The sequence below is a fragment of the Mustelus asterias genome, chromosome 18 (assembly GCF_964213995.1).
Source record: "Mustelus asterias chromosome 18, sMusAst1.hap1.1, whole genome shotgun sequence".
Taxonomy (NCBI): domain Eukaryota; kingdom Metazoa; phylum Chordata; class Chondrichthyes; order Carcharhiniformes; family Triakidae; genus Mustelus; species Mustelus asterias.
Window position 1 is genome coordinate 74305170 of NC_135818.1, and position 72089 is coordinate 74377258.

The following is a 72089-nucleotide window of genomic DNA, read 5'->3' on the forward strand; positions in this document are numbered from 1 at the left end:
ACAAACAATGGGAGCATCCACAGGGCAGCACTCTGTCACCATTAGTGCTGTTACAAATAGTAATTTACTCAAGTTGACTATCTGACCCATCGCCTCATTGAATAAATTAAAAGGATTCAGATAAATTGAAATGATTCTTGTCTGCTTTGTTATCACTGATAAAATTTAATGATGTATAGCAGGAGGAAATGTCTTTCCACATTAACATGCTACAAGATCTTTCTTTCTTCCACAGTCTTTTGTAGAAACGTGGCTACTCCAGATTGTCTGGTCACTAGGGCATAACCTTTATCAATATGTTACTACAGAAGTAGAGCAAGAAAGTATTTGAAATTGTGAGCTTACTATTAGAAGGTTTTGAATTCTTTTTTTCACTGTATGTGGCAAAAGTATTCAAATAGAACACCAAACTTTGCAAACTGTATTTATCTGGAATACATTAAATTTGCTATGCATGCCACGCACCCCTTATTTGGGCATTAATGCTCTGTAACACAAAATCATCCCCGCAGCTGCACGCTGCTATTCCTGAGTAGAGTTTCACATCTCCAGAAGCTACAGATCCATATCTATAACTAAATACCATTACTTCAGCTTTAGGAAGTTTGCTCTCTCCTGATTTTTCAAGGGCAAAAAAAAAGCACAGGAGATCCATTTAACTTACAAGGGGCAAGTCGGGTAAAACCTGAAAAAGGGTGCAGGGATCGATTGCACAACCGACCCATGTTTCTTTGTTGTAATGCAAGATAGTGCACACTACTCCATTACAATGATAATGAAAAGCAACCCAGTGCTAAATGTGCTGCTGAATGGCTGCATGCCTCTGCAGGGGGCTCAGGTTTTTGCAAGGGGAGCATCATTTAAAGCCAGGCTGCTCCTCTTAACGGGGAATACAAGACATAAAATGCTGGGAAAACGCAGCGGATCAAGCAGCATCTGTGGAGACAGATAAGAGTTAATGTGTGGGATTTTCCAGTCCCGCCCACCATAGGAATCATTTTTTTTTTTTAAGTAGGCTTACATTAACACTGCAATGAAGTTACAGTGAAAAATCCCCGAGATGCCACACTCTGGCGCCTGTTCGGATACACTGAGGGAAAATTTTAGTATGGCCAATGCATCTACCCAGCAAGTCTTTTGGACTGTGGGAGGAAACCAGAGCAGCCAGAGGAAACCCACGCAGACACGGGGAGAACGTGCAAATTCCACACAAATGGTGACCCAATCTGGGAATCGAACCTGGGGTCCCTGGTGCCATGAGGCAGCAGTGCTAACCACTGTGCCACCGTGCCGCCCTGAATTAATTCTGCTTGGTGCTCAAATTGGAAAGTTCAAATTCATGGAGAGTGAAGGCTGGAAGGTTTGCCAAGCGTTAGCTACAGAGAGAAGTGTTTAAAGCTTGTCTACTGTGTTATTTTTAAATTGAACCATTCATAAATTAAAGGGGGGCTATATACACGTACACACAAATTCTTAGCTCACGGATCACTTTAAGAAAACTCCTTTTATGTGATCATGACAAAAGCATAATCATAAAATTTGCTGATGATACAAAGTACTGCGACTTGGAAAACAGCAAGGAGAACCTTAAAAGGACTTAAGTTAGAGGAAGGGGAGCCACTGATAGATTCTATTTCTTGTGGAGAAATATTTGATTTGATTTGATTTGATTTATTATTGTCACATGCATTAGTATACAATGAAAAGTATTGTTTCTTGTGTGCTATATAGACAAAGCATACGGTTCATAGAAACATAGAACATAGAAAAACTACAGCACAAACAGGCCCTTCAGCCCACAAGTTGTGCCGAACACATCCCTACCTTCTAGACCTACCTATGACCCTCCATCCTATTAAGCTCCATGTACTCATCCAGGAGTCTCTTAAAAGACCCTATTGAGTTCGCCTCCACCACCCCTGACGGCAGCCGATTCCATTCAGAATCATAAAGATTCTCATAGAGATCAAGGAGATAGTGCAGAATGTAGTGTTACAGTCATAGCTAGGGTACACCTTTCTCTAGGGTGTAGAGAAAGGTCAACTTACTGCAAGGTAAGTCCATTCAAAAGTCTGACAGTAGCAGGGAAGTTGTTCTTGAGTTGTTTGGTATGTGACCTCTGACTTTTGTATCTTTTTCCCGACGGAAGAAGGTGGAAGGGAGAATGTCCGGGAAGCATGGGGTCCTTAATTATGCTGGCTGCTTTGCCGAGGCAGCGGGAAATGTATCATTTCAGTCATTCCGGTAGGAAAAAGCTACGCAGAAATCAGCAGAATATGTCAACTCTACACATGGACAATGGTCAACAAAATGTCTTGTGGGCCACACTCAGAACCCAGATGGGTCGCAAGTTGCCCACCGTTGGCCTAATGCTTGTTTTGGACATCCATGAGGGACATCAGAAGAAAGACTTGACTCAAAGATGGGCCAATGGTTTCTCAGGAATTCTTGGGGAATTCTTGGGGCAAACATTGTGGGGGGGGCGGGGTGAATTTTTCCATTCCACCCACCATGGGAATTGTAGCGGGTAAGGGGCGAACCATGGAAAAGTCCATTGACCTTGGGCAGGAATTTCCGTATTCGGGGTGAGCATGGCCGGAAAATCCTGCCCTGGGATCCAAATTTTGTGGAGATGCCGGCGTTGGACTGGGGTAAACACAGTAAGAAGTTTAACAACACCAGGTTAAAGTCCAACAGGTTTATTTGGTAGCAAAAGCCACACAAGCTTTCGAGGCTCTGAGCCCCTTCTTCAGGTGAGTGGGAATTCTGTTCACAAACAGAACTTATAAGACACAGACTCAATTTACATGAATAATGGTTGGAATGCGAATACTTACAACTAATCCAGTCTTTAAGAAACAAAACAATGGGAGTGGAGAGAGCATCAAGACAGGCTAAAAAGATGTGTATTGTCTCCAGACAAGACAGCCAGTGAAACTCTGCAGGTCCACGCAACTGTGGGAGTTACAAATAGTGTGACATAATTTCTGATTCTAGGATCGCATGATAAAGACTCAGGAGGAAAAAAGCAGAAATATTTATGTGAAATAGTGTGACATAAACCCAATATCCCGGTTGAGGCTGTCCTTGTGTGTGCGGAACCTGGCTATCAGTTTCTGCTCCGCGACTCTGCGCTGTCGTGTGTCGCGAAGGCCGCCTTGGAGAACGCTTACCCGAATATCAGAGGCCGAATGCCCGTGACTGCTGAAGTGCTCCCCAACAGGAAGAGAACAGTCTTGCCTGGTGATTGTCGAGCGGTGTTCATTCATCCGTTGTCGCAGCGTCTGCATAGTTTCCCCAATGTACCATGCCTCGGGACATCCTTTCTTGCAGCGTATCAGGTAGACAACGTTGGCCGAGTTGCAAGAGTATGTACCGTGTACCTGGTGGATGGTGTTCTCACGTGAGATGATGGCATCTGTGTCGATGATCCGGCACGTCTTGCAGAGGTTGCTGTGGCAGGGTTGTGTGGTGTCTTGGTCACTGTTCTCCTGAAGGCTGGGTAGTTTGCTGCGGACAATGGTCTGTTTGAGGTTGTGCGGTTGTTTGAAGGCAAGAAGTGGGGGTGTGGGGATGGCCTTGGCGAGATGTTCGTCTTCATCAATGACATGTTGAAGGCTCCGGAGGAGATGCCGTAGCTTCTCCGCTCCGGGGAAGTACTGGACAACGAAGGGTACTCTGTCCACTGTGTCCCGTGTTTGTCTTCTGAGGAGGTCGGTGCGGTTTTACGCTGAAAGATGCCCTCATAAGAACAGGATATGGCGCTAGACTCATTGATCAACAGTTCCAACGCGCCACAGCGAAAAACCGCACCGACCTCCTCAGAAGACAAACACGGGACACAGTGGACAGAGTACCCTTCGTTGTCCAGTACTTCCCCGGAGCGGAGAAGCTACGGCATCTCCTCCGGAGCCTTCAACATGTCATTGACGAAGACGAACATCTCGCCAAGGCCATCCCCACACCCCCACTTCTTGCCTTCAAACAACCGCACAACCTCAAACAGACCATTGTCCGCAGCAAACTACCCAGCCTTCAGGAGAACAGTGACCAAGACACCACACAACCCTGCCACAGCAACCTCTGCAAGACGTGCCGGATCATCGACACAGATGCCATCATCTCACGTGAGAACACCATCCACCAGGTACACGGTACATACTCTTGCAACTCGGCCAACGTTGTCTACCTGATACGCTGCAAGAAAGGATGTCCCGAGGCATGGTACATTGGGGAAACTATGCAGACACTGCGACAACGGATGAATGAACACCGCTCGACAATCACCAGGCAAGACTGTTCTCTTCCTGTTGGGGAGCACTTCAGCGGTCACGGGCATTCGGCCTCTGATATTCGGGTAAGCGTTCTCCAAGGCGGCCTTCGCGACACACGACAGCGCAGAGTCGCGGAGCAGAAACTGATAGCCAGGTTCCGCACACACAAGGACGGCCTCAACCGGGATATTGGGTTTATGTCACACTATTTCACATAAATATTTCTGCTTTTTTCCTCCTGAGTCTTTATCATGCGATCCTAGAATCAGAATTTATGTCACACTATTTGTAACTCCCACAGTTGCGTGGACCTGCAGAGTTTCACTGGCTGTCTTGTCTGGAGACAATACACATCTTTTTAGCCTGTCTTGATGCTCTCTCCACTCCCATTGTTTTGTTTCTTAAAGACTGGATTAGTTGTAAGTATTCGCATTCCAACCATTATTCATGTAAATTGAGTCTGTGTCTTATAAGTTCTGTTTGTGAACAGAATTCCCACTCACCTGAAGAAGGGGCTCAGAGCCTCGAAAGCTTGTGTGGCTTTTGCTACCAAATAAACCTGTTGGACTTTAACCTGGTGTTGTTAAACTTCTTACTATCCAAATTTTGGCCCTTGTTCCATCAATAAAATCAGCCTCCAAGTTCACACATATAAAGTTTTAAAGTTTTTTTATTATTGTCACAAGTAGGCTTACATTACAAATGTAAATGTTACATTACACTGCAAATGAAGTTACTGTGAAAATTCCCTAGTTGTCACACTGCAATGCCTGTTCGGGTACACTGAGGGAGGATTTAGCATGGCCAATGCGCCTAACCAGCAGGTCTTTCAGACTGTGGGAGGAAACCAGAGCACCCAGTGGAAACCCATGCAGACACAGGGGGAACGTGCAGTCTGCACACGGAGAGTGGCCCATGCTGGGAATTGAAACCGTGTCCCTGGCACTGTGAGGCATCAGTGCTAACCACTGTGCCACCGTGCCGCTCCCATGTCATTGTGCTTTACTAATTCTTGTCCAAAGGTCTGAGCAAAATTTAACCCTAAATAGATTATTCAACGTTCACAGCGTAACCAGGCCACATCCTCACGGGGGATTCACCTTCCTTGCCATTTAGGCATTCAAAAAATGTGCTGAATGATACTCTTTGCTGCTCTGCATTAGCATAGTTTGATAAAGGAAGGAGCAATCTAAAATGCAGTGTTTGAAGCAGCCCAAATTCAGGCATCTATTGAATCAGCCTAAATTAGTCTGATCAAGAGTGCTTTGATTTGGAATTTGGTTCAGCCTTCATTCCAATCAAATACATGTGCCTGACTTTAGAAAAGCAGACACCTTAATTATTCTGTATCCTCAGGTGCCACCTCCGTTCTGAAGGTTGGTAGCCTTAATGGTGAATCTCCCTCGATCCCAAGCCAGTTGTACAATCTGGATGACCTTTTTGACTTCAATTATTAAAGCTGTGTAATCGTCTACTGGGAAAGTCAGTGATCGGGCTTATCTGGTGTGAGACTGAACTAATTCATTTTTTAATAAAATTTCAGGGAGAAGGAATTAAAGGCATTTTTAGTAAATTCTCAGTGTCATAATAACCAGGCACAGCCCTGTACAATTAAAGTCTCAATGCCCACACCATGCCCACTTGCCCTCCTCACTACCCAGCAGAATCACCATCCCCCCCTCCCACCTCCACAATCCCTCCTCAATGTGTGGGCAACATTTAGAATGGGCCTCATCATAGAAATCATAGAAACCCTACAGTACAGAAAGAGGCCATTCGGCCCATCGAGTCTGCACCGACCACAATCCCACCCAGGCCCTACCCCCATATCCCTACATATTTTACTCGCTAATCCCTCTAATCTACGCACCCCAGGACACTAAGGGGCAATTTTAGCATAGCTAATCAACCTAACCCGCACATCTTTGGACTGTGGGAGGAAACCGGAGCACCCGGAGGAAACCCACGCAGACACGAGGAGAATGTGCAAACTCCACACAGACAGTGACCCAAGTCGGGAATTGAACCCAGGTCCCTGGAGCTGTGAAGCAGCAGTGCTAACCACTGTGCTACCGTGCTGCCCCTATTGGCCTATTGAAACTGATTTTGCTCCTTGTGATCTATCCCTTAACTATTCGTATGCGCATACTTACTGTTAGCATTCTTATCTTTAAATCTGAAGATTATACGTTCAAACCTCATTCTTTTTTTATTCATTGGTGTCGCTGGCTGGCCAGCATTTATTGCCCATCCCTAGTTCCCCTTACAGAGTGGCTTGCCAAGCCATTTCAGAGGGCGGTTGAGAGTCAACCACATTGCTGTGGCTCTGGAGTCACATGTAAATTTTTAATGTTTATTTTATTAGTGTTGCAAGTAGGCTTACACTGCAATGAAGTTAATGTGAAAAGCCCCTAGTCGCCAAACTCTGGTGCCTGTTCGGGTTCATGGCCAATGCACCTAACCAGCACATCTTTCGTACTATGTGAGGAAACTGGAGCACCCGGAGGAAACCCACGCAGACACTGGGAGAACGTGCAAACTCCATACAGACAGTGACCCAAGCTGGGAATCGAACCTGGATCCCTGGTGCTGTGAGGCAGCAGTGCTAGGCACCGTGCTGCCCAGACTAGGAAAGGACAGCAGATTTCCTTCCCTAAAGGATATTAGTGAACCAGATGGGTTTTTCTAACAATCGACAAAGTTTCATGGTCATCAATAGATTCTTAATTCCAGATATTTTTTATTGAATTCAAATTCCATCATCTGCTGTGGTGGGATTCAAACCCAGGTCCCCAGAACAATAGCTAAGTTTCTGGATTAATAGTCTGGTCATAATACCACTAGGCCATTACCTCCCGTTCAATATGTGAACTAGGCCAGCGCTTTAATCCGGTGGCGAAGGAGAAGTCAGAGATGCTGCCTTTGAATGAGACGTTAAAGAGAAGTTCTGTCTTCCTGGTCAAGTAGACACTGAAGACTCCACTGCAACATTGAAAGAAGAGCAAGGGACTTCTCCCCAGTAGCCTGGCCGATATCTTTCCCTCAATCGACATGACCAAACTGGGTTATTTTGTCATTATATTACTAGCTTGTGGGATCTTGCTGTGTGCAGGTAGACATGATGTGGAGATGCCGGCGTTGGACTGGGGTAAACACAGTAAGAGGTTTAACAACACCAGGTTAAAGTCCAACAGGTTTATTTGGTAGCAAAAGCCACAAGCTTTCGGAGTCTTAAGCTCCTTCTTCAGGTGAGTGGGAATTCTGTTCACAAACAGGGCATATAAAGACACAAACTCAATTTACAGAATAATGGTTGGAATGCGAATACTTACAGCTAATCAAGTCTTAAAGATACAAACAATGTGTGTGGAGAGAGCATTAAGACAGGTTAAAGAGATGTGTATTGTCTCCAGGCAGGACAGCCAGTGAGACTCTGCAGGTCTGAAAGCTTTTGGCTCCGAAAGCTTAAGGCTCCGAAAGCTTGTGGCTTTTGCTACCAAATAAACCTGTTGGACTTTAACCTGGTGTTGTTAAACTTCTTACTGCAGGTAGACAGCCAGATTTCCTCCATTACAAGGGTGACCACATTGAAAAATAATTAGGTTCATAAAATCCCTCCAGTGCAGAAGGAGGCCATTCAGCCCACTGAGCCTGCACCAAAAACAACTCCACCCAGGCCCTATCCCATAAGCCCATTTATTTACCCTGTTAATCCCCCGACACTAAGGGGCAATCTTAGCACGTTCAATCCACCTAACCCGCACATCTTTGGACTGTGGGAGGAAACCCGGAGCACCCAGAGGAAACCCACGCAGACACAGGGAGAACGTGCAAACTCCACACAGACAGTGACCCAAGACTGCAAGTGAACTTGGGTCCCTGGCACTGTGAGACAACAATGTTAACTACTGTGCCACTGCACCGCCCAATTAATTGGTTGCAAATTGCCTTGCAAACTGCTAAGGCTGTGAAAGATGTTATGTAGACGGAAGTCTTCCTTTCTTTACAGAGAGCTAAAATGTGCTTGCTAAGCAGGCTTCAGTGTCAACCTACACAACTGAAGTTAAATATACAGCATACCGCATCTCCACCCAGCCAAACACCTAACAATATTACGTTAGTTACTACAAATGCTCCAGATTGCTTTTTGCTTGCCTGGTTTTCTTAGCCGCACTTCAGCATAGTGCCTGAAGAAACATAAAGCAGAAGAAAAATCAATTTGTGTTTTAAAAAAGCTCCAGAAATGTCTAATTAAGCCCACTGACTGAAGAAAATCACATTCTGTCATTTTTGTTAATTTGCCAGCTGGGGGCAGAATTACATTTTAAGTCATACAAAGTGGCGCTTCAGTCATACAGCACAGAATCAGGCCCTTCGGCCCACCATGTCTATGCTGACCATCAAATACCAATCTGTACTAATCCCATTTAACAACACTTGGTCTGTAGCCTACTATGCCTTGGCAATTTAAGTGTTCCTCCAGATGTTGCGAGAGTACCTGTCTCCACCACCCTCTCAGACAGCATGTTCCATATTTCCTCCACTCCCTGGGTGAAAAAACGTTTTCTTAGACCCCCTCTAAACTACTTACTCCTCACCTTAAACCTATGCCTCTGTATTCTGCATCTGAATTTTTGGGCCACCATATTGGATTTTCGCTGAGGATAATTCTCCACTAAATGAGAAAGTGTTGGGGCTGGAGAATACATTGACCACCTTCATGACAGTCCAACAGACACCTCTGCCATGGGGAAAAGATTCTTACAATCTACCTTACTATGCCTCTCATAATTTTGTATACCTCTATCAGATTCCCCTCAGCCTCCTCTGCTCCAGGGAAAACAAACCCAGCCTATTCAATCTCTCCTCTCCTCATAGCTGAAACTTTCCAACCCAGGCAATATCCTGATGAGTCTCCTTTGCACCCTCTCTTGGGCAATTACATCCCTCTGATAGAGTGGTGACCAGAACTGCACACAATGCTCCATCTATGGCCTATCCAATTTTTTCTAAAGTTTTAACACAACCTCCCTGCTCCTATATTCTATGCCCCAGCTAATGAAGGCAAGCATTCCATATTCCTTCTTCGCCGCACTATTTTCCTGTGCTGTCATCTTCAGGGATCTATGGACTTGTACACCAAGGTCCCTTTCTTCCACAATACTACCGTTCATTGTGTATACACTACCCTTAATAGACCTCCCAAAATGCATCACCTCACACTTATCAGGATTAAATTCTATCTGCCGTTGCTGTGCCCAAATTACTAACTGATCAATGTCAGTCTGTAGCTGAAGACTGTCCTCCTCACTATCAACAACACCACCAATTTTCATGTCATCTGCAAACGTATTAATTATATCTTTATATTCACATCCAAGTCGTGAATGTATGTAACAAACAGTAAGGGTCCCAGAACTGATCCCTGTGGTATACCACTGGTCACACACAGGCTTCCAACCACAAAAGCAAACCTCCACCATAACTCTTTGCCTCCTATTAACAAGCCAATTCTGGACCCACATTGCCAACTTGCCTTGGATCCCAATGCGCTCCAAACTTTGGACCAGCCTTCCACGTGGTACCTTGTCAATTGCTTTACTGAAGTCTACGTAAACCACATCAACTGCACTACCTGCCTCAATATATTAAGTTACCTTTTCAAAAAACTCAATTAGATTAGTTAGGCAGGATCTCCCAGGATCAATGCTGACTATCCCAGATCAATCCCTCCCTTTCCAAGTGTTGATTAATCCTGTCCCTCAGAAATTTTTCCAATAATTTCCCTTCCAATTCCTTTAGAGTAATTGGCCTGTAATTATTTGGCTTATCCCTACTGTCCTTGTTGAATAAGGCTACCTAAGGCTGCACTAGCTATCCTCCAGTCACCTGGCACTTCACCTGTGGCCAACTGGACTGACCTAGTTTTCCTTCTATATCTGACTGGACCTCACTCCCAACTGTGCATCTACTCTGTCTCCCAACCCCCTGCCAAATTAGTTTGAAACCTCTCCAACAGCACGTGGAATCCTCCCAGCAAGGATGTTGGATACATTCTGGTTCAGGTGCAACTCGTCCAGCTTGTACAGGTCCCACCTACCCCGAAACTGTCCTAATAAAAATAGAAACATAGAAACTAGAAGCAGGAGTAGGCCATTCGGCCCTTTGAGTCTGCTCTGCTGTTCATTTTGATCATGGCTGATCATCGACTTCAATATCCTGATCCTCCCTTCCCCCGCCAATCCCTTGATCCATTTAGCCCCAAGAGCTATATCTAATTTCTTCTTGAAATCAGACAACATTTTGGTCTCAACTACTTTCTGTGGTAGTGAATTTCATATATTCACCACTCACTGGGTGAAGAAATTTCTCCTCACCTCAGTTCTAAAAGGTTTACCCCTTATCCTCAAACTTTGACCCCTAGTTTTGGACTCCCCCACCATCGGGAACATTCTTTCTGAATTTATCCTGTCTAACCCTGTTAGAATTTTATAAGTTTCTGTGAGATCCTCTCTCACTCATCTAAACTCCAGTGAATATAATCCTAACCGCTTTAGTCTCTCCTCATATGACAGACCTGCCATCCCAGGAATCAGCTTGGTAAACTTTTGGGGCATTCCCTCTATAGCAAGGACATCCTTCCTCAGACAAGTGCACCCAAACTACACACAATACTCCAGGTGTGGCCTCAACTCAAAAATCAAAAGCCCTCCCTCCTAAACCATCCCTTCTACCAGATTGATTTTGTCATATGTATATTCTTTTGCCTGAATAATATTGGGTTCAGAATTTGAAAAGAAACACTCGCTTGGAGATAGTTCTTTCCCTTTACCTTCAGAAGTGCCACATTGGGAATCCTGAGGTTTTTATACTTGAATCACCATTGTATTCTGCATCTGAATTTTTGGGCCGCCATATTGGTTTCCGCTGAGGATAATTCTCCGCTCAATGAGCAGAGAAAGTGTTGGGGCTGGAGAATACATTGACCATCATCATGACAGTCCAACACAAGCTCCATTATTGCATGAATCCCTTTTACCTGCTTGTCCCAAATACTCTGAATTGTTGTGGTGGTGTTTTCTTTTTTTAAAAATAATAATCTTGAGTTTTGGTTAGGACTAGAGGACTCTAATAAACTTGTCATGCTCAAAGTGATTTGTGAGGCACAAATGTCATTAGTATAACTGCCTGCTATCCTATTCGGAAATATTATAATATGTTTCACCATGGCAACGGCACCTTCTATTTTGCCAAAAGCAATCTTACTTCTATCCAAAATTGTTCTTATTTGGTATTCTCTTTTCACTAATTGAAAGCAGAGCTGATATTTTATGTATATATATATATATATATATATACATGATAAAACTGTTTTTTTTATTTTGTGAATAAAAGTCTACAGAAAACATTGAAGGAACTTTCAAAAAATTGGCAGTGAAATGCATCAGACACTTTACTGGCTAGACATTGCAATCAAATAACCTGATCCCCCTAACGTCACATTCCATACGTTAGAATTAAAGAATTTTTTTAAATAGAGAAATTAAAATGTAGGGTGATAGCTTAGCAAAAAATGGCAGAGTGTTGGATCCAGCACGGAAAAACAGAGTGATACCCGCTGGTGGAGCCAGCGTGTTTTCCGGCAAGATCTCAGGCCTAATTAGTAATCATTTTTATGCCCAGGAGTATCACGCTGCTCCTGTGGCGTGTTCCCTCTGATTCAATGTAAGCGCACTCCAGAAGAGGACGGGGCAGCAATGCCGGAAGAGGATGAATGATCTTCTTCGCTCAGTTTGCGCCGACGAGTGGCCGGGAAGATCGGAACTCGGAAACTCGCCGGCGCAAATCGCCGTTTCTGGCGCACGTTGCTGTGGGCAGCACGGCGGCACAGTGGTTAGCACTGCTGCCTCACTGCGCCAGGGACCCAGATTCGATTCCCTGTCTGTGTGGAGTTTGCACGTTCTCTCCATGTCTGCGCGGGTTTCCTCCGGGTGCTCCGGTTTCCTCCCACAATCTGAAAGGTGTGCTGGTTAGGTGCATTGACCCGAACAGGGGCCGAGTATGGCGACTGGGGATTGCAGTGTTAATGTAAGCCTTACTTGTGACTAATAACTAATAAATAAATAAATTTCCGCAGAGGGAGAGAGTGGGCTGAAAATTGCCCACCTCTTACATACATTTTCTCTATGCAAACATAAAAGACTTAACTTCCATTTACTCTGTCATACCAGGCACCCCTTTCCCCACCCCCCCCCCCACTGGTTGCTTTGGTCAGTCCGATAAAGGGACTTCTACCTGACTAAGCCAGCTTTGATGAAGCCTTCTGTCTAACAGACACATCTTTCCCTTCCAGATGCTGACTGCAGCTTCAGCAGAACTCATTTTACCATCACAAAAGAGTCCTCACTTCTGAGAAGAATTGCTTGTTCTCAGGAATTTAAGTGCATCGGTGTGAATTGCATAGACATACATAATGGGCTAATCCTGCAGTTAAAGTGAACCCATTCATATCAAACCTGCTTCTGACTATGGCTATCTATATTTGTACGGTTCCCAGGTCATTTCTCATGTAGTGCCCAGTAAAGGCATGTCATATTCATAACTTTACGCTTGGACTGAGTTTGTGTGGAAGCTTCTGAAACTATCTTTTATTTGTTTAAAATGGAAACTGGTCAACTGTTAAAATGGCTGCCAATGGTGTCTGGCGCTCTTTGCTTATTCAACACAGATTTATCAAGCTTCCAGAAAGTTCCATATGTATTAACTCTGGGGTTGGGCAAATGCAGTAAGAAGTTTAACAACACCAGGTTAAAGTCCAACAGGTTTATTTGGTAGCAAAAGCCACACAAGCTTTCGGAGCTCTAAGCCCCTTCTTCAGGTGAGTGGGAATTCTGTTCACAAACAGAGCTTATAAAGACACAAACTCAATTTACATGGTTGGAATGCGAATACTTACAACTAATCAAGTCTTTAAGAAACAAAACAATGTGAGTGGAGAGAGCATCAAGACAGGCTAAAAAGATGTGTATTGTCTCCAGACAAGACAGCCAGTGAAACTCTGCAGGTCCACGCAACTGTTGGGCAAATGGACATATCCAGACAGCACCCCTCTGTGGAATTCACATCAGCCATTGTTCGAAGCTCACCCAAAACACAGAGGGGGTGATTCTTCAACCGCGTTAGCCCCAGGCGCAAATCCCGCTAGGCCAGTGAACTTGGTGAGAGGCCTGAAACAGGATTGGCGGAGGGCTTTAAACAGTATCGATGCTCCCGGCCCATTCCAGAGAGGCAAAAATAAAAGCAAATTACTGCGGATGCTGGAATCTGAAACCAAAAGAGAAAATGCTGGAAAATCTCAGCAGGTCTGGCAGCATCTGTAAGGAGAGAAAAAAGCTGACGTTTCGAGTCCAGATGAGCCTTCGTCAAAGCTAAAAGGAAGTGGGAAGCATTTATACTGCAGGGTGAAGGAATAAACAATGAGTCATAGGCACAAAAACAAAAGGAAAGGCTGCTAATGACAGTCCATGGAGAAAATAAAAGGTGTGAATGGCCAAACGGCAGAGAAGCTGAAATCAGAGGGTGAGCTGTGACAGATGAAGATGTGAGGGGAGGGGAGCGATGAGTAGGAGATAGATAAAATTGAGAAAAAGGGGGAAAAGGGAAGCAAAGGGGGCGAAAAGGTAAGAAAGGGGGATAAAATAGGGGGAAAGAGTGGTGGGGAAGAAAAATAAAGAAAGATAATAGAGAAATAAAAGGGAAAGAACAGTTAAAAATTAAATAAAATGAAATCAAAGGGGTCGAGGTGGGGTAGAGCTAATCATCTGAAGTTGTTGAATTCGATGTTGAGACCGGAAGGTTGTAAAGTGCCTAGTCGGAAGATGAGATGCTGTTCCTTCAGTTTGCATTGAGCTTCACTGGAACATTGCAGCAGGCCAAGGACAGACATGTGGGCATGGGAGCAGGATCGTGTGTTAAAATGGCAGCAACCGGAAGGTCAGGGTCCTGATTGCGCACAAGATCCTGATCCAAACTTATTTGCATTTGGGGGCAGGGGATTTTCACAGTAACTTCATTGCATTGTTAATCTAAACCTACTTATGACTAATAAATAAACTTTAACTTTTAATCTTATTTTAAGATTGAAGTTGAATGCAGCAGCCTCCCGGTTATGGTCCCCTCAGCACTTGCCTCCAGGCTGTACATGGGCTAAGCAGCTAATATCAGGGTACAGATGGGAGTTATTCAAGGGGCTGGGGGTTTGGGGGCTCAGGCATGGCTGGAGTGATCAGGGGTCTCCCCTGGGATGGGGGCCACATTGCTGGTCTTCTCTCTTTTGGTTCCAAAAGATTTGAACTATCTCTCAGCATGTTAATTTCAAGGAGCTGTTGGTTTGCATTGGCTAATCTTCTCTCTGTTGCTTTTAAAAACTTTAAAGTGCTTTGTCTGCGTTCCATTTCATGCCCCATTAGCTTCTACAATCCCTTTGAGTGGCAGCTGCAAGCGTCTTCAAAGGAGGGATAATGATTGTTTATTTATATAGCACTTCATGGTCCATTAATAATGAAGTGCTTCCTCAAAAGCACAGTTGTTCTGTCTGATGCGTGATTAATTCACTCGGGAGGCTAGAATGTACCCGGGAAATAAAGGTTTTTATGACTGACAAGAATGGAGCACACTATATACAATACAATCCCAGACTAAAGGGTCTCCAGGCAGTGCAGTGACCTTTATACTTCCCCTGGTAGGCGGAGCCAACTGGAGTGTACCACAGAACAATATCAACAGGTAGAACAGCCCAACCCTAACACCAACAGTAATTACAGTAACATATCTACAAACCCCATAGTACTGACCATCCATGGCTCAGCACTCATAGTGGTAACCAACTATGGTTCACCACACTGTCTAAGCTCATTTTTTTAAAAGGGGATTTCTTTCCACTCAGAAGTGCTTCCTAAAAAGAGCAGGTGTACAGTCTGCGTGCATATTTTTAAGGAGATGTATTTCTACCTCTCATGCCTGAACAGGATGCCTTTATTGGAGGCTGGTTTTAACCAATACGAGCAACTGGCGACACTGAGAGAGTTAAATGCAAGGGTTCCTCAATGAGGACCTTCTCAGTTGAATTCTCTGAATAGGTGTGATGAGCATGCTGAGGGGCTCAGAGGTTATTGTAGCCCCCAACTGGTCAGGGACACGACTGAACACTGCCCTGACACTAACCTCTGACACTGTGGCAGTGACAACATGGCAGTGCCAGGTTTACACTGCAAAATTGAAATTGCCAGGGTGCTGGGGTCTGAAGGGGGCTGCAAGGGGGCCAGAAGTTGGGGGGGGGGGGGCAGAAGAGAGTGGGGGCATTGACAACCCCATAGCAGGGTGTTGTGCACCTGGGAGGTTGTCTACTGGTACCAGTTATTGCGGGGGACGGGAGGGGGTGCTGATGGGGGGGTGGGGGGCTCTTGAAATAGGGCACCCCAAATCAAATCAAGATATTTTAAACTCGAGAAAGCTTGTTGCTGAATTATTTAATTGGAATATACATTCCAAAAGTAAGAAAAGTCACACCTCATTCCTTACAGGTCACACTGATTACAGGCAGTAACAGAGCGAATAAATTGTGTGTGCAACAATTCTTTGGTTTGTTCCATGAGTGTCACAGGTTAACGTGTTAAAGTCTCCCAGTGCAAAATATTCATTGATTCCATTAGCAACAATGATCAAGATATGGAAGAGAATTTACTAAATCCCACCATTCGTCCTCCTAAGAGTACCTGGGAGCAGAAATAGGGAGATCATAGAATCTCTACAGTACAGAAGGAGGCCATTCGGCCCATGGAACCACACCAACCACAATCCCACCCAGGCCCTATCCCTGTAACCCCACATATTTACCCTGCTAGCACCCCCCCTGATGCTAAGGGGCAATCAACCTAACCTTAGTTATTATGTTCTTATTAAGCTGCACATTTTTGGACTGTGGGAGGAAACTGGAACATCTGGAGGAAACCCACACAGGGAGTGTTTCTTCAGGAGGAACTCTTCAAAATGCAGCAAATGAAACAACAACAAAACTTACTCCAACTTATAAATCACAGAAAGGGTTTAATAAAGAAACGTCATTAGTCCAAACTTGGGGCCTCACCCTGAGCCATTCCAAGCTACCCACAATTCTACATAGTTCCTTATTTATAGTGAATCGGTTGGTCAGCTGACTATTACATCACTCTGTAATTGGTTCTATGTTTTACTAGGTCAGCTGACCCTACATCTTGTTCCCATTGGTCACATTACATCCAATACAAATTTGTCACTGGTTACACTCTTTTTTTTAATACTTTTCCAATTCAATCAAATCAAATCCAATTCAGAGTCTCAACAAGTTGAGACATTTCAGATCCAGGCTGACAAGACAGGGCGAGCGACCAAACCACCCTCCTGGGCCTGATCTACATGAGCCAAGCTGATTGGAGAAGGGGGAGGTTCCTCCTCCAAGACTTGAGCTCATTTGCATCTTAGCCAAAAGGCCGAGATGCCGCTTTAAAAAATTGCTTCATATGAAACATATGAAGCCTCAGCGTAACCTAATGACCTCGACCAAGTGCGGCCGACAATGGGGTGCCGACCATACACTTGATCTTAGCCAAAAGGCTGAGAAGCGATCTAACAGGGAGAACGTGCAAACTCCACACAGACAGTCACCCGGGGCTGGAACTGAGGCCGTGTTGTATCAGTGTTAATCACCGTGCTGCTGTGATGGATGTACCAGCTGTAATTTTCTTGTAGATTTTAAACTTTCTTTGAGAGTGCATTGATTTATGCATTTGTGTAAGGTATGTAATGCTTTATTCAAACACAGTAATTAATCCAAAAGGTTTAGCCATGAAATAGGACAGGAAGGAATTTTGGGTGAATACATTGCTCAGTGTGCTACCAGAGGAATTTAGGCTTCTTAATTCTCCTTTAACTATCTGGAAACACAGACACAGACGTGCCATGTTTTGATAATGTTATGTGAAAGCCACTGGTACTATTTTATCACATTTATGGTTGGGCTTGCACTTTACAGAACAGTAACCCAACCCAGAATTTCTGACACTCGGCCCAATTTTAACTCCAAGTCAGTTTTAGGTAAGTAAGTGGTGGCATGATTTAGGAATTCACAAGGTGTTCCAGACATGAGTCCTCCCAGGCCTCATTTAAATCCTACAACTAACTTTCTAACCATTCCAACCAGGAAATTCAGGCAGGCCAATCTCGAGGTTGGGAATAAGGTGTAATTCCAAGGTAGGGCCAGCTTAAACTTCCCTTGTGGGAGCAGAGAAACATTCCTGTGCCTCCAGACTAGGGTTGCAAACCATCCAGAATTGGCCTGGAGTCTCCAGGTATTAACGAGCAATCTCCAGGTCACTGCTGTGTGGAACCCTGGAGAGGGGTGGTGTTGTCACTGGACTAGTACTCCAGGATCCCAGGGTAACGCTTCTGGGGGCCCAGGTTCGATTCACACCATGGCAGATGGTTAAAGTTGAATTCAATAATAACAAAGAACAAAGAAACTTACAGCACAGGAACAGGCCCTTCGGCCCTCCAAGCCTGCACCGACCATGCTGCTGACTGAACTAAAACCTCCTACCCTTCCGGGGACCATATCCCTTTCTTCCCATCCCATTCATGTATTTGTCAAGATGCCCCTTAAAAGTCACTACCATATCCGCTTCCACTACCTCCCCTGGCAATGAGTTCCAGGCACCCACTACTCTCTGTGTAAAAGATCTGCCTCATACATCTCCTTTAAACCTTGCCCCTCACACCTTAAACCCGTGCCCCCTAATAATTGACTCTTCCACCCTGGGAAAAAGCTTCTGACCATCCACTCTGTCCATGCCTCTCATAATCTTGTAGACTTCTATCAGGTCTCCCCTCAACCTCCATTGTTCCAGTGGGAACAAACCAAGTTTCTCCAACCTCTCCTCAAAGCTAATGCCCTCCATACCAGGCAACATCCTGGTAAATCATTTCTGTACCCTCTCCAAAGCCTCCACATCCTTCTGATAGTGTGGCGACCAGAATTGGACACTATGTTCCAAGTGCGGCCTAACCAAGGTTCTATAAAGCTGCAACATGACTTGCCAATTTTTAAACTGAATGCCCCAGCTGATGAAGGTAAGCATGCTGTATGCCTTCTTGATTACCCTCTCCACCTGCATTGCCACTTTCAGTGACCTGTGTAAGGTCGAATGATGATTATGATACCATTGTTGTAAAAAGCCATCTTGTCCTCGAATGTCCTTTGGGGAAGGAAATCTGCCGTCCTCACCTGGTCTGGCCTCTATGTGACTCTAGATCCATGTTAATGTAGTTGACTCCTTACTGCCTTCTGAAAAGGTCTAGATAGCCACACAGTTCAAGGGTAATTAAGGATGAGCAATAACTGCAAGGCCAGCCAGCAATGACCATATACTATGAAAGAGTTAAAGAAAAGATTGGGGCGGGGGGCAGGGAACGATCTTACCAAGATAATTCAAAGTGCTGAACAAGCATGAAAACGGGAGATAATCGTGCCCATTTTTTTGGGCAAGCTCTCAGGTGCAATCGTATGGCACTTGGGAAAAAAAATGAGGCAAAGTGTGATTCTCGCCAGCAGGGGGAGTGGGCAGAGACTATTCCCACCAGGAAGCCAGCTGCTGAGCTGTAGGGGCGCCATTGCGCAGGTGCCCCCGCCTTCCTAGTACACTGTGTATTGATTGACTGGCGTGAAGAACTGGTAAGATCGTCCCCCTGGGATTTTTTTGTCATTTTCTTTTAACTTTTCTCTTTACCAGATGTAAAAATATTGAACACGAAAATGCTGGATAAGCTCAGCTGGTCTGTGGAGAGCAGCATCTTTCTGAAAGATCATTTAGATCCGAAACGTTAACTCTGTTTCTCTCTCCACAGATGCTGCCATCCCTGCTGCGTTTATCTAGCATTTTTCTATTTTTCAGATTTCCAGCATCCGCAGTATTTTACTTTTGAAACATATGGAAAATTGGTGGGGTGGAGGGGGGGGGGGCGGACAGGAAGCACTGTCTGGCTGACAGTCAAGTATCATCCAATTGGATAATGAGTCTTTTTGCTTTCCATTTGGCATCGGAAGACAGTACGTCATGAGGATGGATGTGTTGGCTGACAAACAGCTGGAGCAGGGGGAGGCACGTCATGTGATGAAACCTCTAGGGATACATTTAATCAAAGGTTGGCAACGCTACAACTGATCCCAAAGAAAAGCAAAATCGAAATGAATGTTCTGGGCCTCTTCTGGCATTGATCCAAGGCCGGTAAATAGCTTGGCTGGCGATAACTGTCCACTTACCTGGTTTTTGCCAGTTACATTCGATTAACATCACCCCTCCAGAGAATGACAAGGGAGAATCTTGTTGATTTACTCCATGGGCAAGATTATTCAGCTCAGCAATTCGTATGAGCATTGGAAATAATTCTCTCAATATCCACCGTCGCTCCTTCAGTCCCAGCCCACTTTAGCCTGCGGTGCTCTGGAACTAAGAAAGGGTGCAGGGATAGTGGCATTTTCCTACCTCCCTGTGCTTGTCATCTGCTTGGCACTTGCTCAGATAGCCTGGGTGAGAATAGGGACTCAAGGGTGCAAATTGGATTTTCTTGCCATTCCTTGTGTTACTGGACCAGCATGCTGTGCCACTTCCACCACCATGCCATGCTGTTTTGTTCTCCTGGCTGCTCCGCAGTGAGATAATTGAATTAACACAAGTTACATGTGGATAGTTTTGCGTCTGGATTCAAGTCCAATAGATCCTTGCCCAAACACTCGGAGCCGGAATACAGAGTAGATTTCCATTCCATCTGCCCCGATAAAACGAATGATTGTCGAACCCACTGTTGCCTCGCCGACAAAGGGATTCTCGGACCGTACGAGGTGACCTATTAAACGCAACCGCACTTCACGCTGGGTATCAATTAGAAAATAATAAGCTCAGGAAATGATTCACTGTTGCTTGGCTGAACTGTGTGATGTTCATTTTCAGATCTTCAGAGTGGCTTCAAGAGGCTGAATTTAGATAAGTCCAAAGAGATTACTGTGACACATTGTCATTTTTAAAGCAGAGGAATTCAACCTGATGTGACATGCCCCTTTAAGGGGAGAAAGACTTTGAAGTGGTCTATTTGAACTGACAAGTGATTTTTCGGAGTCTTTTTTTTATTAAGGATATCGTGCAGTCCAGAAAAACCTACTTGCAAGCCAGGAACTCTATTAGCAAAATGCAACTGAGTGATGATGACATTATATTGAAGAAGAAGTATCCAGTTGATTAACATCAAAGATGGCAGCAGACAGCTTGAACCATTGGCATAAATTGTAAATTTGTCTTCTCTTTTACATTTCGTACCTGCTGATTTCCTGTGGGATTGCTCAGTCATGGTCCAACATCTAGATCACAGTTCTCGCATTTTAGCATGGCCATACTCTGGGTTTTCCGAAGTTTTGATCTTCCTCTGAAGCTGCATTTTTGTTTCCCCAACTCTTTCTATTTTGGAAAGTGTTTCAGGCTCTTCATTGAATCATTGAATCATAGAATCCTACAGTGCAGGAGGAAGCCATTCGGCCCATCGAGTCTGCACCGACCACAATCCCACCCAGACCCTAGCCCCACAATCCAATGCATTGACCCTAGCTAGTCCTCCTGACACTAAGGGGTAATTTAGCATGGCCAATTCACCTAACCCGCACATCTTTGGACTCTTGGTGATAGATTTTTTTTTAGGTCAGTGTCTTGATCACTGCTAAAGGTTAGCCCCATCTCTCTCTGTGACCTGGGTATTTCCAGAACTGCCCAAGAATAAAAAGAAAGATTCACATTCATATGGAGCTCTTCACTGCCTCAAAACTTCCTAAAGCACCTTACAGCCACTGCAGCATTTTTGAAATGTATTCGCTCTTGTAAGATAGGAAACACAGCAAAAAACTTACCCACAGCTTGTCCCCACAAATAGCAAAGCAATAATAAAGAACAAAGAAAATTACAGCACAGGAACAGGCCCTTCGGCCCTCCAAGCCTGCACCGACCATGCTGCCCGCCTGAACTAAAACCCCCTATCCTTCTGGGGACCATATAATTCTATTCACATTCTAGTCATTTATTTGTCAAGACGCTATTGTATCTGCTTCCACTACATCCCCCTGCAGCGAGTTCCAGGCATCCACCACCCTCTGTGTAAAAAAACTTGCTTCGTACACCTCCTTTAAACTTTGCCCCTCGCACCTTAAACCTATGTCCCCTAGTAATTGACTCTTCCGCCCTGGGAAAAAGCTTCTGACTATCCACTCTGTCCATACCCCTCATAATCTTGTAGGCTTCTATCAGGTCGGCCCCTCAACGTCTGTCATTCCAGTTAGAACAAAGCAAGTTTCTCCAACCTCTCCTCAGAGCTAATGCCCTCCATACCAGGCAAAATCTTTTCTGTACCCTCGCCAAAGCCTCCATATCCTTCAGGTAGCGTGGCGACCAGAATTGAACATATATTCCAAGTGCGGCCTAACTCAGGTTCTATAAAGCTGCAACATGACTTACCAATTTTTAAACTCAATGTCCCAGCCGATGAAGGCAAGCATGTCGTATGCCTTCTTCTCTACCTTCTCTACCTGCGTTGCCATTTTCAGTGACCTGTGCACCTGTACAGCCAGATCCCTCTGCCTATCAATATTCTTAAGGGTTCTGCCATTTACTGTATAGATAATGACCAGATAGGCTGTTTTAATGATATTGGCAGAGGGATAAATATTGACTGGGATAGCAGGGATAACTTTGCTGCTCTTCTTTGCATTAATGCCATTCTAAGTGTTCATCTTTGAAGGCAGAGATTGTTATGTATATTGGGGCATGTCCCTTTAAGAGAATGGGTCAGGTGATCCAGGACTCACGCTCCAGCTTGGGTGGAGCTTGCCTAGCCAGTCTTATGCTGATTGTGCTAGGATAAAGACGTTAATAAACTGTTCCAGTTAGTTTACTACCACTGACCTCGTAGTTTATTATTAGTCTCAATATCAGACCTCAAACATAATAGATGGGACCCCAGTCTGACATCTCATCTGAAAGACAGCATCTTTGACAGTGCAATGCTTCCTCAGTACTGCGCTGCACTAAATATCTGGGCAATTTGAAGTAAGCATGGATGTTAACTGGAAAACCTTGATCATTTCTGTAATTGCCACGTTGAAAGTTTCCCTGACCTTGCATGGTAGTAGGGTCAATGCTTCACTAGGCCATGGTTTAAGGTACCCACTGACAATGATTTATTAAATACAAACTGATAGGTGAACAGCAACAGCACACTATAGTTTCACAGTAATGCAGCTTGAACAGGATCTGTCCCTCAATATCGACTATCTGGTCTAACTATGGTGAATAAATTCCTTGGAGATGTGATGCGCTATCAATAAGGCGAAAGACTACCGATATGCCAATATAAGTGTAGGCTTTTATTCACAACAGAATCAGGAGCAGATCCCAACAAATAACCGACCTGGACTGAACAAGGGGGAGGAGACAGCCACCTTTATACTAGGTGCTGAGGGGAGGAACCAAACTGGAAGGGGATGTGTCCAGGTATGACAAACACACACAACGGTGGTCCATATAGGACAAAGGCACAACTGAGGTGCACCACAAGATGCTTCTGCTCCCCCAGTGTTACTTGGTTAATAAGGTGGTGGAAATCCCATTTATACAATCATCTTATCCTTATCAGCTACATGCAGTTTCCTATAAACGTCAAATGATTAAATTATTGTTTGTCATGAAATGTTGAGGTAATTTTATTGATTTGAATTGATTTGATTTATTATTGTCACATGTATTAGTATACAGTGCAAAGTATTGTTTCTTGCGCACTATGTAGCCAACGCATACCATTCATAGAGAAGGAAAGGAGAAAATGCAGAATGTAGTGTTACAGTCATAGCTAAGGTGTAGAGAAAGATCAACTTAATGCAAGATAAGTCCATTCAAAAGTCTGATGGCAGCAGGGAAGGAGCTGTTCTTGAGTCGGTTGGTACGTGACTTTAGACTTTTGACTCTTGTATCTTTTTCACAATGGAAGAAGGTGGAAGAGAGTATGTCTGGGGTGCGTGGGGTCCTTGATTATGCTGGATGCTTTTCTGAGGCAGTGGGAATGTAGACAGAGTAAATGGATGGGAGGCTGGTTTGCGTGATGGATTGGGCTTCATTCAGGATCCTTCGTAGTTTCTTGCATTAATTTGGAATCGTTTTGAGTTCAGCTGATGCAGAAGTGGCCTTGCAGCTTTTTGGGTTTGAATAGATTGATCCACTGACCGAGCAGAGGAGATATCCCATGTTTCTTAATGACACTGATCAAAAGATAAGTTAACTGAGGAAAGTTAAGTGAGAAAAGTGAGTGTGTTACATGTGAGCCTTATGTCTCTGGCTGTCAGGTTCCTTTGTGAAATTGGTCTGGGCAACTTCAACCTAGATCCTTGTGAACAAGGACACAAAGTGTTAAATTGATAGGGTGGGATTTTCCAGCTGTGCTCACCCCAAGGCTGGAAATTCCCACATGAGGTCAATGGACCTTTGCGTGGTCTGTGTCCTGCCCGCTATGATTCCCGTGGCAGGCGGGACAAGAACATTCCATCCATAGTCTCACTTAAAGGTAACTATTGTGAGAAAGGCTATTGTTGCACTGGTTATGATTGTATTCCTGCTTGGAATATTTTATTTGCTTTGCCTTTGCTGCGTGTATGTATACATGTATTCTGCTCTACCTAATGATATTGAAGGAAGTTTATTGACCATTGTTACGACACGGAGATTTTTCCCTCTGCTCGATTTTGGAACTACCCAAAGGGATATACCTCGCCTTGTAATCTTGTACAAGTGCGTGTAAGGGAGTAGGAAGTTACTGGTTTTGGTAAATTAAAGCAGGATCTGTCGTGAACAATTAACAGGTATTTATTTTTAAACTGATGATAACCTGATTAAAACAATTAACAAACGGAATAAAGTCCCAATGGAATGCTTTTCAAATATTAAAAAGCTCCTTCAGGAATAATGAAATAAATCATTACAGAATTCAGTCACTCCCAATCAATATAAAAGCAAGCGTCTTTTGGAAGTATGAGCTTTCTCCGGTGATGCTCTCGTCTGGAACAATTTCTGAGTTGGTCTCTCTCTATTTAGATGGTGATTTAATGAAGACACACATGAAACTGCAGGATTTATATGAGAGCCCCGCTTCCCTCCTTCCGACTCAAGAGGTGGCAAGCATACTCTGACCATTATCCTCCCTTGTCCAGGTTTATATAAAACTGGAATTACTTCACAGTATTCCTGTGATCTGAATGGCTTGAGAATGTCAACAACCCTCGGATTTGAATTCCATCGGTTCTGTGTCTCTGCTTGCTTTAAACTCATTGGTCCAATTCAAAAGCCTGTTTTGGTTAGGTTGGAACTCTGACTGCTCAGCTTTGTTACAAATGTTGCAAAAACCTGCTTCTGTAGCCTGCACACTGCAATTTAAAATCCATGCATAAAGACACCTGCTTTTTAAAGAGACAATGCTATATGATTTCTTCTTTTCCCTTAGCATTTCTTTTCACTATTTACATTTGTGGAACACCACATTTTTAACCTTAACATTTTGCAACTTTGCAACACCATCGGTAGTGGTCTCAGCATATGTTACTAAGTTTCTCAGACTCCTTGAGCAGGATTTTCCGCTGCCCCCATGGCATGTTTTCTGGTAGTGGAGGCGGCTCATCATTGGGATCTTCTGGTCCTGCCAATGTTTTGCGTGCTCGCCACCAGGAAGGGAGGGGAGGTCCCACTGACAGGAAAAGCCCACCCCTCATGTTTGCCAACCACTGAATTCTACACATGGGTTTAATTACACAAAAGTTTGGTTTCACAAGTTCGATTGAATGTCGTTGCATTGTGGAAACCATTATTTGGCACTTGAATATTGTTAACTGAATATTAGATGGGCCCCTGATAGGAGGGCACAATGTAGCTGGTACATGCCAAGGTCTTCTCCTGTATTGCATTGTTATTCTTTTATGAAATCCTTTCGAGGGTCTGGGAGCAAAAGCATCCAGTTATTATCACAGTGTTCTCCTGGCATAACAACTATTATCTAGTTGTGTCTATATCTATTCCTTGAATAATGTCTGCATTACTCATGTGGTACAGAAGCTCCACATGACCCATTGCCATCCTGGGTTCTCCCTCCTCCTCAATTAGTCCCCTCTATTATACCTATGTACTTATCTTTCGACAGGTACGGTTTTGAGACCCAAGCCTCAAGTTGGTTAAGGCTTCACGCCAGTACGAATGAGTGGGGGGATGTGGCTGGGTTTCTCACTTTGCTTCCCTTTTGTGCAGAAGTCAAATTCCTCCCCCCACTAAGTCAGACACCCCCTCGGACACTGATTAGCTCAGCTAGATCCTTCCAATTTGGGCATTCCGGGTTAATGAGGAATTGAAATCCCCTTTCTTGAAATTCAAAGTGCATTTTCTTTCTCATCTTTCTAATAAATGTGATGAACTTTCCAAAACTATGCCACCAGTAATTCCCACTAAAGTCTGAGTGTGTATTCAACGTAGTTTTCTATTCAAATTGATGGCCGTAAAATCATGCACAGTTTGGTGGCACAGTGGTTAGCACTGCTGCCTCACAGCGCAGTAAGAAGTCTCACAACACCAGGTTAAAGTCCAAAAGGTTTATTTGGTAGCACAAGCTTTCGGAGTGTCGCTCCTTCTTCAGGTGAGTGCGGAGTTGTGTTCACAAACAGGGCATATATAGACATAAACTTACAGCCTCAGGGACCTGGGTTCAATTCCGGCCTGGGGTCACTGTTTGTGTGGAGTTTGCACATTCTCCCCGTGTCTGCGTGGGTTTCCTCCGGGAGCTCCGGTTTCCTCCCACAATCCAAAGATGTGCGGGCGAGGTTGATTGTGCATGCTAAATTGCCCCTTAGTGTAAGGGGGATTAGCAGGATAATCATGTGGGGTTACGGGAATAAGGTCTGGGTGAGATTGTGGTCGGTACAGACTCGATGGGCCAAATGGCCTCCTTCTGTACTGTAGGGATTCTATGAATTCTATGAAAAGTCCATGCTTGGATTGTTGATCCGCATTATCGGTAGATGAGGCTTCCCATTGGGAGTGCAAAGTTGGAAAATTACCTGGGAGTGTTATTCTGTCCGTTTCCTTGTTACACATGTCTAACCAAAGAGCTCAGGCACACTGGTGCAATGCTCGCTCTTAACCTCCCAGTGTTCCTGACAATGAGGCAGAGCCTCCACATATCCTGTTCCCTCCCATCCTTCCTGACTCCCTTTATCTTTGTAAGTTGCATTCATTTTCATCACCCTGGGTTAGCCATGTCTCTGTGATTCCTACGACATTGTAATTACCAGTTGCAACCCATGCCTCAAGTTCAACCACTTTATTTCAAGTGCTTGTGACAGTCATGCATATACACATCTAATTTTAGTCTTTGTCCCCTTAACCTTCCTATTTAATTGCCGAGTCTTGAAGTCTAGGTAACTTGACACTCCTTGTGGTGCTGTATTTTTGGCCGAGTCCTGATCGCTTCCATTATCCTGTCTGGCCTTCCGCACAGCCCGACCCCGACAAACTCATTCCACCCTCCCCAGAAAATTTGACATGTGCCCAGTCTCCTCACCAAACATCTTTCCCCCTAACCCTATCCAGGTGTAGGTTTCGCTCCTGTTCCGACTCGTTTTATTTCATTACGATAAACTCTGTTTCATTCTTCCATCAACCAGCTAAACTATAAAAATCCTGCTTTCCTAGGGTTGTTGTGGCTCTTTCACTTAAGTAACAACAACAATGATACGCATTTATGTAACACCTTTAAGTAGTAACATGTACCAAGGTGCTTCGCACAAACAAAATTTGACAGGGAGCTACAAAAGGAAACGTTAGAACAGATGACCAAGGATGTGAGGGGTGTTTTAAAGGAGGAGACATAGATAGCTGTTAAGATTTAGAAAGGGAATTCCGGAACTGTTCATGTAAATGCGTGTTGTTGTTTTAAGGGCTCAATCATGAGGTCTGGAATCACGTACCAACCGACTCAAGAACAGCTTCTTCCCTGCTGCCATCAGACTTTTGAATGGACCTACCTTATATTAAGTTGATCTTTTTCTACACCCTAGCTATGACTGTAACACTATATTCTGCACTCCTTTCCTCCTATATGCTTTGTCTGTATAGTGCGCAAGAAACAATACTTTTCACTGTATACGAATACATGTGACAATAATAAATCAAATCAAATCGACTTTGCGCATGAATTTATCCCTGAATGGCCAAAAAAACTATCACCTAACCACAAGCAATGCTGTCCCGGACACCCCCATCCCACCCTCCTCCTCCACCCCCAGTTTCTGCTCGGTGTGGCAAGCAGCCAGATTCACAAAGATTATCAGTGTGCCACAGATCGCCATCCATTCTATTGAGCATCAACTCTCCCACATTGGTTCTGTCACCATCTTATAGTGATTTCACCCTCGTCCCAGCTGAGAAAACTGTTCAGAAACCTGGCCCTGGAAATTACATTTAGAGGTATTAATGTAAAAAAATTGTGCATCTGCAATGTCATTGCTTGAATCCAGATTTGATTTCGACAGCCTGGCTTCTTCAAGCAATAAAATAAAATACTAAACTAAAAATAAAAGAGGGTAAAACTTCATAAATTTGTATCAACTGTGGCTGAGTGCTGTAAGAGGGGCACACTCCCATTTACTCTCTCTGTCAGCTCTTGACTTTAGGATTTTATAAAGGACAAACTTACACAGACACAGGCTTATCGGCTCAACCACAAATGTTTCTATTCACAAAAAACCACTCCTAATGCCTAATACAAGTCCTCTAAACTAGTGGAATGACGCCGCACAGCACTCAAAAGCCATGACTTATTAATAAAATGCCTCCATGAAAAACCACAGGCAAAACCTCACCTTTTTCCCTTAGATACAATAATTAAGGACCCCATGCACCCCAGACATACCCCTTTCCACCTTCTCCCGTCGGGAAAAGATACAAAAGTCTGAGAACACGGACCAGCTGACTCAAGAACAGCTTCCTTCCTGCTGCCATCAGACTTTTGAATAGACCTACCTCGTAGTAAGTTGATCTTTCTCTAGCTCTGACTGTAAGGGCGGCACGGTGGCACAGTGGTTAGCACTGCTGCTTCACAGCGCCAGGGACCTGGGTTCAATTCCCAGCTTGGCTCACTGTCTGTGCGGAGTCTGCAGGTTCTCCTTGTGTCTGCGTGGGTTTCCTCCGGGTGCTCCGGTTTCCTCCCACTGTCTGAAAGACGTGCTGGTTAGGTGCATTGGCCGTGCTAAATTCTCCCTCCGTGTACTCGAACAGGTGCCGGAGTGAGGCGACTAGGAGATTTTCACAGCAACTTCATTGCAGTGTTAATGTAAGCCGACTAGTGACACAAATAACAAATAAAACTACATTCTGCACCCTCTCCTTTCCTTCTCAATGAATGGTATGCTTTGTCTTTATAGGACACAAGAAACAATACTTTTCACTATAATAATACATGTGACAATAATAAAATCAAATCATATCACATCAAAAACCTCAACTCAAACTTCCTCAGGATTTAGTTGCTACCCTTAAACTATCTTTAAACCTCAGCCCCAATATCCCTCATATCTGGTTCGTACTCCCCACTCCCCACACAGTTGTTCCTTCTGGTTGGAGTTGTAAGCCATGAATCAGGGTGACCATTCCTGACCCTCCTTCATGACTGCAGTGCAAGGCTCAACTTGTCCATTTTAATACAAACCATTATCAAAAATATCAAAGCACACTTCCAAGAGACATCCTATTTGGTTGGTCAGTGCTTAGCAACTTTTAACCTATTTTGGAATATTCTGAGCAGTTTTGGGCCCCATATCTAAGGAAAAATGTGCTGGTCTTGGAAAGGGTTCAGAGGAGGTTCACAAGAATGATCCCTGGAATGAAGAGCTTGTCGTATGAGGATTGGTTGAGGACACAATATGGAAAGCGAAGTCATGTGACCGGAATAATCATTTTGAAACAGAAACAGAAAGTGCTGGAAAGTCTCAGCAGATCTGACAGCACAGTGGCACAATGGTTAGCATTGCTGTCTCACAGTGCCAGGGATCTCGGTTCGATTCCCGGCTTGGGTCATTGCCTGTGTGGAGTTTGCACATTCTCCCCGTGTCTGCATGGGTTTCCTCCCACAGTCTAAAGATGTGCGAGTTAGGTGGATTGGCCATGCTAAAAATTGCCCCTTAGCTAGTATAAATGCATGGAGTTATGGGGATATGGTCTGGGTGGGATTGTGGTCAGTGCAGACTCGATGGGCCGAATGGCCTCCTTCTTCTCTGTAGGATTCTATGATTCATCTGTGGAGAGAGAATAGAGCCAAATGAGGAGTGGGAAAGAGAGTGGAGAGAGAATAGAGCCAATGTTTCGAGTCTAAATGACCCTTTGTCAAAGCTCTGACGTTGGCTCTATTCTCTCTCCACAGATGCTGTCAGACCTGCTGAGATTGTCTGTTTTTGTTTCAGATTCCAGCATCTGTGGTATTTTGCTTTTGATCATTTTGAAATGTCTTTTATTATAACACCTTGGGTTGATGAAGAAGTCTGCCATGGAGCAGCAACACTATCTCTCTCTCTCTCCCCTATCTCAAGTTCAAAGTCCTATCCCCATTGCATTGTGGAATCCATCAAAGAGATAATTTCAATCAAAATGAATCTCAGGTGCAACATAATCAATTACTGCAAGAGGCGGATTTCAGTTTAAAAGAAACTCCAGGAATTGCAATCTCATCGGCCTCAACCACACTGGAAATTCAACACAAGCTTGAAAGAAATCTGCCTTAGCCACAAACACCAGCAAAGAACGTGTTTCTTTGCCTTTTATTACTGAATCTTAATTTGGCAAAAATTTAATACCAGATAATTTATAATTTTGTGTGTGTGTGTTGAGAAGATGGGTTTAAATATCTTTATATGTTACCTGCTTGGGCATTTAGCAGAATAAAATCTAACCATTCTGTGTTTATACTCAAGAAATCCAGCCGGATTTCATCAGTATATAAACTGATGAGGGTAAGACACGGGAGCAGAATTAGGCCACTCGGCCCATCGAGTCTTCTCCGCCATTCAATCATGACTGATATTTTTCTCATCCCCATTCTCCTGCCTTTTCCCCATAACCCTTGATCCATTTATTAATCAAGAACTTATCTATCTCGGCATCCGCAGTAATTTGTTTTTACCTGTCTATCTCTGTCTTAAAGACACTCAATGACTTGGCCTCCACAGCCTTTTGTGGCAAAGAGTTCCACAGATTCACCGCTCTCTGGCTGAAGAAATTTCTCCTCATCTCTGTTTTAAAGGATCGCCCCTTTAGTCTGAGGTTGTGCCCTCTGGTTCTAGTTTTTCCCACTAGTGGAAACATCCGCTCCACGTCCACGCTATCCCGGCCTCGGAGTATCCTGTAAGTTTCAATAAGATTTCCCCTCATCCTTCTAAACTCCAACAACTACAGACAGAGTCCTCAACCATTCCTCATACGACAAGCTCTTCATTCCAGGGATCATTCTTGTGAACCTCCTCTGGACCCTTTCCAAGACCAGCACATCCTTCCTTAGATATGAGGCCCAAAACTGCTCACAATGTCCCAAATGGGGTCTGACCAGAGCCTTATACAAGAGCCTCAGAAGTACATTCCTGCTCTTGCATTCTAGCCCTCTTGACATGAATGCTAACATTGCATTTGCCTTCCTAACTGCCGACTGAACCTGCACGTTAACCTTCAGAGAATCTTGAACAAGGACTCCCAAGTCCCTTTGTGCTTCTGATTTCCTAAGCATTTCCCCATTTAGAAAATAATCTATGCCTCCATTCCTCCTTCCAAAGTGCATAACCTCACACTTTCCCACATTGTATTCCAAGGATAGCGCATTAATGCCTTCATCCTTCTAAATTGCAAAACCAAAACCCTGTCATGATCAAATGAGGACTGGGGAAGGAAGGCCAGGACCTGACATGGGTCCTCACTCCTCTTAACAGTGTACAAAAGCTGGACTTGCACTGTGCCGCTGTACTAAGAGAGTGCTGCACTATTGGAGGTGCTGACTCTTAGATGAGACATTAAACTGAGACTCCTTCTACCTTCTCAAGATCAAATATCCCATGGCACTGCTTTGAAGAAGTGTAGTGGTGTTATCCCTGGTCAATATTTATTCTTTAATCAATAATCCCTGAAACAGATTACCTTGCTTATATCACATATCAATTCCATGGGTGTTTGCTGTGTGTAACTTGGCTGCCAGGTTTCCTACATTACAACAAAAAATTCCTCGGCAAAGTTGCAATGAGACAATCTGAGTTGGTGAAAGGCATTATATAAATGCAAATCTTTCATATTGAGGAAAGTTGTTTGTGAGTGTCCCGATCTAAACAGGCTGGAACAAATGAAGGCAAATAAGGAGAAAGCCTTGAAAAGCCAAAAGAGAAGAGTGCGAAATCTTTGAGAGGGAAATCAATAGAGTTCAACTGAAAAGCATTGCTCGAGAAACTAAAAACAAGCCAGTTAATTAGAGGGTGCCATGGAGGAACAATGACTGGAAAAGAAACATGAATCTAATAATAAATACATTTGAGAAATGTTGGGATTTTGAAGGATAAGATGGCAAAAGACAATTTGAAGAACTTCACAAAGAAGTTGAATAAAACCCACAGGAAGGCAAAGAGAAATTCTGAAATCGAAACCTCAAGGAATATAAAAATAAGTAAAGAATAGACTTTTGTGGAGACAGGAATAACAAAAGAAAAAAAAAGGCATGATTAGGGCCATTGAAGGATCAACAATATATACTCTGAGGTAATGTTAAGAGAAGTGGAGAGTATTCCATCACACTTCTAAGGGGCGATTAGTGCAGCGGGCCAGGAGATTTTGGCGGGGCCAGATCAGTGCGATCCGCGGCCCCAAGCGCCTCTCCCAGCGTGAGATTTCTGGCATTGTCAGCTCCACACCGGAATGGGTGCAAAGCTATATTTGCATGCAGGGGTGGATTTAAATATATTTTAACTGTCATTGGCGGGCCCGGGACTGAAGTCTCCACCCGCTTTCATCTACCCCACCCCCACCCCCACAAGAGTGGTTCACTCCAGCAGGTTTAAAGTAGCTCCCCACTTACGGGGAGCTGGCGGCCTGACCCTGCTAGAATGAATGGGGAGGCAATTGAGGCCTGCCAGAGGTTTGGGCAGCGGGGGGGTGGGGGGGGGGGGGTGCCTGAGCAGTGCCAGCCTGTGCCCGCTGGCACTGCCCAAGGGGCAAGGTGCCAATGCCCAGGGGGCATCTTTGCACTGCCCACTGGGTATAGGGCAGTGCCTAGGGGCGGTGGTCTATGGGGCTGGTACCTTGGTGGTGAGGCCTGATGTGACACCGAGTGGAGGTGGGAGGTCCCATTGTCATTTTGCATAGGGATCGGTAGGGGAAGACAGGAGGGCAGTGATCCAGGTGGGCTGGGGGTTGTGGGAGCTCAGCCGTTGGGGGGGGGGGTTGCAGCCAGACTGCTGAGGTGGTCAGGACTGCGGGGGTGGTCAGGATTACAGGGGGAGGGTCTGCTCTGTGGGGGGGACTACTGTCAGGAAAGGGTGAATCGGTGGGGAGGGGGGGCCTTGGAGATCGCGGTGGGCCGGGAGTGGTGGGGGGGGGGGGGCGCTAGTCGGGGCTGATCCTGGGAATGATCGGAGGTGATCAGATTGTAGGGGGATGGAGAGCTGGTGTTGTGGGGGTCGCGGGGCTGGCCAGCGATTGAGCTGGCCAACAATCGGGAGGCCATCAGTGTGCATGTGCCAATCTCAGCACTGACAGATCGACACATGCGCAGCAAATAGTAGATCCTTCGGTGGTTATTTTTCCAAAATTCTTTGGACTCTGGACTGGTTCCTCCAAATTGGGGGGTAGCTAATGTTAGCCCGCTATTCAAAATGGGAGGTAGAGAGAAAACAGGGAACTACAGACCAATGAGCCTAAGGTCGGTACTGGGGAAGTTGCGAGAGTCTATTATCAAGGATTTCATAACTCAGCATTTGGAAGGCAGTGGTTTAATCAGACAAAGTCAACATGGATTGACAAAAGGGAAATCATGTTTGACGAATCTATTCAAATTTTTTGAGGATGTAACTAGTAAAGTTGACTGAGGAGAACCATTGGATGTGTTTTATTTAGACTTTCAGAAGGCTTTCGACAAGGCCTCACATAACAGACTACTATATAAAGTTAAAGCACATGGGACTGCAGGTAATGTCTTGAGATGGATAGGAAGCAAAGAGTTGGTATAAATGGGTCTTTTTCTGATTGGCAGTCAGTGACTGGTGGGGTTCCACAAGGATCTGTGCTAGGGCCACAACTGTTCACATTATATATTAATGATTTGGAAGAGGGAGCTGACTGTATTATCTACAAATTTGCAGATGATACAAAGTTGGGTGGGAGGGTGAGCTTTGAGGAGGATGCAGAGATGCTTCAGCATGATTTGGACAGGCTGAATGTGTGGGCATCGGCATGGCAGATGCCGTATAATGTAGATAAATGTGAGGTTATCCACTTCAGTAGCAAAAATAGGAAGGCAGATTATTATTTGAATGGGTGTAAAATGAAAGAGGTGGATACTCAACAAAATTGGATACTCAAGTAAATTGGAGGAACACCTCATCTTCCAATTAGGCATCTTCCAGACTGAACACCTTCAGAGTATGAACTCTCTCCTCCACTTCCTCACCATCTCCATTTATTTTATTTCATTTCTTCCTTTCAACTAATATCCATTTTTATTACTTTATATTCTCATTTTTATTTTTCAGCTTCTAAAATCTTGCTTTCCACCTTGTTTCCCCCCTTCCTGCACCCCCCCCAACATTGCATTCCTACACTTTGCACCTTTGTTCTGCCATTTACAGATTCCGGTCTCTTAATGGACACTCTTAGCACCATTCTCAGCCTTTATCATCATCATTTATGTTCCCTTTGTCTTGTGCATCGCTGAAAGTAAATGTGCAGGTACAGCAGGTAGTAAAGAAGGCAAATGGTATGTCGGCCTTCATAGCAAGAGGATTTGAGTATAAGGATATGAATGTTTTGCTGCAATTGTTTAGGGTGTTGTTGAGGCCACACCTGGAATACTCTGTGCGGTTTTGGTGTCCTTATCTGAGGAAGGATGTCCTTGCTACCGAGGGAGTGCAGCAAAGGTTTACCAGGCTGTGGAGAGAGAAACAGAGAGTTAACATTTGGAGTTATGTGACTCTTCTTTGGAACTCTTTTATATCAGTACCATGGAGTAACTCAATGGAGATCCCGTCTTCCATCTTCCAAAATAGCTTTGCAAATGTTAATGGAGAAATGTGGAACGTATCCGTGACCCATGTGGATTTTTATTTTCATTGTGCTTTCGGGTTACATTGACTGAATTGCCTTGCAGGAAACAAAAGCAGGGAATGTAGGCCGCTACATTAATAATTATTTTAATGTAAGTGGACAGATATGTGACATAATTTACATCTTGAGGTTTTGCTTGTACACATGAAGGCTACACCAGCCCTCAGATCTGAAGTCAAGTTGCCCATGAATAATAGTATGTTACTGTAATGAATTACCACGTTCATTTTAAAATCATTTTACCTTGATAGAATCTCAAATCGGAAAATGCCAAACTATACATATTTGAAGGATGCTGGTTGGCAATGTTGTTTGCTCATCAGAACGATTAGCTACCTGCACTGTTTGCTTTGTCAGTACTATTCCTTCTATCAGGACTATTTGCCCTGTCTCCATTATTTGCTCTGTCTGTACTATTCACTCTGTCAGCACTATTTTCTCTCTGCACTCGGTGCTCCGTTAGTACTAATTACTCCATTGGTACTCTTTGCTCTCTCAGTACGATTTGCTATATGGTGGCACAGTGGTTAGCATTGCTGCCTCACAGTGCCAGGGATCCGGGTTCGATTCCTGGCTTGGGTCACTGTCTGTACGGAGCCTGAAAGTTCTTCCCGTGTCTGCGTGGGTTTCCTCCGGGTGCTCCGGTTTCCTCCAAAAGATGTGCTGGTTAGGTGCATTGGCCATGTTCAATTCTCCCTCAGTGTACCTGAACAGACGCCAGAGTGTGGCGACTCGGGGATTTTCACAGTAACTTCATTTCAGTGTTAACGTAAGCCTACTTGTGACACTAATAGATACACTATACAACTTTAATATTTATTCATACACTAGTATTATTTTGGGGGTATTATTCTGCAAACGTTGGCCAAATATTTTTGTAAACAATCTTATTTTTGTTCTCCGTTTTCCATCTGTCATTTTCTTAAGTTAAATACTCATGCAGGAGTATGCATTCCGAGAAGATGGATGAAGGAACTGAATTTATATGGCAACTTTTCCTTGGGCTAGGCACCCATATCCTGAAGTGCTCTACGGTCAATTAATTCCTTTCAAATTGTAATCGCAGTCATTATGCCAGAAAACATAGAAACCAATTCGCACACAGCAAGGTTCCACAACTAGTAACTGGGACTAATGACCATTCAATTAGCTTTGGCAGGTAGCCCTGGTGGTGAAGTTAAAATGTTGACTCGGACAGGAGAATTGCCAGTTCCAGCGAGGCCCAGTGTAAATTGGAGGAACACCTCATCTTCTAATTAGGCATCTTCCAGACTGAACACCTTCAGAGTATGAACTCTCTCCTCCACTTCCTCGCCATCTCCATTTATTTTATTTCATTTCTTCCTTTCAACTAATATCCATTTTTATTACTTTATATTCTCATTTTTATTTTTCAGCTTCTAAAATCTTGCTTTCCACCTTGTTTCCCCCCTTCCTGCACCCCCCCCAACATTGCATTCCTACACTTTGCACCTTTGTTCTGCCATTTACAGATTCCGGTCTCTTAATGGACACTCTTAGCACCATTCTCAGCCTTTATCATCATCATTTATGTTCCCTTTGTCTTTTTGTCTATGCCATTCCTATCAAAAACAGGCCCCCAAACCCCTCCCTGCCTCACCCTCATAGTATAAATCTTGTCCCATTTTCCTTGTCTTCAGCTCTGATGAAGGCTCATCCTAACTTGAAACGTTGCTCTATTCTTTCTCCACAGATGCTGTCAGACATGTTGAGATTTACATTACGACTCTCACCAATTTCTACAGATGCACCATAGAAAGCATTCTTTTCCGGGTGTGTCACAGCTTGGTCTGGGCTCCTGCTCTGTCCAAGACCGCAAGAAACTGCAAAGAGTTGTGAACGAAGCCCAGTCCATCACGCAAACCAGCCTCCCATCCATTGACTCCGTCTACACTTCCCACTGCCTTGGAAAAGCAGCCAGCATAATCAGGGACCCCACGCACCCCGGACATATTCTCTCCCACCTTCTTCTGTCGGGAAAAAGATACGCAAGTCATGTACAAACCGACTCAAGAACAGCTTCTTCCCTGCTGCAATCAGACTTTTGAATGAACCTGCCTTATATTAAGTTGATCTTTCTCTACAACTTAGCTATGACTGTAACACTATATTCTGTACCCTCCTTTTCTTCTCCCCTATGTACTCTATGAATGGTATGTTTTGTCTGTATAGTGCGCAAGAAGCAATACTTTGCACTGTATCCCAATACATGTGATAATAATAAATCAAAGTAAACAAAAAATATTCCAGCATTTTCTGTTTTTGTTCCAAATTCCAGCATCCGCAATAATTTGCTTTTATCGAGGAGAACTGCCCTGTTGGTGACATGTTGTGGCGTGGGGTTGTGGGGGGTGAAAGTATGAAGGAAGTAGACGTGGTAATACCCAGCAAATCATAGAATCATACAGTGCAGAAGGAGGCCATTCAGCCCATTGAGTCTGCACCCACTACAATCCCACCCTATCTCCATTTATCCAAGCTACTCCCCCTGACACTAAGGGGCAATTTAGCATGGTCAATCCACGTAACCTGCACATCCTTGGACTGTGGGAGGAAACCGGAGCACTTAGAGGAAACCCACTCAGACACGGGGAGAATGTGCAAACTCCACACAGACAGTGACCCAAGCTGGGAATCGAACCCGGGTCCCTGGCGCTGTGAAGCAACAGTGCTAACCACTGTACTATTTTAGTAGTTACACTCGTTACATTAGGCAGAAATACCTTAAAATGAAGCCTTTTAACTGGGCAATTAGTTGAATCCCACAAGGTGGTAAACTGTTTCAAGTTGCTCAATAGATGTGTTACCAAACGGGTCACGGGTAAATGTAGAGGTCAGGCGAGACCTAAACAGCAAAAGCACATTATTCAGCACAAAAGATTGACTCTGCTTTCTGTCATACTGTCTTGCAGTTAGCTGTAGGAGATGAGATCTAGCTTAACATATTTGTTGGGCACGCAGGCCATTAAATCCAATTTTTTCAATCAATAGTTTTATATTTGCACAATACAGAAACCAGTTTTATTTTCCTCTTCTGTGAGAGCCCTCATAAATACCTCCTTCAAAACTACAAAAGTTGTTTGTTTTAGAGCAGCACGATGGCACAGTGGTTAGCACTGCTGCCTCACACCACCAGGGACCCGGGTCCGATTCCCGGCTTGGGTCAGTGTCTGGGCGGAATTTGCACGTTCTCCCCGTGTCTGCGTGGGTTTCCTCCGGGTGCTCCGGATTCCTGCCACAGTCCAAAGATATGTGGGTTAGGTGGATTGGCCGTGCTAAATTGCCCCTCAGTATCGGGGGGATTAGTAGGGTAAATACTTGGGGTTAAGGGGAGGGGGCCCTGGTGGGATTGTTGTTGGTGCAGGCTCAATGGGCCGAATTCTAGGGATTCTATGAAAAATAAAAGTAGCACATATTATAGTAATCTGTTGCGGGGATTAACATCAAATGTTCTTGACGGCACAGTGATACCGTAAGAATAGCAAGAATCTCAATACTTATTAAAAATTGGCAGGTTGGGTTTGTGACTCAAGCAGAACACTGTATATACTGGGTAATATGGCTGCTAGCTACAGCACTGTATATACTGGGTGATATGGCTGCTAGCTACAGCACGGTATATACTGGGTGGTATGGCTGCTAGCTACAGCACTGTATATACTGGGTGATATGGCTGCTAGCTACAGCACTGTATATACTGGGTGGTATGGCTGCTAGCTACAGCACTGTATATACTGGGTGGTATGGCTGCTAGCTACAGCACTGTATATACTGGGTGGTATGGCTGTTAGCTACAGCACTGTATATACTGGGTGATATGGCTGCTAGCTACAGCACTGTATATACTGGGTGGTATGGCTGCTAGCTACAGCACTGTATATACTGGGTGATATGGCTGCTAGCTACAGCACTGTATATACTGGGTGATATGGCTGCTAGCTACAGCACTGTATATACTGGGTGATATGGCTGCTAGCTACAGCACTGTATATACTGGGTGATATGGCTGCTAGCTACAGCACTGTATATACTGGGTGGTATGGCTGCTAGCTACAGCACTGTATATACTGGGTGATATGGCTGCTAGCTACAGCACTGTATATACTGGGTGGTATGGCTGCTAGCTACAGCACTGTATATACTGGGTGATATGGCTGCTAGCTACAGCACTGTATATACTGGGTGATATGGCTGCTAGCTACAGCACTGTATATACTGGGTGATATGGCTGCTAGCTACAGCACTGTATATACTGGGTGATATGGCTGCTAGCTACAGCACTGTATATACTGGGTGATATGGCTGCTAGCTACAGCACTGTGGAATGAATTTCTGCTAATGTATTGAGAATGCCACTGAGTCATGGAGCTTAAAATTTAAACACGCTCTCTGACAAACCATTAAAATTTACAATACTTGTGGTTGCATCTGTCCATAACTTTAATCCCTGCTAAAAGTGGTCTCTCAAAATGGTGGACAACATTCTGCTTCTTGTTCAGAACAGTCTTAAAGCACAGTCTGGTAGACTGCTCCAAAATAAATCTGACGTCAGAAGAAAATAATACTTATATCAATATTCTAGAATTTGTATTACACTTCAAAATGACTTAATTGGCTGTGAAACACTTTGGGGCATGCTCAGGTTTTGAAAAATGCAAAATAGAATGTACGTCAGTCTTTCATCAGTTCATTCTCCTCTATTTTTTTGTTCTTTCTGCGACAGATTTGCCTATCCCTGGGTTCTGCAAGAGAATTGAAAGTTGGTGGCCCGTCCAGTTCAGGGTATGTACGGGGGTGGCACGGTGGTTAGCGCTGCTATCTCACACCACCAGGGACCTGGGTTCGATTCCTGGCTCGGGTCACTGTCTGTGTGGAGTCTGCACGTTCTCCCCGTGTTTCGTGTGTTTCCTCCGGGTGCTCCAGTTTCCTCCCACAGTCCGAAGATGTGCAGGTTAGGTGCATTGACCCGAACAGGCACCGGAGTGTGATGATTAGGGGAATTTCACAGTAACTTCATTGCAGTGTTAATGTAAGCCTTACTTATGACTAATAAATAAACTTTACTTTATTATTTAAGTCTCATATGAATTCACCGTTCTGCTTCTGTAGCCGATGATATTTCTACTGTTCTATACTTAATTAAATTGGATTCTTATTGTGATGATGTTTCCATTGGGTGGCTGTCACTTTCTTTTGGAACTTAGGGTTCCCGGGGAAGATGTCAGAAATTTCAAAGCCCCTCCCCCTAATGCAGCCGGGTCTGGCGGGGATTTGTTGAAGGTAAGCTCATGAATATGGAACGGATCACACTTACAAATGGATCTGCTCACTTCAGTTGAGCCGGTTCCAGATGTGTGCGTGCCGGTCCCCTCGAAAGATGCATTCTGCGTTCAAGATCTTGTCCCAAGTATCGTTTAGAAGACGAGCTTTAAAAATAGATAATTGGGAAAGATCTCCGACTTGAACTGGGATTTTTGTCTTTAAAACGTTGTGATTGAATCAAGAATTTTGTGTAACACCGGAAGTGGTTTGTCTCTACACTGATAATCAAGTGTGTGCAGGATTGACTATACTCTGGTGCAGATGTCGACAGGAGGGAAATATTAGCTGGATTTACTGGAGGTTGATATATGTCACAGTACTCTCAGGGGAGGTGCCGCATTAATTTTATTGATTTACAAACTTTGACAGCCCGGTAGCCAAGTCGTTTTCACATCAACATATTTGCAAGTAAGCACCTTATGTTCTAATAAAACAAACTGAGATGTTAGCTCATCTTGCATTTGTAACCCAGAAATTTCTATCTTTTTGAGTGGTATGCTTTTCCAGAGCGACCAATCCGTACTCTTCTCTTGCTAATGGACGAGATGTTGGAATTTAAATATTCAAGTGTCCATCTACATTTTTTGGTTGTTTTCCTCTATTCATGAGCTTCTTTGATCGCATGCAGTGAATAGATAGGCTGGTAGTGAAATGTGAGTGACTTACTGATTATTGACTGCTTAACATTTTCGTACTGTCCCAGATTTCGTGTTCGGTCACGCAGGGACAGTACCACGCAAAGCTGCCCACAAAGTTTCAGCAGGTTCAAGGGTACAAATCTCCTCCAATATCACTTTGAATTTGGTGTCTTCTGGAGAAGATCTGTTGCCTCCTGCAACAGGGCTGACAGCCGGCAGGCTGGTCAGCCAATCAGGTTGAATAATTCTCACAGATGGCGAGGCAGGGAGTAAAAAGCAGGAAATGCAAATCATCACACTAAAAGTGAAACAGATATCAGAATATAAACTTTTGAAAACAGTCCTTTGCTTTTTTAACTCTGCAATGTTTAAATGTTCTTCTGTGGAAATAAGAGGCCACATTTGTAAATGTGTTTTTCAGGGCCAGAGAGGTTGTTTAGTGATTATGGGCCCGATTTTACCAAAACTTTGCGCCCGTTTCGGTAAAGTTGGGCGTAGGGCCTATACCGCGATCTGCACCCGATACCGAGCAGATCGCGGCTTTACCAACGCCCGATTCGGGCGCGGGCTGGACCCGCACCCGAATCGGGCGGCCCGACGATTTAAATACATTTGCATGCATTTAAATTGACTTAATGAACCGCACGCCCAACCCTACCGCCAAATCCCACTTTACCGTCTTCTGGCCCGTTCTGTATCCGCGCTGTAAGCGACCTGAAAAATAAAAGTCTGAAGTCGTCGCTGCAGCTTCCGAAGAGCGGGGTCAGAGCCTGCAACGGCTCTCTGACCCAGGTCCTCCTCTGGTTGGGGGGGGGGGGGGGCGGGGGAGGGACCCAGATCATCCTCTGGTCGGGGGGGGCAGGGTCCGCTGCCAGTCTACGGCCGATCGGTGGGGAGGGAGGGGGCAGGGGGGTCCGCCCCCACTCTGCGGGCGATCACGCCTCCCCACCGGAGGAACGAATCCCTCCTGCCGGAGTGGACGTGCGGCCATGCCATCCCACAAAACCTTCAGGATGAAGCGATTCCTCGCTAAGAAGATGAAGCAGAACCGGCCGATTCCACAGTGGATCCACATGAAAACCGGCTACAAGATCAGTACAAGTCCAAGAGGAGACACTGGAGAAGGACCAAGCTGGGCCTGTAAAGGGATACACCATCACTGATACACTACCAGCCACAGATTACTCTTCCCTGCAGGGGCAAGAGAGCGGGAGAGATGGCTGTGGCCGGTAGTGTACCAGTGATGGTGCATCCCTTTACAGGCCCAGCTTGGTCCTTCTCCAGTGTCTCCTCTTGGGCTTGTACTGATCTTGTAGCCGGTTTTCATGCGGATCCACTGTGGAATCGGCCGGTTCTGCTTCATCTTCTTAGCGACGAATCGCTTCATCCTAAAGGTTTTGTGGGATGGCATGGCCGCACATCCACTTCGGGAGGAGGGATCGGCCGCAGACTGGCAGCGGACCCCCCCCCCGACCAGAGGATGATATGGGTCCCGCCCCCCCTCCCCCACCCCCACCCCCCAGAGGATGATCGTCAGAGAGCCGCTCTCTCCACTTTTTTTTTTTCGAGCCCGGGCGCGCTCTGTCAGATTTTTTTCAAACTGCGCATGCACAGTTCAGAGCTCCGATCGGTCCGCCAGCGCTAAGCCCCACCCACAGCACAAATCAGATTGGAGCCAGCAAAACGCATATGGGCGCGCTGGAAAGAGGATTCCAGGCTCGGATTTATTTGACGCCCGGATTCGGCACTTCGACTCAAAACGGTAAAATCAGGCCCTATAACTTGATGCACCTTTGAAAACTCAGCTAATCCTGTTTGAACATAGCTTAAACTTTTCATTGCTTTTCACAGTGAGAATAATGTGTGAATAGTTAAAGGTCACTGCAGATAAGTGCGTTCCAAATGATTCCATCTGCTAAGTCTTCAGAGACAGAAGTCCCTTCACCAAAATCCCTTTATTTCCAAATTCTAACAGCAGTACACAGAGTTCTCGCAGTCAGCAGTCTATCTCTGGAGCATCAAAGGAATTGGCACTCCCTGTTAAATACAAGGCAAAGACTCCCTCATTGGCCCACCAATTGGATCCTTTATCAGAGAGGTCATACTCCAATAAGCCAACCCCAATGGCCTGATTGAAGTCATTGCACTAAGATTGCAACCTCTATAGTTGCAGGTTACACCAATCACTGCTGTAAATGTTAAGGATGTGAACTCTCTCAGGGAATGCTTGTGTAAATTTCTTTTTAAACCAATAGGGGCGGCACGGTGGCACAGTGGTTAGCACTGCTGCCTCACAACTCCAGCAACCTGGGTTCGGTTCCTAGCTTGGGTCGCTGTCTGTGTGGAGTTTGCATGTTCCCCCCATGTCTGTGTGAGTTTCCTCTGGGTGGTCCAGTTTCCTCCAGAAAGATGTGCTGGTTAGGTGCATTGGCCATACAAAATTCTCCCTCAGTGTACTCGAACAGGCACCGGAGTGTGGCGACGAGGGGATTTTCCCAGTAACTCCATTGTAGTGTTAATGTAAGCCTACTTGCAACACAAATAAGTAAACTTTAACTTTTAATGGACTTCCTCCAAAAGATGCAAGACTAGTCAATGTGATGTCCTTTATTACTTGAAAAGACTTTTATAATAACCTTCCTCTTGCAGATATAGATCAAAAAGATCAGGAAATTTGAGCCAAAAAAATGAATGGCTCAAAATGATACTTAACGCTAACACCCCCCCCCCCCCTCCCCCAACTCCACACCACCTCAAGACCTACCATGTTGCCTCATTTGAAACTCATGAGGCATCTGACTGGTTATATCCTTGTGCAGCTTGTAGCATGGAGGTGCAGTGGGTTTGTTGCACATAAGCCAACCTATTGGCTAACAGTTTCCATTCTATCATTCAGTGTGTACTTCAAGACATGGCTAGATGAAGATACGGATCAGCCACAAGATCAATGGGCTGAATGGCCTACTCCTTTTCCCATGTTATTCTGGTGGCACGCAAAATAATTTTTGTTCGCTCAGGGTATTTTGCTTTCTTGTACTGTGTGGCGTAGAATTTTACAATGTTTGTTTTAATTTTTAAGTTTGTCCCAGTGAAGAATGCCTACAGCAAAGCATCTGACTTCAGGTTTTGGTTTTCTGTATTCTGCATCTTGGAAGTTAGGTACATCATTGGAGGGAATAATGTATTTAATCTTGTCCTTTTACAAGTCATTTCTGCTTAGCTTTGCAGACATTCTATGCTCGCACATGTCTAGGCCAACATTCATCCTTCAGCCAATATTACCGGTTGGTAATTTGATCCATGGTCCACATTCTCATCATTCCAGTGAAAGGAATGCAATTACCACTGTCCTTTCTCTTCTCTTCGGCTGTGTTTTCCACCGTTTTTCAACATGCTGCATTTAGCTTACGCTATTTTGGATTTAACAGCAGACGGGGCCAGATCTAAATCCACATCAAGCTGGTGTGAAAACAACACAGACGCTGGGGTAACTGTATCATGTTTCCCTCTGGTGGCCGAGTGGATAATGACATTGTCTAGTCCTGTACGAAACCATACAGAGCAAGAGGTTCGAGATTTTAGCAAGGATAACAGTTGGGGTGGTTTATTTTTCATTCGTGGGATATGGGTGTCACTGGCTGGCCAGCATTTATTGTCCATCGCTCTTTGTCCTTGAACTGAGTGGCTTGCTAGGCCATTTCAGAGGGCAGCTGCTGGATCTCTGGAGTCACGTGTCGGCCAGACCAGGTAAGGATGGCAGATTTCCTTCCCTAAAGGACATTAATAAACCAACTGGGTTTTTCCAACAATTGACAATGGTTTCATGGTCATCAGTAGATTCTTAATTCCAGATATTGTTATTGAATTTGCTGGATCAGTGCTGGATCCAATTGTTATTGGATCAGTGAATTTGCTGATGACACCAAGATTGGTGGAGTAGTGGATGAGGTGGAGGGCTGTTGTAGGCTGCGAAGAGACATAGATAGGATGCAATGCTGGGCTGAAAAATGGCAAATGGAGTTTAACCCTGATAAATGTGAGGTGATTCATTTTGGTAGGACTAATTTAAATGTGGATTACAGGGTCAAAGGTAGGGTTCTGAAGACTGGAGGAACAGAGAGATCTTGGGGTCCATATCCACAGATCTCTAAAGGTTGCCACTCAAGTGGATAGAGCTGTGAAGAAGGCCTATAGTGTGTTAGCTTTTATTAACAGGGGGTTGGAGTTTAAGAGCCGTGGGGTTATGCTGCAACTGTACAGGACCTTGGTGAGACCACATTTGGAATATTGTGTGCAGTTCTGGTCACCTCACTATAAGAAGGATGTGGAAGCGCTGGAAAGGGTGCAGAGGAGATTTACCAGGATGCTGCCTGGTTTGGAGGGTAGGTCTTATGAGGAAAGGTTGAGGGAGCTAGGGATGTTCTGTCTGGAACGGAGGAGGCTGAGGGGAGACTTAATAGAGGTTTATAAAATGATGAAGGGGATAGATAGAGTGAACGTTCAAAGACTATTTCCTCGGGTGGATGGAGCTATTACAAGGGGGCATAACTATAGGGTTCATGGTGGGAGATATAGGAAGGATATCAGAGGTAGGTTCTTTACGCAGAGAGTGGTTGGGGTGTGGAATGGACTGCCTGCAGTGATAGTGGAGTCAGACACTTTAGGAACATTTAAGCGGTTATTGGATAGGCACATGGAGCACACCAGGATGATAGGGAGTGGGATAGCTTGATCTTGGTTTCAGATAAAGCTCGGCACAACATCGTGGGCCGAAGGACCTGTTCTGTGCTGTACTGTTCTATGTTCTATGTTCCTATGTTCTATGAATTCAAATTCCACCATCTGCCGTGGTGGGATTCGAAGCTGGGTCCCCAGAACATTGGCTGAGCTTCTGGATTAATAGTCTAGCAATAATACCACTAGGCCATCGCCTCCCTCCCAGAGACACTTAGACTTAAGACCCCTGAACTAGGGAGGGGTACAGATATCAGCCAGAGTATTACTTGTAATTACTATCCACGGACTCATTTGGGAAAAGGTAGATGTGGACACTGAGTGGAACATCGGAATAGGATTAGCCCATTCAGCATCTCTGGACTGTTCCGTCAAGCAATTCAATCATGACTGATCTCCATTCACTTGTTTTTGTTTCGCATCCAGTGATAACCTCACCCAACTAAAGTCCATCGATCCCAGTCCTGAAATTTTCAATTGATACCCACATCAGTCCAAAGATATGCGGGTTAGGTGGATTGGCCATGCTAAATTGCCTTTTAGTGTCAGGGGGACTAGCTAGGGTAAATGCATGGGGTTATGAGGGTAGGGTCTGGGTGGGATTGTGGTTAGTGCAGATACGATGGGCCGAATGGCCTCTTTCTGCACTGTAGCATTCTATGATCTAGCTTTTGTTTTTGGATATATAGCTTTGGTGGCACGATGGCACAATGGTTAGCACTGCTGCCTCACAGCGCCAGGGACCTCGGTTCGATTCCCAGTTTGGGCCACTGTCTGTGTTGAGTCTGCACGTTCTCTCTGTGTCTGCGTGGGTTTCCTCCGGGTGCTCCGGTTTCCTCCGACAGTCTGAAAGACGTGCTGGTTAGGTGCATTAGCCATGCTAAAATCTCCTTCGGTGTACCCGAACAGGTGCCGGAGAGTGGCGACTAGGGGATTTTCACAGTAACGTCATTGCAGTGTTAATGTAAGCCTACTTGTGACGCTAATAAATAAACTTACACTTAGGGTTCGACTGTGATGGCCTACACAGTTGAACAGGCTGTGGCCATCCACAGTGTAACCTCAACAGATAAAGAGTGGCCACGTGAACTGAGGACTATTATGCAATGTTACGCATTCTCCTCAGTGACAGCCATCATGTTCTTCACAGAAGGAGTGTCTGGAAAACTGGAAGTGGGGAGAGGGGGGGAGAAAAACACAGGTATAAACTTTATTTGCGACATTTCATCTCTCCTGGAGACTTGTTCGCTGGCTGACTGTATTTCTAATTAAGACTGAATTCTTACAAAGGTTGAAAGGAATGTGACATGAGAACTTAATATTAATTAAACTCAGGTCTTCGTCAGATTTTCAACTTCTGTCCTTGATTTTCTCATGTCTTGTGAATCAGAGGAACTGTAATTACTCAGTTACAAGGAAACTGAACTCGCCTCTTCCAACTGAAGTGGGGCCTAATCAGTCGTCTGACAGAGGAGGACAGTCCGATCAAAACATACAGCATGTGTCGAATGGGAAAGAAGGGGGAGGAAAGGAAGCATAACAAGAGAAATTCATCCATTCTGTTAACTCATTCACTGCAGTGACATTACAAAGGAAGCACTGGCTGCAGCTCCTGCCTCCTCTTCATTTACTTAGCCAAGCTTCTTTATGGATGCAATTATTGTTAAATATTCAGAATTCTGAAAGAATTGCTTTGCATCGGCACGGATATTCATTTTGACCTTGGGCGGAAGGGGAAACTATTTCCACCGGCATGAATAGTGAAAGCCAGTTCTGAGTTATAATGAGAGTTAAAAACATGACCTTGAATCATCACACCCTTTTTTTCTTCAGTTTGGAGACTGATGTTGTTGAAACAGTCTCCCGTGCGGCCAAAAAAATAAAGAAACGGTCGTAAGGAAAGGAAGAGAAAATGCTGGAAACGCACAGGGGGCAGTCGAAAAGTGATATCGGGTGGGATATTCAGACCCTTCCCGCTGGCGAGATCTTCATAGAATCCCTACAGTGCAGAAGGAGGCCATTTGGCCCATCGAGTCCACACCGACCACAATCCCAACCAGGCCCCACTCCGGCACTCCACATATTTACCCTGCGAATCCCCCTGACACTCGAGTCAATTTAGCATGGCCAATCAACCTATCCCGCACATCTTTTGACTGTGAGAGGAAACCGGAGCACCCGGAGGAAACCCACGCAGACACGGGGAAAAAGTGCAAACTCCACACAGATAGTGACCCGAGTCTGGAATTGAACCCGAGGGGTCCCTGGGGCGCTGTGAGGTAGCAGTGCTAACCACTGAGCTACCGTGCCACCCAAGCCCTATTTTCCAGTCCTGTCACAGGTGACTCCCCCATCTGTTGACTTTGGTGGGACCGGTAGCGGCCAATGGCGAGCTGCCTCACCAGGGGTGGCAGGGTGAAGGGGGAGGGGGGGTTGTGTGTGGTTGGGGGGGGTGGGGGGGGGGGGGTGGGGGTGTGTGTTCCTGGCTACAGTAATTCAAGTTGGAAACTTGCCTCGAAATGTTTTTCCATTTTACAAAAGCTGGAAAAAGACTTCCATTGATGCCCCTTTGCAACAAACAGCGGCAGACTGAGACCATCTTTGTGAAGCTGCACTCATCAAAAATCAAAATACTGCAAATGCTGGAAATCAGAAGTAAAAACAGGAGATGCCGAAAATACTCAGCAGGCCAGGCATCATCTGGCGAGAGAAGCAGAGATACTGCGTGTGATTTAGCGACCTTGTCAACCATGGGCGCAAATCTGGAAATGGCCGCTCAATCTTGTGAGAGGCCAAAAAACAGGATTGAGTCAGTGAGATTTCCGGCCGCCATCTTCTCGGGTCCTCCACAATAATGCGACCAAGTCCACGCCCAGGAAGGGCGTCAACTTGATTCAGGTGAATTTGAATCCATTACCAGATACTTAGCGCGGCTAACGTTGCATCTTAAGCCCTCATTGAATCATGTCGGTGCAAAATACCATTGCTTTTTTAAAATGGGAACCAGGTGCCATGACCCCCGGGAGAGAGGAAGGAGGTGATCACCACTTAGTCTCCATTTTTGTGGGAAACTTTTGCCGAATGCCTCAGATCCATGACCTTTCCTCAGAAACGGGAAGAACTAAAAATGGAATCGTTATTGAGCAGCGGCCTTTTGTCCTTGTCCCATCCACCCCTTGCTCGAAAGCTGTGACATCTCTAACTTTTTCTAATTCTGAGGAAAAGTCGTAAGCCTGAAATATTAACTCTGGTTGAGCTCTGGTTAGAAGGCCTCTTTTGTTTCCTCTCTCCACAGAGTATTTCCAGAATTTTCCGCTTTTATTTGTGAAGTTTCAATTGGATTGAAGTACTTTCCATGGATTTTTTTTTTAAATCTTTAACTTTGCATATTTCTCACTCTCTAGTCTGCATATGTTGTGTGTCAGCTATTTCAAAAGCTAGCACTTAATGTGAGACAGACAGAAACTTGCGTGTCTGTTTGCTTTGGGCTGCCAACTTGTTCTCCAATTGCATCCTATGTTAAAGAAAATTAAGTCCTGGCCTGGGTTATGAGGGCTTTGGATGGAGCAAATAATGTTTCCACAGGTGGGAGAGTCAGTAACCAGAAGGTTCTCCCCCCACCCTCCCGCCCACTGCAGGTTTTTGGGCGGCGGAAGCAGCTCGCCATTGTTCACCATTTTCCATTCCTACCGAAGTGAATGGCTGTTTGCCTTGCTCACCGATAGCGGTGCCATGGGTCCTGCGGCAGGGTGGCACCTGCACCGGAAGGTCCCGCCAGCAGTAAGGGCCAGAACATCCTAGCCATGGATCCAAGGTAATTGGCACAAGGACCAACAGGATGTGTTTTTTACACAATGAGTTGCTGTGATCTGGAATACAATTGGATAAGTAGAATCATAGAATCCTACAGTGCAGAAAGAGACTATTCATCCCATCAAGTCTGTACCAACCACAATCCCACCCAGGCCCTATCCCCATAGCCCCATGCATTTACTCTAGCTAGCCCCCCTGACACTAAGGGAAACTTAACATGGCCAATCCACCTAACCCATACATCTTTGGAGTGTGGGAGAAAACCAGAGCACCCGGAGGAAACCCACGCAGACACAAGGAGAGCGTGCAAACTCCACACAGACAGTGAGCCGAGCCGGGAATCGAACCCGGGTCCCTGGAGCTGTGAGACAGCAGTGCTAACTACTGTGCCTCCCTGCCGGTGGTGGTGGGGGGAAGGAACAGCAAGACTATGGTGAAGGAGCATGGATGAGGAGCTGATTGGATAGCTCTTCCAAAGAGCTGGTATAAGCACAATGGGCTAAATGGTCTCCTTCTGCACTGTAGGATTCTATGAGTAAGTGGTACAAACCTAAATGCCAGCTAAAGCAGGGATTCATACAAATCAACTGGAGGCCATTCAGCCCATCGAGTCTGCACCGACCACAATCCCACCCAGGCCCTATCCCCATAACCCCATACATTTACCCTAGCTAGTCCCCCTGACACTGAGGGGCAATTTAGCATGGCCAATCTGCCTAACCCGCACATCTTTTGCCTAAAGGGTTAAAGCTTCACTGATGCGAGGTGAAACTTGGAAAAACAAAGCATTATCAGCCAGGTTACTCGAGTGTGTCCCCTAAATGGGCCCATACTGTTTTAATATTTTGCATGAAAGTTGCTGTTGCAAAGCTGTAGGCCATTGCGTGCACATTTTAATATGTATCTGTGCTGCATCATCATCGCATGAAACTATTGTATTTTCTGGTGTGGGAGTCGCATCTCTCTACGACCAATTTGCCATCGCTGTTTGCCAGCCAGTGCAACTGGTGATTAATGAATCAATGGAAGTTTTAAAAAAATGTTAAATCGTAAGCATGGTAGCAATACAATTCTGCGGTTGGCTCAATGGCCAGTGGTTGGAGAGATGCACAGTCATTAGCTCTTAGCAAATTAGAATAAAACCATTATGGCTTGGATTTTGGAAGTGATGGATGTCATTGCAAACCTCGAAAAAGCTGCCCAGAAATATTGTTTGTTTTTTCATGGACTATGGGCATCGCTGGCCAGACCGGCATTTGTTGCCCATCCCTAATTGTCCTTGAGAAGGTGGTGGTGAGCTGCCTTCTTGAGCCACTGCAGTCCCTGTGGTGTCGGTACCCCCACAGTACTGTTAGGGAGGGAGTTCCAGGATTTTGACCCAGCGACAGTGAAGGATATATTTCCAAGTCAGGGTGATGTGTGGCTTGGAGGACAACTTGCTGGTAGTGGTGGTACCATACATTCTCGTACATCTGTTGCCCTTGGTCTTTTATGTAGCAGAGATTAAGGATTTGGAAGGTGCCATCAAAGGAGCCATGGTGAGTTGCTGCAGTTCATCTTGTAGGTGGCCCACACTGCTGCCACTGTGAGCCAGTGGTGGAGGGGGTGAATGTTTAAGTTGGTGGATGGGTGTTGGGCAAGTGGGTTGCTTTGTCCTAGATGGTTTCAAGCTTCTTGAGTGTTGTTGGCTCACACTCATCTAGGCAGGGCAGCACAGTGGCACAGCAGGGCGGCACAATGACACAGTAGGGTGGCATGGTGGCACAGTGGTCAGCACTGCTGCCTCACAGTGCCAGGGACTCGATTCCCAGCTTGGGTCATTGTCTGTATGGAATTTGCATGTTCTCCCTGTGTCTGCATGGATTTCCTCCTGATGCTCTGGTTTCCTCCCAAAGTCCAAAGATGTGCTGGTTAGGTAAACTGGCCATGCTAAATTCTCCCTCAGTGTACCCGAACAGGCGCTGGAGTGTGGGAGGAAACTAAGGGATTTCACAGTAACTTCATTGCAGTGTTAATGTAAGCCTACGTGTGATTAATAAATAAACTTTACTTTTTATTCCACCACACTCCTGACCTTTGCCTTGCAAAATGGGTGGGCAGTTTTGTGGAGCCAGTGGATGAGTTAATCAGTGTTGAATTCCAATCTCGTTTCTGACCAATGGTACCTCCTCAGGATGTTGATTGTTGGGGAATCAGCAGTGGTAATACCATTGAATATCAAAAGGAGGTGGTTAGATTATCACTTATTGGAGATAGTCATTGCCTGGCTGCTGTGTGGCGCAAATGTTACTTGCCACATATCAGACAAAGTTCGAATGTTGTTGCATATGGACATGGATTGCTTCAGTATCCGAGGACTTGTGAATACCATTGAATGTTGTGCAATCATCAGCCAACATGTCCACTTCTGACCTTATGATGTACGGAAGGTCATTGATGAAGCAGCTGAAGATTGTTGGGCCTAGGAAACCATCCTAAGGAACTCCTGCACCAATGTCTTGGAACTGAGATGATTAAACTCCAACAATCGCAACCATCTTCCTTTGTGCCATGTACGACTTCAACCAACAGAGAGCTCCTTTCCTGATTGTCATTGACTTAAATTTTGCCAAGGGCTTCTTGATGCTACATTCGGTCAAATGCTGCCTTGATGTCCAGGACAGTCATTCTCATCTTTGCCCTTGAGTTCAACACTATTGTCCATTTTGGATCAAGGTTGTAATGAGGTCAGGAGCTGAGTGACCCTGGGCAGGTTATAAATGTGCAAGTGCTGCTTGATAGCTTTGTTGACGACACCTCCATCACTTTGCTGAAGATTGAGAGTGGACTAATGGGTTATTACCTGGCCAAATTGGATCTTTCCTCCTTTTGTGGATAGGCCAATGCTGAGCAATTTTCCAGATTGTTGGGTAGATGCCATTGTTGTAGCTGTACGAAACAGCTTGACTCTGGCACGGTCGGATCTGGAGCACGTCTTCTGTACTATTTTCAGAATGTTGTCAGGACCCATAGCCTTTGCAGTATGTAGTGAATCTTATGCGATAGATCTCGCCTTTCCTGCCATCCATTGGTTAACACTGCTGCCTCACAGCGCTAGGGAGCTGGGTCCGATTCCCAGCTTGGATTACTGTCTGCGCGGAGTCTGCACGTTCTTTCCATGTCTGCGTGGGTTTCCTCCGGGTACTCCAGTTTCTTCCCACATTCCGAAAGACGTGCTGGTTAGATGCATTGGCCTTGCTACCAACTTCATTCTTGGAACCTGCGAAAGAACAAAACTAGTGGAAGTGTCCAGTGGTGATTCCTGGCCACACAGTCACTACTGTAGCCAGGGCCGGCTCTTAATGAGCTGTTAAAAATCGGGTGAGAAGACGGGGTGGAGCGGCCTGTCATTGTCCATGCATTGTCCATGGCATTTGCTACCAAATAAACCTGTTGGGCTTTAACCTGGTGTTGTTGAAACTCTTATTGTGTTTACCCCAGTCCAACGCCGGCATCTCCACATCATTGTCCATGCTGCCATGGCATTCTGCCGATGATGGCAATGGTGGGGGAAAATCCTTCCCACCTAGATACCTTGTTCCACTTGAAGGACCAATTAGTGGCCTCTTCCTGTGTCATTTTAACATGGTGGCATCCCGGCAGGATCAGAGGGGATGGTTGTGGTCCCACAGCAGAGCCACCGAGGAATAATGGCCAACTCCGTGGCAACAGCACCCCCATGATGAGGCCTACCTGGCTGGCCCTGCTGATCCCCAGTCCCACTCACTATGCTGCACGGCCACTATGTACACTGTGTATGAGTCTCTCTGGCATTGGGCAGTCCCAACAATGGCCACCAATTCTGGTGTTGCAGCTGAGACTGCAGAGAAGCCAGCCTTCCCATTGGCAGCACATCAACTCAGCATTAAAACCAGCCCCGGCTCGTCTTTAGAACTTTATTTAGGCTACATTTGGAATATTTTACACAATATAGCATTGCTGGCTAAAATCGGGGAATGACATCATTTCGTTTTTTCTTTTGCAGCAAAATTTTGACTGAAACCTTTGTGGGAAACCATCCTCTTCTTTGGGCAGCACAGTGGCACAGTGGTTAGCACTGCAGCCTCACAGCGCCAGGGACCCAGGTTCAATTCCAGCCTCGGGTCACCGCCGGTGTGGAGTCTGCAAGATCTCCCCGTGTCTGTGTGGGTTTCCTCTGGGTGCTCCGGTTTCCTCACACACTCCAAAGATGTGCGGGTTAGACAGATTGACCATGCTAAATTGACCCTTAGTGTCGGGGGATTAGCAGGGTAAATATTTGGGGTTACGGGGATATGACCTGGATGGGGAAAGTTGTTGGTTCAGGCTCGATGGGTCGAATGGCCTGTAGGGATTCTACACTATCGGGATTCTATGGCCGGAGTCAGGCAGATTTTCATCCAACGAAAAGAATGATATATTCTTATTTAATTTGCAAACAATTAGGTTTGAGACTCGATAAGCAATCCCACTAATGCTTCAAGTGCACTTCCAGTCGAATTGTCAAGGCTGACTTGAAATATAAGTGAGAGCAGAATAAAGCTATATAAAATATCAAAGGTTAACAGGGTGTGACACGCTTGCTTGATAATACAGTACCACAAGAGTAAAGGTTTTTTTTATAAACCACATTGTTTCTGTCAATTCCGAAATGGTCCAAAAAAAAAGAACTATTTAGAACATGTGCTTATCTTCTGATGTAACAATAGATAACCGAGGTGCAGCAAACTGACTGCACAGCCGTTTGGTTCTGGGTAGGTTAACAGTCTTTTTGCAGGCATGCTGCTTTTGTTTAGAAGCCCTGTGGGTTCCTGCTCGTACCCCGTAGAGTTTTGTCTGCCCAACTTCCATTTCCGCGTGCCGAGAACGGGTCGAGTGCCCCCACTTTGGTCGATTTTGTGGGCGCAGAGGTGAACCCACCTGCGCTGGCACAGTCGGACGTATTGCTGTCTAACGGAAGTCTGGGCGACAGTATCCCCTCTCTGTCCTACATATGTTGCTGTTTGCAGAAGGCACTCATCCTGCCACTTTCTTCATTTTAAAGCGACAGCGTCAGTTTTATAGTCCTAAATATCATAGAATGTTCGCAGAAGATAATGTTGTGATATATGCTTCCGGTACAAAGGATTTCTGATATCTTTATGCCAATCACTGACTGTGTGGAGACGGTATTTCAAGTGCACTTTTTTTTTCAAAGGGGTAATTCTGCAGCTAAATGGACTTTGTTGCAGATCTTGTAGGTTTTACAGCTGCACCTGGGTGGATTCTATTTGGCATCTAAATTTTCGATGCTAAAATTTATTGGGGATAGAATGGTCTCTGTATTAATATGAGTTTTTTGTCAGTATTTTGGATAAATAACTTTTTGAAAATTAGGAATTTCTCAGTATTTAACCACAGTGTATACAATGAAAAGGTCTGCTGGGTTTTCTATATTAAACCTTCTTGTACCAAATATTACTTCACTATTTTTTTTAAAATTAAAAATAACTCACTCACCACGTCAGGTTAGCTGGGTAGGCAGGGAAAGATGGTGAACCAAACTGAGTCAATAATGAGACAGACAACAGGAATCAAACGGAATTAAGTTAAGGCGACATGGTGGCACAGTGGTTAACACTGCTGCCTCACACCAGCCAGGTACCCAGGTTCAGTTCCGGTCTTGGGTTCCAGTCTGTGTGGAGTTTGCACATTAAAGTTAAAGTTTATTTATTAGTCACAAGTAAGGCTTACATTAACACTGCAATGAAGTTACTGTGAAAATTCCCTAGTCGCCACACTCTGGTGCCTGTTCGGATCAATGCACCTAACCCACGCGTCTTTCAGACCGTGGGAGGAAACCGGAGCGTCTAGAGGAAACCCACACAGACACGGGGAGAATGTACAAATGCCACACAGACAGTGACCCAAGCCAGGAATCGAACCCAGTTCCCTGGCACTGTGAGGCAACAGTGCTAACCACTGTGCCACCATGCCAACTGTTCATGTCTGCGGGCATTTCCCCTGGGTGCTCCGGTGTCCTCCCACAGTCCAACAATCGGCACGTTAGGTGGATTGGCCGTGCTAAATTGCCCCTTAGTATCCAAAGATGTTTAAGTTAAATGGATTAGCCATGGTAAATATGTGGGGCTATGGGGATAGGGCGGGGGAGAGGGCCTGGATAAGGCACTCTGTCAGAGAGAGTTGGTGCAGACATGGTGGGCTGAATGGCCTCCTTCTGCAGGGATTCAATGAAATTATAAATTTTACTTTGCTCATTTGGTTGCCCCATTTTATTTTATACAACATAGAAAACAACTGAAATTATGATGACCATTTGCAGCAGATAAAATTTTTTGCTTCATTTTACAATCTCTTGTTCAATATTTTCTTGTACCTTGGGTATCTTATCTTCTGTCAGAGAGTCTGTGCAAGTCGCCGGAATTTTACCGCCCCCCCCACTCCCCGCCCCGCCACGCGAATTGGAGCGGGCGAGTGGCGGACCACGGGAAGGTCCATGAACCTCGATTTTGGGACGAGCGAGGCCGTAACATTCCGCCCAATGGGCCGAATGGCCTCTTCTTCTGCACTGTATGGATACTATGATTCTATGATAGGTGCAGACTGTTTAAGCAAATCCATTTTCATTTTAAAATAATTTCATCCCTTTGTAAACAATAAATGTGACCAATGAATGTGTGTTAGTTGGTTTGTGCTGTTAATGATTGCTAATTAAATCTCACCGTAAACTCAAATCTCAAGCGTAAACTGATCAAGTGATCTAACCATGATACATAATAAAGAAAAATTAAAGTATACCCAGCTATTTTGCAGAGCAGTAAAAATATTGACAAGTAGATATGTTTTACACTAATATGTGGGCTCTGTGTTCTACTGTGCATCTGTGTGTGTTCACCTTAAAAGTAACAGGATTTATTTTTAAATCAATGAATCTGAACTGAAATTATTATGAAAAGAAATGGTAGTAGTCACATGAGAGTTTCACTGTTCTTGGCGTCTGTTACTTTATAATCACCTCATTTGATTTTGATTTGATTTGATTTATTATTGTCACCTGTATTGGTATACAGTGATAAGTATTGTCTCTTGCACGACACAGACAAAACATTCAGTTCATAGAGAAGGAAAGGGGCGACATGTTATAAAACAAAGAATTTTTTAAAATCTGTTTAAAACAAAATGCACAATTTCTGTAATGATTTTGAAGACCACCAACATTAATATTTAAATTTGTGTATATACACCTTTCTGTATGTGTGTGGATAAAATAAAATTCATTTGTACAACCCTGCAAATCCTCCTTGGTATGTTCGAAGTAAATTCTGAAATGTATCTGTTGCATATGTTTTTTATTCACAGGATTGTACCTCAGCTGGGAAGTGTTACTGATTGCACTGAAATAGACAAACCAATTTTATTTAAGCCTATTACAGTACATAGGTTTATGATGTACTTAAGCTTCATTGCCAATATAGATATCTTGTTGCTCATATTGGTAAATCTTGCAATGTAAAGAATATTGTTCGATGTATAAAACAATTTTACTTTGAAGTATTATGACATAGCATTAATAATAAGGAATGTCACTGCAGACTGGCCCAGTCAACTGGTCGACAAATACCTTGCTTTGGGCTAGTTATAATAACACAGGTATAAAGAATGTCTAAGCAAAGTTCTTGTGTTTGAGATCCAGCTTTGCCTTTTTTATTCATCTGTGGGACATGGGCGTCATTGGCTGGCCAGCATTTATTGCCCATCCCTAGTTGCCCGAGGGCAGTTGAGAGTCAGCCACATTGCTGTGGATCTGGAGACACATGTAGGCCAGACCAGGTAAGGACGGCAGATTTCCTTCCCTAAAGGATATTCGTGAACCAGATGGGTTTTTCCGACAATCGATAATGGTTTCATGGTCAACAGTAGATTCTTAATTCCAGATTTTTAAAAATTGAATTCGAATTCCACTACCTGCCGTGGCAGGATTCGAACCCGTGTCCCCAGGACATCAGCTGACTTTCATGGGATTAATAGTCCAGTGATAATGCCACGAGGCCACCGCCTCCCCATATCTTCATTCAACATGAAAACACAAAAACACCTAGCCCCATCGCTTTGCTTTTTTAAAGTTCTCCTGTTCAACTATTTGGTGATTTCAATTTTAAAAGCTACTGTAGCTCCGTGATAGTGGCCAGAATTTTACCGCCTTGCCCACCATGGGAATCGGAGCAGTCGAGGGGCGGAACATGGAAAGGTCCATTGACATTGAGTGGGAATTTACAGTTTCGGGATGAGTGAGGCTGTAAAATCCCACCCCGTGATCTCTCTATTAGAAGGTGGTGGGTTCACGTACCACTCCGGAGAATTGAGCACAAATATCTAGCCTGATATTCTGGTGCCATACTGGAGGGACTGCTGCGCCGTCTTTTGGATGAGATCTCATATATACAAATACATACAATCCCTACAGTGCAGAAAGAGGCCATTCAGCCCATCGAGTCTGTACCAACCACTATCCCACCCAGGCCCCATCCCAGTAACCCCACATATTTACCCTGCTAATTCTCTAACCCAGGCATCCGGAGACACTAAGGGGCAATTTAGCATGGCCAATTCACCTAACCCGCACATCTTTGGACTGTGGGAAGAAACCAGAGCACCCAGAGGAAACTCACGCAGACATGGGGAGAATGTGCAAATTCCTGCTGCCTCACAACTCCGGGGACCCGGGTTCGATTCCCAGCTTGGGTCACTGTCTGTGTGGAGTTTGCACATTCTCCCCGTGTCTGGGTGGGTTTCCTCCAGGTCCTCCGGTTTCCTTCCACACTCCAGAGATGTGCAGGTTAGGTAGATTGGCCATGCTAAATTGCCCCTTAGTGTCAGGGGATTAGCTAGGGTAAATGAGGGTTATGGGAATAGGGCCTGGGTGGGATTGCGGCTAGTACAGACATGATGGGCCAAATGGCCTCTTCTGTAAGGATTCTATCATTCTCCTCACAGACAGTGACCCAAGCTGGGAATCGAACTCAGGTCCCTGGCGCTGTGAGGCAACAGTGCTAACCACTGTGCCACTGTGCCTTCCTTAAATTGAGATGTTGAGGTGTATGTAAAAGACCCCATGGCACTATTTCAAAGTGACTAAAACAGCAACTACACTTCAAAAACATTGGAACCACCTGGGGTCGTGAATGGCACTATAAAAAAGCAAATTCTCTCTTACTGACCAATGGAAATAGTTTTCTTTCCCCTATTTATCTTAGTGTTCTTCATAATTTTGAACATCATGTTCAGTTCTCCTCACACGGTCTGCCTCACCTTCACAAGTAACTGTGCCCTGTGTTAACGGGTCATACAGTGGTGTCATGGTAGTCATGGAGATGTCTGTGGGACCAAAGGTCCCATTTTTACAGGTAAAGGGGAAACATAATGGAAAAAATTAGGAAACAAAAATAAAAGAAGGAAGCAGTTGGCTACGAGCATCACAGCCCATGAGACAATTTGCCAAGCTGCTAGCAAGTTCCATTTTGTTGAACTAATGATGCTCCAGCAGTTCCTTCAGTGAATTTATAATAAAGATTGTCATTTGGTGGTACAGAACTTGAATATTGCTAAGACGTTTTGTTTTGCACTCATGAGAACAATCGCAAGAATACCAATGTCAGGGGAAACAATGGCTGGGACTCTACCGGCCATTCACACCCTAGTGCTGTCACCAGCAAGAATGGAGAACTTGGCGCTCAGCCAAATCTCTGTTCACTGCAGCAGGACTGGAGAATCCAGCTGCAGGCGAGGTCGGAGCATCCAGCCCAACAACTTCATACTGTGTGAGAAGAGATTGCTGATTGGTTGGCACATTGTCTCTGATTGGTCGAGGCATTGCCATGGATAGTACACCAGTCCATGGTGACTGACAGTTAACAGGCAAGCATTGTTTGAAAATTTAAGCCAGGCAGCTTGATTCTGATTGATCAAGGCATTGCTCTAAGGAATGAACCAACAGATGGTGATCACTTTTCTCATTTAGCTGAAACAGGCGCAATGTGTGTACCTGTTTTTTCTGTCCACAAAGAACAAGATACATACATTTTCCAGTACATGCAAACACGCCACATTGTGAGCCCGACTGACAATCTTGGTTATCAGTGACAGGTAAAGCTAGATGTTTCATGCAGCTACTATGCAAGAACAATATGAGTGGTATTCGACACATCAATATTGCCGTCAAGCTAAAAAGACGTTCTGCTTGATGATGGGTTTCCTCCAGGTGCTCCGGTGTCCTCCCACAGTCAGAAAGATGTGCTGGTTAGATGCATTGGCCATGCTAAATTCTCCCTCTGTGTACCCGAATAGGCGCCGGAGTGTGGCGACTAGGGGATTTTCACAGTAACTTCATTAATGTAAGCCTACTTGTGACACTAATAAATAAACTTAAACTCTTGATCTTAACAACATCATGGGTCAATACGGCATTACTATGCGGTCATTCTAGGAGATTATTTTCCCCAGAAATAGATGTGTGTGAAATTTATCAATTCCTTGTGGGCTCACTGTAACATCTGTTAACAAAAAAGTTATGGACTCTTTTTTTCCTCCCCACACACAGACACGCATATTATTCCAACATGTGTGGCAATCCTTTGTGGCTTCATTAAAATCAAACTGAACTGGTAGAACGGCCAACTTGGGGGAACATTCCTGTGTGTAGTAGTAGATTTCTGGGAAAGAACTGGAGCCACCAAGACAAAAATGTCTTCAGTGTCTCAAATGTGATGTGTGAGATTGGTTTGCCCCCTCTCCTTCACCACCCCCCCTCCCCTCTTTCCCTTTCGCCCCTCTGTCTGCTCTCCTTAATTTCCCTCCCCTCCCGAAATTCGATCTCTCTTTCCAGTACGTAGCTTCCAACCTAACGGGACATGAAAAGCTACAATATTTCTACAGTAGTATTTTGCGTGATGTAAAAGCCACTCTTTCAACTGGTGTACGGAATCCTACAACTGACTAAATGAAGCAGCTGCCTTTTGTTTCGTATTATACATCCTTAAAGTGAGCCTAATATTTTTATTTAGTAGACAATTGGTCGAACAACACTACAGACCCTGTGTTGTATAGAAACATGTCTATGTTTTTGTGTCACTGTACTTCATTCATGTTTCTGGTTTTTAATTAGTGTTTTTAAGATTTCAGATTCCTTAAATCTGGAGATAATATGGTGAGTTATCATTGATCAGAAGCAATATACTGAAAGGAAGTGTTTATAGCATTCCAACAATGACACTTTAAAGAGAATTATTTACAATGGATCTTCTAGGATGTCATGCAGATTCTGTCACCCTTTCTAACGATGAGCATATGGTGAATATTTTACTTATTCCTTTTAAGGGGCAAGGCTTTGAGATTGTGTTGCTTTTTGAGGTATTCATCTGTATAGTTAACCTGGAAGGTGGAGTCTTTTATTGTACTGATGATCAGACTTTGATTCAAGTTTAAGCTTAAAGTAGTATAATTCTGTTAGGAGGCAGCGGTCACACGGAATATCTGAGAAATAACAGCAATGCTGCCTTCCGTGGGAAATGATTCACTTTGCATTCATGAAACATTTACCAATTTATCTTCAATGGGCCATTACTGCAGATAATTCAATATCTCTCGTCCAAACTGTTGGTTACATGTTTGAATCCCTGAGCTGTCATTTCAATATACCTGCAACCCAGATGCAACTAAAAAAACTGGTGACGCCTATTCATCTTGTTAGAGGAAATAGGCCAATGGACTAAGCTAAGAGAAGCTCTCTTCAATGTCCCAGCAGTTTTTCTCCCTTCATCATCACAAAGCCATGCTATCTGGTCATTGTTGCTTGTGGGAGCTGTTGTAGTTTCATAATGATATAGAGCACAAATTGCTCCTAAGAGATTGTGGGTTCATTTATTGAGGCTCGGCACATGAGGTTTACAGAAGTATAAAGCTTGAAGACACATCAGCAGAGCTGCCCGTGCTCTGCTCTGCTTGAAGCAAAAGTGAAACAAAAACTGGATCGCATGACACACTTCCTTCCAGAGATGTTATGCTGTAAACCCGAACGGGCGCCGGAGTGTGGCGACCAGCGGATTTTCACAGTAACTTCATTGCGATGTTAATGCAAGCCTACTAATAAAATAAACTTTGAACGGAGAGGCGACGGCTGAGTGGTATTATTGCCAAACTATTAATCCAGAAACTCAGCGAATGTTCTGCGGACCTGGCAGGTGGTGGAATTTGAATTCAATAAAATATATCTGGAATTAAGGATCTATTGATGACCATGAAATCATTGTCGATTGTCGGAAAAAAGCCCATCTGGTTCCCTTTAGGGAAGAAAATTTGCCGTCCTTACATGGTCTGGCTTACATGTGACTCCAGAGCCACAGCAATGTGGTTGACTTTCAACTGCCCTCTGAAATGGCCTAGCAAGCCACTCAGTTCAAGGGCTACTAGGGGTGGGCAATAAATACTGGCCAGCCAGTGATATCCATGTCCCACGAATGAAAAAAAAATGCAATTCTTTAAAGACATATTACAACTGGAGCTTGCCGTGCATGTTTCCTCTAACAGTAACTGCGCTTCAGAAGTAGGTTATCAGCTGTAAACCACTTCTAGATATCCGAAGATGGTGAAAGGCACCATGTAAATGCAATAGAGGTAGACAAATTTGATTAATGCTCAGGAGTTCTGTGGAGGGCTATGATAAGGCCCTCCTCATTAACTCTTTCTTATAACACACATGACAGATTGCATTTCAAGGTTACGTTGAATGCCAGGCAATGTCACAGACCCGATGAATGAAGTTGACCAGATTAGGAACGCTTTCCAAATCATGTCACAGCCTTGAACACCCTGATGGCTCATTTACCAATCCCTCTGTGACTTCTATCACTCAGGTTTGCATCTCCATTGATTCCGAGGTCAAGATGGCTGCCCTCTGAGGAGAGATTGGGTAGATCAGCTCCATGTTCCCTCGCATTTAAACGAATGAGAGGTGATTTCATCGAAACATTTTTTTCTTTTGAGAGCTTGGCAGTGTAGATACCGAAAACCTGGTTTCTCTGTCTGGAGAGTGTGGAGCTGGGGATCGCAGTCTCAGGATTAAGGGGTCAGACATTTAGGCCTGAGGAGATGAGGGAAAAAAATTGCCACTCAGTATTGTAACTCTTTGGCACTCTTTGCCCCCAGAGACAGTGGATGCACAGCCAATGAGTATATCCAAGACGAAGATCAATAGACTTTTGGGAATCAAGGGATGCGGGATCAGGGGGAAACTGGAATTGAGGTTAAGGTTCAACCATGTTCCTATTGAATGGTGGAGGTACTCAAGGGGCCATATGTTTCGATGTTCCATATTCTTTCCATTTTATTTTATTCTGTCTGACCTTGACACTGTGACTGCCAAGGTTTGGCATGTGACAAGTGTGTCAAACCTTGGTGACTGGAGATGTGCCTTTTGTGTGCTATAGAAGATTCTGATCATGGATAAGGGTTATAACATCAGCAGGCAGGAAGGATGTGCTGCATCGATAAAGAATTTTTTGATCTTGCACCGGTTTATCAGAGTGGAGTGCAGGTAATGTGTAACACTAGCAGTCTGACTTACCCCCAGCCCCCGGAGTTGAAAATCAGATTAAGCTGTAGAATAACATCAAGGTACAGATACACGACAGACGTGCTTTGCAAAAGACTGGCAGAGTCAGAAAGTTGAAATAAAAAAGATATACCCATGTTCACCACTTGGTACTTGGTTCTTAAAACTAGAAGCACAGAAGGAGGCCATTTGGAGCACCCTCTGACTCCTCTTCCCTTTCCGCATAGCCCTGCAAATTTTCTTTGGAAACTAAACATTCCATTGGAAATGACGGGGCAATTCTCCCAATACGACCCGCAACTTTTCTGGCGGGTCGGGCTGGGAGATGCATGTCGTCGGCCTTGCTCCAGGATTTGCGCATGCGCCGGGAACGCATGCGCATCTCCCAGAGCCGGAGAACAGTCCGAGTCCAGACGACGTTGGAAACCGGCGGGAAGACAGGTAAGTCATTTGAATCTTTTTTTAATGTAGTTTAAATATGTTTTCAATGTCATTATCAGGAACTTGCCGGTCCCGATAGAATCTCCCACCCCGCCAGGAGTACTTCATTCCGGTGGGGTTCAGAGTATCTCCCCACGTTCGGGGAACTAGTGGGAGACCCCGCCGGAATGAAGGGGGGACAATCGTGGCCCTCCAGGGGGTTGGGCGGTGGGGCTCCCTGGACATTGGCACCCTGGCAGTGCCAGCCTGTGCCCCCTGGCACTGCCCAAGTGGCAAAGTGCCCATGCCCAGGGGGCACATTGGCACTGCCCATCGGGCATTGGGCAGTGCCAAGGGGGCAGTCCTACTGTGGGTGGGGCCTGGGGGGATCGATGGGGGTGGGGGGTCCCGCTGCCAATCTGCATGGCAATCGGTCTGGGGTGGAGGTAGGGCAGCAATTGGGGTGGGCCGGGGGGATGGGTGTAGTCTGCCGGGGAGGCGCCTGCCTCCCTGCGGGGGGGGTCTGATCCTGGGGAGGGTCAGCGGGGGGATCTGCTGGGGTGAGAGGGGTGGGGGGATCGCCACTGTTGGGGGATGGGGGCTGGACATCGGGGCGCTCCGAGGCAGGGGTAGTCAGGGCTGGCCCAGGAATTGTCATGGGGGCCATGATTGGGCCGTGGAGGGTGCTAGAGAGGCAGCACTGCGGCGGTCCTGGGCTGGCCAGCGATCGGGCTGCCAGCAAAAGGGGAGACTGACAGATTGGGGCCACTGCGCATGCACAGAGTTCCGGAACTGTCAAACTCCGGTGTGAATAAGCTCCGCCACCGCCACCTCCCCCCCCCCCCCGCCGTTTTTAATGAGGTTCACGATTGGGACCTCTGCAGTGTACAGAGTGTGGAGATTCGAGTATGAAGTTGACAAAACAGTTGTGATCGAGAACAGTTTTCCCACCAATTCAGTAGAATCGCCCTCGACATTGCAAAGGCCCATGGTCCAAGCCAGTGATAGGCTACCTAGGCAACGGAGTGGGCCGCACGAATGGCCCTCCTTCATCTCAGTGGGCCATAAGTTTGACATCGGGCTTATTCACTAACCATGACCCAATTATTAAGATGAAATGCATTCAATACACACTGAATATTTCATAACAAGTTATAAATAACGCTTAATTGTTTATATATTAATAGAACTATCATCAACTTCAAATGGGAAAAAGAAAAGGAATATCTACACTTTGGGCGCAGAGGGAGCTCACGGCTCTCACAGGCAATTTTGTGAGCAATTAGCATGCACTGCTCTTCACTTGCCCTTGCTTTATTTGCGTATCACTTCAGTCATACCAGTTGGGAAAAAAACTACGTGGATGCAAATCAGCAGAATGTAGCAACTCTGCGCATGGGCAATGGTCAACAAAATGTCTCGTGGGCCGCACTCAGAACCCTGAGAGGCTACATGTGGCCCCCACCATTGGTCTCACCTGTCCTGCCACCTGGGCGGCATAGACAAGTTGGGCCAAAGGGCCTGTTTCCATGCTGCAAACCTCTGTGACTCTATGGTGCCTAACCTGATGAAGGTCGCGATGAAGTGACTCATTCAAGAGACGGGCAGAATCTGTGGAATGGGAGAAGGTAAAACGATAGTTATAAATTGTTTAAAAATTAAGCTGTCGATGATCACGATTTCTATAGACGGCTAAATCTACACAGCTCTATGTGAACAGCATGCATTATATCTGCTATTTGAGTCTTCCTGTGTCATACTCGGGTATCACACTTCTGTGTCACAGTTATATATATGGTAATTTCCCGCAGTTGATTCGCTCAAATTTAGTATTCATTAAACACCAACAAATCACAGTTGAGCAGATGGAGAACATGGTAATCATCACGAGAAAGTCGGGTAGATAAACTTCCAATAAGCAACTGATGAAATCACACAAAAACAAGGAATGAGGAATCAGTGGTCATAAAAAGTTAACAATTAAAGCAAAATGATTGGAAATTTTCAAGTTTCCAAATATATTTGATCTCCTGTTTATTTCATCACCTTGCTTATCTCCTGAGCCGAACACTTATTGCTGGATGTTAAATTATTCTAAAATTAAATTATAAGCAGGATGAAAATTGCAAACATTTTCAGGGAAGTTGTAGCAATTAATGACACGATAGAATTTCCTGTGTTCGACATGTCTGTCGCAGTTTTCTCTGTCGCAAACTTGTATCTGTGTGAGAATCATTGAATCATAGAATCCTGCGGTGCAGAAGGAGGCCATTCGACCCATTGAGTCTGCACTGACCACAATTCCGCCCAGGCCCTATCCCCATAATTCCATACATTTACCCTAGCTATTCTCCCTGACACTAAGGGGCAATTTAGCATGGCCAATCCACCTAACCCACCTTTGGAGTGTAGGAGGAAACTGGAGTATCCGGAGGAAACCCACGCAGGCATGGGGAGAACGTGCAAACTCCACACAGACAGTGACCCAAGCCGGGAATCAAACCCGGATCCCTGGCGCTGTGAGGCAGCAGTGCTAACCACTGTGCCACTGTGTCGCCCCAAAGAAGACTGGGTCATGGGTTCAGCAGGTTTTCAGATCCCATCACCATTTGCTGAACAGGTTCACGTGAACATGCTGCAGCTCCCCTTGTGCACTCTGCTAGAATTCTTTAATGATTGACGATAAGATTTGCAGGCTTGCCAGACGTGTTGTTTGTCATCACCACCCTCTCTTGCGTATCCTAAAAAGCGAATGAGAATGAAAGAAAACCACAGCGAAAACCATTTTTATGACAGGAAAGATAAACATTTTTTTATTAAACATTGTGAGCTGTGAAAATAAAAATTGCTGAAGAGAGCGATATTACCAAAGAAGCTAGCTGTTACATGTTGCTAACGTATAGTGGCTACGCAAGTGGCATTTTCTACTAACAGGATGCTGCCAAGAGTCCAAAAAGACATCTGCCTACCACACAATTGAGCAACATCGTGGCTGAGTTTCAGTGTCGGTGCGATGCCAGGTATGTAGCCCATATATCCCAGTGTTTGGCTGGTCAAATCAGACAGCATTTTCCATCGGGAATTGGTAATAGGCAGAGTACAGCTCAACCCAGCCTGCGCTTGCCTAAACCCAAAGGAAAACATTTACTGTTCAATGTGATTCTGCAATTCGGCAGCACTTTCTGAATAATCCTGAGTGTGCTTATGGTTAGCAACCAATTTAAGATAAAGGGAGGGAATTTTCCTGTTCCGCCTGCCACAGGAGTTGTAGTGGGTGGGCACAGCGGGGTGGTGGTTGGGGAGGGCGGGGGGTGGGGGTCGCGAAGCGAACCATGCAAAGGTCTGTTGACCTCGGGCAGAATTTTACAGGTTTGGGATGAGCGTGGCTGGAAAATCCCACCCAATCAGTTGAGATCCTAAGATGGCTTACTTAGCCTTGCATTAATGTGCAGGGACCGATTCTCTACAAGCCATTAGCATGGTGGCACGGTGGTTAACACTGCTGCCTCATGGCACCAGGGACCTGGGTTTGATTCCGGCCTTGGGGTTACTGTGTGGAGTTTGCACGTTCTACCCGTGTCTGCGTAGGTTTCCTCTGGGTGCTCCAGTTTCCTACCACAGTTTAAAGATGTGCAAGTTAGCTGGGTCGGCCATGCTAAATTGCCCCTTGGTGTCCCAAGATGCGTCGGTTAGGGGAATTGGCCATGCTAAGTTCCCCTTTAGTGTCCAAAATATGTATTTTAGGCAGATTAGCCATGATAAATGCACGATTGGGGATTGAGTGGCAGGGAGGGTCTGGTGGGATGCTCTTTCCGAGAGTCAGTGCAGACTCAATAGGCTGGATGGTCCCTTTCTGCACTGTAGGGATGTGTTCAAACCTTGTGCCTTTTTGAATTACCCAGAACCCTATGGATCCCCCCTTTCTTTCTCCAGGGCGATGCTTCGGCCAACCCGAGTAAACTTACCCATCAATCAGCCCCCATTCTCCTGTAATACAAATTGGTGCGATTGTTTGAAATTTGGGATTCTTGAATTTATCCAGATGTGTGAAAAACATGTCTCTGGTTTTAGCAATATTCAAGTTCTGTACTATCAAGCAACTTCTTCTGAAGTAGTTTCCTTCAAAAGAACAATCTAAGTCATTATATTCAAGAGATTATTCACTGCATGATATACACGTGATGAACTGAACTTCAAACAATGCCATGTTTCAAAGTGACTTTCAACTCATTGGGGCAAATTTCTCCATTCCGCCTACCACAGGAATTATAGCGGGCGAGGGACGGACCATGAAAAGGTCTATTGACCTCGGACGGGATTTTCCAGTTTTGGGGCGAGCACAGCCGATAAATCCCACCCATAGGGTTCTAAACACACTAGATTGATTCCAGAGATGAGGAGTTTGTCTTATGAAGAGAGATTGGACAGTTTAGGCCTGTGCTCTCTAAAGTTTAGAAGAATGAGGGGAGAGCTAATTGAGGTATATGAGATGTTACAGGAGATTGACAGGGTAGATGCAGAGAAGATATTTCTTCTTGTGGGGCAATCTCGAACAAGACATTATTGTTTTATAATGAGGGGGAGCAGATTTAAAACAGATGAGAAAAAATTACTTTGCCAAATGAGTCGTGAATCGATGGAGTTCACTACCTCAGAGTGCGGTGGTTGCCGGGACACTGAGTAGATTTAAGGAGGAGATAGACAGATTTTTCATGAGTAATGGGTTAAAGGATTATGAAGAATGGGCAGGGAAGTGTAGTTGAGGCCAAGGCAAGACTAGCCATGATGAATGGCAGAGCAGACTCAAGGGGCTGAATTATCTGCTCCTACTCCTACACATTTTGCCATACTTTTATTTATTTTTATCTTGAAAACTTAAAAGCAATCGTATAAACATGCAGAAAATTCTGCAAAGAAAGTACCATTAATTAAATTTAAAGGGAGGTTCTAAATAAATGACTGAATTTAAAATATATCACCAAATGATTTGACGTAAACACAGTGAGGGCAAAACGGTTATTTGATGGTAGTACAGAATGGATAACAGCACAAAGCTGAACATTATATAACATTATATAACCCAAATTGCTGCAGTAATTTGGTAACTTAGTGTTAGAGGAGTATGAAATGGATCTCATCGACCTTTCAGTATATTTCACTGGCTCTTCATCCCAAACACAAAGACCTTGGCTGTCTCAAACACAGGATGTTTACCGGGCTGACACACCAATTCATTTAGAAAAGAACTTTAGACTCGAAATAGGTCATACAGGCAAGGCAGTCATGTTTGTTACCTGCTCCACAGACAGTGACCCAAGGCAGGAATCGAACCCGGGTCCCTGGCACTGTGAAGCAGCAGTGCTAACTAACCACTGTGCCACATTGCCAGGGGGTTGGCTCTCAGGTGAATTTGAAATTGCAATTGGTTGGAGGTGGGGTGGGGGGAGCGAGAGTTGGGGGTGGAGAAGCGGTAGTATTGGGGGAGAGTATTCCTTTGCTCACTTTCAAGATATAGTTCTACATTAACTTGCCGGTGTAATTCACTTGCATTATCTGGGTAATATAACCCACCCTATTTTCTTTTCAATTGCTTTGAAAATGAAGACCAATTTCATCCCACGAATGCTTACTTAAAAAGTGAAAGTGCACGTCTGAAAAGTTGAAATATTTACGTATTTATAGGCCTTCATCATGAAAAATGGCAATTGAGAGATGGACAGCAAATGTAATATGCTGATACGATAAGTAAGATTTATTTGTTTAACTGTGTGTAGTTTGTGAAGGGAGCAACATTTCTTTTAACTTTCTCAGTCGTCAAACGTCATCGAGTTCATGGCTCATATTAATAATTTAGAGGTTTTTTTTAGTTTTGGGAAGATTAAACTTTTGTGATTAAGGTCATTAAAATGCTGGATTTTAGAAATTGCTTGAACGCATCAAATAATGGCAGCTCCATGTGTACTTATGAGGGTTAGGAGGGTGGAAGACATAAAAATGGTGGGTGGCCTTCAGTTAGTTGGGAAACTGCAGATACGTCTGAGAAGAAATGCCCTGACTACATTAGAAATTTAAATTATTTATGCGGACCTCGGGGTCAAAAGGCTTGATTTTGAAGCTAAAAGTTAATCAATCTGAAAATTTCTCAACTAACCTCAGTTGCCATGGAGATGAGTACTTCAGAGTGGAATCTTGGTTGGAATTCTGGGAGATTGTGGAATTTTCTTCCAGAGGTTCTTTGGGATTTGGAAATAAAAGCACCTAAATTGATGTGTGTGTAAGTGTTGTATTCAGCAGACAGGGAAAGAAAGATTGTGCAGTCAAGGGCAAACATTTGTTTGTTTTATTGTTGTCCATGATCAACATGTTCAAAACTATGAGGTTAGTGAGTTTTCCCACCCTCAGAGTTCCAATCTAAATTATTCCAGCAGCAAGTTTTTGTGAGTTTAAAAAATAAATGTTATTTATCATCACATGCTTGCCCTGGCAGCTTAAACATGACATCTCACGCACACACTATCACATCTGCAAAGATTGGATGCACTTGAAGGAAAGAACAATATGATTGTAATCTGCAATTATTCCAGTCTCTTTCCTAACAGGCCTGTAGTCTCTTAAGCTGAATTGATGCTTTGGTTGGAATGGAGGTCTTGAGAAAGCAAAGGATTCTCAGTAAGCTAAGTTAAGTTTATTTATTAGTCACAAGTAGGCTTACATTAACACTGCAATGAAGTCACTGTGAAAATCCACCAGTCGTCACACAGTAGCGCCTGTTCGGGTACACTGAGGGAGAATTTAGCATTGCCAATGCGTCTAAAAGGCACGTCTTTCAGACTGTGGGAGGAAACCGGAGCGCCCGGAGGAAACACATGCAGACACAATGAGAACATGCAGACACTGCACAGACAGTGACCCAAGCTGGGAATCGAACCCAGGTCCCTGGTACTGTGAAGCAGCAGTGGCAACCACTCAGCCACTGTGCCGCATTGTCAGGGGAGGTTGGCTCTCAGGTGAACCTGAAATTGCAACAGGTTGGGGGGGAACGGTGTTGTGGGAGAGTATTCCTTCACTCACTTTCAAGGTATAGCTCTATATTACCTTGTTTGTGCAGTTATCTTGCAGCTGCTTCAGTGGTTGAGATTGTGTTTCTGATGTATCTGTCCCAGAAGAGCATTTGCTGTTATTTGGAAAAGCAGGTAACAAGCAGGACTGCCTTGCCCATATGACCTGTCTTGAATCTGAAGCTCTTTTTCAAATGAATTGGTGTGTCAGCCTGGTAAACATCCTGGACGGGGAAGAATTTATAAAATGAGTACAGGAAGGCTCTTTGGAACAATATGTTGACAGTCCAACTAGAGAGGGGGCTGTACTGGACCTAGTACTGGGGAATGAGCCCAGTCAGGTCATCAAAGTTGCAGTAGGGGAGCGTGTGGCAAATAGTGACCACAATTATGTAAACTTTAGGATAGTAATGGAAAAAGATGAGTGTTGTCCTATGGTAAGGTGCTGAATTGGGGGAAGGCTAACTACAGCCAGATTAGGCAGGATTTGATGGTTATTGATTGGAAGAGGCTGTTCGAGGGTAAATCCACATCTGGCATGTGGGAGTCTTTTAAGGAGCAGTTGATAGGACTACAGGACAGGCATGTGCCTGTAAAGAGGAAGGATAGGAAAGGTAGGATTCGGGAACCGTGGATAACCAGTGAAATTGTGGGTCTAATCAAAAAGAAAAAAGAGGCATACATGAGGTCCAGGCAGCTAAAACCAGATGGAGCACTGGAGGAATACAGAGAAAGTAGAAAAGAACTCAAACAGGGACTTAGAAGGGCACAAAGGGGTCACAAAATGTCCTTGGCAGACAGGATTAAGGAGAATCCTAAGGCATTTAAAACATGCTACCGTGCAAAGGGACCTGGGGGTCCTTGTGCATGAGACGCAAAAGCCCAGTCTGCAGGTACAACAGGTGATCAAGAAGGCAAATGGGATGTTGGCCTATATTGCGAGGGGGATAGAATATAAAAGCAGGGATGTCTTGATGCACCTGTACAGGGCATTGGTGAGGCCGCAGCTGGAATACTGTGTGCAGTATTGGTCCCCGTATATGAGGAAGGATATATTGGCATTGGAGGGAGTGCAGAGAAGGTTCACCAGGTTGATACCGGAGATGAGGGGTTTGGATTATGAGGAGAGGCTGAGGAGATTGGGTTTGTACTCGTTGGAGTTTAGAAGGATGAGGGGGGATCTTATGGAGACTTATAAGATAATGCGGGGGCTGGATAGGGTGGAGGCGGAGAGATTCTTTCCACTTCGTAAGGAAGTTAAAACTAGAGGACACAGCCTCAAAATAAAGGGGGGTCGGTTTAGGACAGAGTTGAGGAGGAACTTCTTCTCCCAGAGGGTGGTGAATCTCTGGAATTCTCTGCCCACTGAGGTGGTGGAGGCTACCTCGCTGAATATGTTTAAAGCGCGGATGGATGGATTCCTGATCGGTAAGGGAATTAAGGGTTATGGGGATCAGGCGGGTAAGTGGTACTGATCCACGTCAGATCAGCCATGATCTTATTGAATGGCGGGGCAGGCTCGAGGGGCTAGATGGCCTACTCCTGCTCCTATTTCTTATGTTCTTATGTTCTTATTTTATACATACGTTAGGAACAAGAGGGTTGTTAGGGAAAGAATCGGACCTCTCAGGGACAAAGGAGGGGAATTATGCTTAGAACCAAAGGAAGTTGGTGAGATCCTAAACGAA